The following is a 72,089-nucleotide window of genomic DNA, read 5'->3' on the forward strand; positions in this document are numbered from 1 at the left end:
GCTCAAGGAAAGAGACCACTAGGGGCCAAGAGAAAGGTAAGGCAGAATCAGGTGATAGAAAGGCCAACCAAGGTCAATTAGGAACAAGGAAAACAAACTTGACTCAGGTGCTAGAAATCAATAAATAAATGAAAGTGCCAGAGTGATGAGCCAAATGACCCATGAATGCTTTATTTGCTCTCTGGATTACGGGCGACATTGTGTTTTTCATCATTCCACTGAGGCATAAGATGCCAAGAACAAAACTGGCTTAGGAGACGACAGAAAGCGGAAGCAGGTGTTCTCTGTAACTTCAGCAGCTGCCAGTTCTGAAGTCCTTAAGTACAAAGTCAAGCCACAGACATTGACAAGAAATGGGACATTGTCTCCTTGCCCAGCACTTCATGGGACTCTTCCTGATTCCCCAGTCTTTATGCACCTTCCCTGTCACCTGCTGAGCCAGAGATGCCCTCAGAGGTTTCATTCATCTAAAAAAAAATTCCCCACATCAGGTGGGGCCCCACACTACAGACTGATTTATCTTCAGTGGTTACCTAGACATCTCCTTGTGATCAAATGATTCTAGTGAATCAAATAGCAGTAACTTAGCCCAGAAAAGAATCAGTGGAAAACCAGTGCTTATGGGGAAGAGAAGGAGACCCACAAGTTCAGAATACCTTGCATTTTCTCACTCCACAGGGACTTTGAGGCTCAGAAGTTCAGAAACTGGAGATGTTCCTATCCTTCAGAATCTCCCGTTTGTGACAAGTATTTATAGATGACCTGCTGTGATCATCTGCAGACATACATCACTCACAGATTCTATCCAGTGATCCGGTATCTTTGCTGAGAAACAAACAATGTGGTGATGAAGAGTGGTATTTGACCTGATTTCAGGTTTCTAGAAGACCTCAGACATGACAAATTTGGGGCATTGGAAAGCTCTTGCCACACTGATGGAAGTAGCTTCTTTGAGAGCCGTCTTTTTCAGTGACTAATGAACTTGCACAAAATCCTGTTAAAGAAGGTTTTTGAAAATTATATGAACATTAAGTTCATTTTTAATTTTTTTATTTGTTCTAATGAGCTCTGCATGACAGTAGAATGCATTTTGTCACTCATACATAAATGGAGTATAACATCTGATTCTTCTGGTTGTACATGATGTAGTTACACAGGTCCTGAAATCACATATGCACATAGGGTAATAATGTCTGATTCATTCTACTATCAATCTTACCCCCCTTCCTCTTCCCCTCCCTTCACTCCCTTCTGTCTAGTCCAAAGTATGTCTATTCATCCTTCACCCCTTATTATGAATTAGCATCCACATATCAGAGAAAATATTTGGCCTTTGGTTTTGGGGGATTGGCTTATTTCTCTTAGCATGATATTCTCCAGTTCCATCCACTTACCAGCAAATGCCATAATTTCATTTTTCTTTATGGCTGAGTGATATTCCACTGTGTATATAGACCACATTTTCTTTATCCATTCATGTGTTGAAGGGCACATAGGTTGGTTCCATAGTCTAGCTACTGTGAACTGAGCTGCTGTAAACATTAATGTGGATACATCACTGTAGCATGCTCCAGTTCATTTTTATATTCTGTGTTTCAGGTATGCATCGGTTCCACACTACTTGGGGGGAAAATATCCCCCATTCCTTTTTTCACGATGTCTCTTTCCATTGTGGGGGGAATTTAAACTCGGGTGTCTTCCCATCGGTAAACTCTTGTCTCCTTGAGCAAGATCACAAGACTAGAAGTGGGGCTGGGAGACAGACGCCTACCCCAGACATAAATTTGGGGAGAAGCCCCTGCTATTGAAGACATCTTGGTTGACCATGAGATATCATTATTCAAATCACTGAGTTCTTTCTTAAATCAGGGGTTGCCCTTGCCTGGGATCTAACCTGGTCCTGGGATTTGAAGACCGTGTTTCTGAGTGTTCAGTCCACATCCCAAGACTCCAGTGCATTCCTGCTCAGCGCCTGGGACCTGTGAGAATCCTGCGAAAGGCTGAAACTCCCCTCTTTGCAAGAGTGCGCGTGAAGATATAAGACTTGAGATCAGATGAAGGGAAGTCTGTAATCACCCCCTGATTTAGCCAGCTTTTTTTGCTGCTGTGACAAAAAGACCTGACAAGAACAATTTTCAGGAAGAAAAGTTTATTCGGGGGCTCACGGTTTCAGAAGCCTCAGTCCACACATAGCTACCTCCATTCCTCAGTGCTGTTCCTTCCCAGGGGCTGCTGTGGCTCTGAGCCTGACTTTCCCGCTCGCAGCCCACGTGGCCAGCTCTCGGCTCGTCCCCGCTCGGTTCCCGCAGCTTTCCTCAGCTAGGCTCCGAGGCGCTGGCAGCTCTTCATCTTGGGGTCTCCACTGTGGCTCTGGCTTCCTGCTCACACCTCCAGGCATCACCCTATGGGGCAGCCCCACGAGGACTCTGACCCTGCTGCGCTTTGCCCAGCCTCCAGGCCTCCCTTTGAAATCTTGCTGGAAGCCTCCATGAGCACCTAACTCCACCACCTGCTCTCCTGCAGAACCAGCCCCACGTGCTGCCTCCAACGTCTGCCACCTCTCAAGCAGCAGCCAAGCCCACGGGGACCCTGGCTGCAGCAGCCTCTGAGTGGCTGAATGGATGAGTCTGGTGACACCACTTCCTAGGACCCCCTGTGCCAGTAGGTGCCCCCCTGGTCTCTTCTTGAAAGAAGTTTCACTTTTACACTCTGGAGCCTGAGATGGGTGTGACCTGCCAATGAAGAGTTCACGCTGCATATTTTTGTTTTCCACTAGCTCCATTTGGAAAGAGAAGCTGATTTAATCTGAGACTGCAGTGAAGGCAGAGACCAAAGCTAACACCCAAACTGGACAGCAGTGTGACATCCTGGGCACCAACCCCACTTTGCACTTTCCTGAGTGAGGACTTGGGCTGGGGAGAAGAGGAGAAGAGGTGGCTGGAGATTAGCCAAGAGGGCTGATCTTTTCTCCATAAATGATGGTTTCACATATGATCTAATCTCGATCCATCTAATGAAGTAGGCCTGGGAATCAGGTTTATAAGCAGAGCAAGAGTTAAGCCTCACTCCCTGACTGATGTCTCTCGACTTCCCCAAAAGCCTAAACTCTATTCAACTTGACATTTTCCTACAACATGTGGTTAAATCCTTAATTCTCTACACATGTGACATTGAATGGTTCCATCAGATCTACACCAATAGCTTCTCCATTAAGTGAGTAATTTTTTTTATTCTTCCAAAAGCCCACTTTTTCCTCTAGTGATCCCACAGCTGTGGACATCTTGCCCTAGTGGCATAAGAAGACTTATTTAGGATAAACACATGATAGCAAATTTTTCCACCAGTGGAACAGTGATTCCCAACAGGAACAGATTTACTCCTCACTTCCACCTGCCCCTGTAGACATTAGCCACTGGCCTGTGGTCAGGTGAAGCAGATTTTTGCTCAGATATAAGCCTCATCACAGAGGGATGGGTGCCAGGCTACCAGTCAGTGACTTGTGTCCAACTTCCCTTATGTTCTCCCAAGTGGACAATCCATCTCTTGAGCATGTGCTGCCTGGGTTTGGGCAAGATTGCACGTAGCTCTACTGTGGCACGACGGACGTGGCTGTACTCTAATGCTGTGATGTGGGTCACACCTGAGCCCACACCCCACTGAGACCAGAGCAACACAGGGGCAGAATCATCAGTCATTTGCTATGGGCAGCCTGCTGTGGGGCGGGCTCGTGGCCAACACCATGACAACAGGCCACAGGTGACCCTGGCTAGAATACAGTTCTGGGGCTCTGCTGCTGCAGATCTAGACCTGGCCCTTGTCTGAGTCCTGAGGCTCTGTTAGTGGGCACTAGCCTGAAAAAATTAAGATCAGCTCAGTTTGGTTTCATTAGCTGCACTGACTTCCAAAGCCATGTTCTGTGCTCACTGTCTCCCCTACCCTCTACCTGGTGGAGACTTGCTCTTTTGTGCTCGATCAAGTTTCGGGGAGGAGTGTTGGAGGCACCAAGGCTGACAATAAACTGTTTCATGTGAATCTGAGGGTGCACCTGAGGCCTATCCCATGGCTGCCAGTAATATGGGCCAAAACACAAGAATGTCCCTGGAGGGGGTGGTCACAGGTCTCCCCTTGGTGCCCAGTTGAGATCTAGAGGCTCAGTCTGTAAGCACTGCCTGTGCACAGGGGCCCTAGGGCTCTTCCTGGTGGGAGATCTGGCAGTGTTGAGCTGAGCCCTGACCTTCAAGACAAAGCCCTGTGCTCACTTTCCTACATTCCCCTCAGCAGTTTAATTTTCACCTTGCTGGGCTGTCTGAGGTTAGAGAAGGGATGGAGGAGGCAATTTCTTGGCCACCTGGCTAAGATAGGGCTAGATTCTCAGTCCTCGGGGCCTGGCCTAAGGGCAGAATTGTGGGGCTCTTCCGGGTGCTGGGCTTCATCTTGGCTGGCTTGGGACTAGCTCTGAAGTCTCAGGCCTGGTCTTAATTCCCTTTCCCTGGTGCAAAAGGTGGGTGTATCTCTCCACGCTGCACTTCAAGTTCAGGAGAGCATGATATACGCAACTCTTTTATTCCTGCCATCTTCAGTGTGAATTTCCTGATATTCCTCTAATAATGGGTACTGTGGTTTCTCACCTGGACTTCCTACCTCCAGTGAAAGTAGTCCTAATTAGAATAAGATATATTTCACGTTGTATAATTTTGTCAAAATGATTCTACTGTCATGTATAACTAAGAACCAATTTTTTAAAAAGTAGCTTGGTATGTGAGTTATTGGTCAAATGGTGTCTCTGTGAAGACAAGTCAAGGAAAGAAAACTATACAACAGTATCCCTGATGAACATGGATGTGAAATAAAATATTAGCAAACCACATTCAAAAACGCATCAAGAAGATAATACACAATGATCAAGCTGTTCGATCCCAGGAGCACAAAATTGGTTCAACATATATGCAAGTCAATAATGCAATTCACCACATAAATACAATTAAGCACAAGAACCACAAGATCATTTCAATAGATGCAGAAAAAGCCTTTAATAAAATCCATCATCCATTCATGTTAAAAACACTAGAGGAACTACAAAAAGCAATAGGATCCAGGATCAACATTCATGAATCAATAGCTTCCCTATACTCTGACAATGATTCTGCTGAGAATGGAATCCGGAGAACTATCCCATTCAAAATAACCTCAGGGGAAAAAAAACAAAAACCCTTGAGAATTAATCTAACCAAGCATGGAAGATCTCTGTGGTAAAAATCAAAGAACACTGAAGAAAAAAAATTGAAGACCTTAGAAAAAAGAAAGACCTCCCATGTTCTTGGATAGGCAGCATTAATATTGCCAAAATAGCCCTACTACCAAAAGCACTATACAGATTCAATTCAATTCCCATCAAAATACCAAATGCAGTCTTCATAGAGCTAGGAAAAAAAATAGTCCTTAAATTCATTTGGAGAAAAAGAGACCCAGAATAGCCAAAGCAATCCTGAGCAAGAAGAGTGAGGCTGGAGATATCACTGTACCTGACTTCAAACTACACCACGGAGCCACAGTAACAAAAACAGCATGTGTTGGCATCAAAAGAGACGTAAAGACCAATGAAAGAATAGAAGACACACAGCAAACCCATATACTTTCAGTCATCTGATACTTAACAAAGGTGCTAAAAGTATACGTTAGAGAAAAGATAGCCTCTCTAAAAAATGGTGCTGGGAAAATGGCATATTTGTATGTAGCAGAATGAAACTAGATCCTCATCTCTCACCCTACACAGAAGTTAAATCAAAGTGGATCAAAAACTTAGAATTAGATTGGAAAATTTTCAACTTCTAGAATAAAACATAGAGCCAACACTCCATCATATAGATGCAGGCCCTGACTTCCTTAAGAAGACCCTTGAAAGCTCAAGAAATAAAACTAAGAATCAATAAGTAGGACAGCATTAAATTTAAAAACTTTTGCACAGCAAAGGAAACAAGAGCAAAAGAGAGAGCCTACAAATTGGGAGAAAATCTTTGCCAGTCACTCCCCTGACAGGGGGATTAATATCCAGAATATACAAAAAACTAAAAAAAAAAACTAAAAAAAAAAAAAAAACCACAAGTAGCCTAATCAGTAAGTGGGCAAAAACACTAAACAGCACTTCTCAAAAGAAGAAACACAACAGCCAACAAATATATAGAAAAAATATTCCATAAATGGAGGGAAATATATTAACACTATTTTATTCAAGTGAAAAAAATCCCTATTTTTAAAAAATAAATCAATGAATCAGTCACTATTTACAAATATTTATTCAACTTCCAGAGGTCTAAATAAAGCAGTATACACCTTCTTCTGAGGCAAATATTAGAAAATTGAAACTATTCTCAAAAGTATTCTACCAATTCAAGCAGCCCCACCATAATCCTAACAGAGTAGTCCTGTACTTTGTTTGAATTCTGAATTCCTGTTTAGATCTCCCCAAATCAGCTTGTATTCATAGATTGAGGAACAGGGAGGAGCCCAACCTCAGGCAGCACAACCTGGGGTCAAGTTCAATTCAGGCAAATGTTCCGCTTGTGGGGGCTCCAGCAGGCTGAATCTCACAGTCTCATTTTGCCGATCTCTAAAACAAAGGTGACAATAACAGGGCCTATGCGTGGGATCTGTGTAAGGAGTCAATGAACTAATAAAGGAAAAATTCTCAGCAAAATGCCTGTCTATAAATGTCAATTATTTGATTTAGAAAAGGGAGATAGTCAAACAAAATAAATGACCTTGACCCCCAGGTAAAATATCAAACTCAATCTAACTGAATCTGTCAACAAGAAACGTTAATGCTAAATACTAACAAAAATGTCCTTCAGATCTGGCTCTGTTTGCACTGGCACCTCACACTCTGCTGTTAGTAAGTTCATGTGTTCCCTATGGTCAGGAAGAAGCAACTGTTTTTTCATATTAACATCCTTAACAATGAAATTGGAGCAGAGGCTATAGGAGGGGGGTTGGTTGGAATAGTTAGCATTCTTTCTGAAGGGAAAGTCCCTGGACTCACATCCTCATCTAGATGAGGTCAAATTTGTCCTTTGGACTAGGGATAAAAAAAAAATCCAGGAATTCTCTAGAGAGTTGGTGTTTGAACTGGTGGGCACAAACCTAGGGGTCAGAAGAGACCCTAATACCCTCATGGACGTTAGCAGGTAGGTACCGAGTGCTCACACCAGTTCTCATCTCTGCCTCCCTTTCCCCATTCACTCAAGTTCCGGTTTGTTTGACAAAAGACCTGCCTGTCTTCGCTGAACGTTAATACTTGGCATTGATTCTGGACGTAGATATTTCTAGACTTCAAAGAAAAATTTTGAAGTATTATTTTGTCACACACAATTTTTTTTTCTCTATCAAATGGTATCTGATTTCTTGTTTTGAATAAAATCAATCCAGTCACGGGCACTATATCACTAAAAAGAATTTTGAGTAATAGATCTCCCTATTCTTTTTAGCCCATAGCACACAGGAATTCAAAGAATCAAGTGACATTTCTCCCGCGAAACTAATTGTTCCCACACGTCCATTCATCTGAAAAGTATTTTCAGAGTTATAAAAATTTTTTAAAAAAATTCAGAGTTAGAAAAATGAAAAATGCCCTATAGATGCAAGGAGTGTGGAAAAGCATTCAGTCGATTCAGTCAGGTTCTCAGACATCAAAGAACTCACGCTGCAGAGAAACCCCATGTGTGTGAGCAATGTGGAAAAGCCTTTAGTTCTTCCAGCTGTATTAAATACATGAGAAACGGCATACTGGACAGAAACCTCATGTGCATAAGCAACGTGGGAAAGCCTTCATCCAATCCAGCCATGTTCTCATAGATGAGAGAACTCATATGGGAAATTAACCATGACCAAAGACGTGGTAGGACTTCTTTCTTGAACTTTTTATCAAATATGAACAGTGGAGAGAACCCATATTAATGTCAAGCGTGTGGGAATGCCTGCGGTCATTGTGTTCAATATGCACATATAAATGAACAGAGCATGGAGAGAGATATGGAATAGAAGTGACGTGCAAGAGCCTTCAGCTGACCCGTGTATAAGTATTGGCACTGAATCTAAAGGCTGGGAATGAGAAAAACACAAGAGAGTTGTCATTTAAAAGAAACAGTTGCAGCATCCTCTGAAAAGTTCTGGACTGGAATCCTAGATATAATTAATATAAAGACCTTGTTGCAAAATAATTGTGATTAGAATGCTCCAGAAAACACACTGCCGGAAGGAAACGTATTAGTTATAAATCAGTTGTGCTTATCAGTGGCTTTTTTCCCCATTGTTTTATACTTATAGGGTTTGTTTTCCCTACTGGATGCAAGCTGTAAAGGGCATGGGTATGTTTTACAAATACTCCACCACCTCAGCTCAAAAGCCCAGGGAGGGACCCCTTGTGGAGGGATGAGAATGTACAACTCTGAACCAGGCCCTGGGACTCTGGGTCTCGGTCGTCTCTGCCTCTGATGACTGCAGCACCCACTAAGTCTCCTCGGGCCTCACATGAAATAGGGGTGAGGCTTCGTCCCACCAATCTCTCTTAACCACAGGATGGATAAGAAAAGCTCTGCAAGTTTTGAGGCAAGCTGCAAAATGAGAGGGGCTCTCTTATTCACCAGGCAGAGGCAGTTCTGCAGGGTTGGAATGCTCTCAGTGGAAAATGAATGTCTACTCTACTGAATGTAGACATTCAGACTTTAACCAAATAGACTCCTGTGTGATTCAGAAAATATCCTGAATTTCTCTTTTTGTTTCAGTAGTCTCCCCACCTAGGCTTGACTCCATTTAGGCCTGGTGTAAATTTACTTTTTAAATCTCTGGTTTGATTTATAAGCAAATCAAGCACTCTGATTTGAACCATCAATAAATAAAAATGGAAAATGAAAAAAATTCTCTTGTTTAGCAATAATAATATTTTATGATGCATGGACGTATAAACACAAAAAAACTGCATTCAACTTATGAAAAAAAAGTATTAAAATTTTGCTTCATGTACTTAATACTTTTCCAAAATTGAAAGATATGGGTCTGGGGGTGTAGCTCTGTGACAAAGTGCTTGCCTGGCATATATAAAACCCAGGATTTAACACGCAGAACCAGAAAAAATGTTTGGAAATACATGGCAGGTCCTCTGTCAAAATGAATCTCTGCTAGTACCCAAATCATCAATGTGCCTTATGCTACAAATTCCATGGAGACATTTTCTTATTATTTCCTTGTTCCTGGTGAGCCTGTGTGGTTCTTGCCTCAAGCTCTTCATGACAGTGAATGAGTGCTGTAGCCACCACTCCCATGCCCTCAGACCTCATACCTGTAGCGCACCCAATGCACCTGCAGACTTTTTGCTGCCACCTCTGATTTGCACAGTGAGGCTCACTGAATGGAAAGGTCATTCATTAGACATCCAAGACAGTGACCATCAATTTGCGCACCAAATCATGCCAAATGGATGGTCCTGTGGTGTCTAAATCCCTTTTCTGTGATATATCCCAGGAAGAAGAAAGGAAAAATCTTAAATGCTTGACTTACCATGGAATTATCAAACAACTGCCCTACTTGGGCTGTTTTTAATGACAGAAACCAGTCCCAGTACCATCTGAGACACAGCCTACAGTTGGGGACCCTTTAACACCTATATGTTGACTTCACACGTCATCTCCATGGTCCAGCTATTACAGTGCCCTCTCCTGCTTGGCCTGAGGCCTTCTCTCCAGGTAAGACCAAAGCCTTTTCAGCATGAAAGCTTTGTCTCGGTGATAGAATTTTTCACTTCCTCTTTGAAAATCACTTCCAAATCACAGAAACATTGCAATGACAGGTAGAATAAGAGATCACCTCTACAAGCCCGTCCAATTACAGTTCTTTTGCTTTGATAATACAATCTCCTTGATTCCACTGTGCTTAACATGAATTCAGGGTAAGGGTCACCATTTGTGGGACAGAGGTTCCATCAGGTATTCAAGCTTTGAAAATCAAATGACAACCAGACTCCCCCACCCCAGCCCTAGAGTTCTGGCAATATCATACATAAATCCAGTGTTGAAACAAGAATCACATGGCCGACACCGAACAGGCTTTATGTGGAGAAAGCCCTCCCAGTGTCAATGACAGACACACAGACAGGGTTCCAAGGAGCAGTAGGCTCTGCTCCTGTGAATTTTTCACAGGTTGTTGAGAGATCCAGTTGAGTTCCAGCAGTTTTCCTCCAGCATGTAACAGTCACTTGAATATGAAGGATTCTCCTTCAGGGCTAAGTTCCTTTCCACAGGGTTGAGACCGCTAGACTAATGTAAAGCTCAGTTCCAATACTTTGGTTCTACCAAGAGAGTGAAGCCTAATTAAATGGATTTACAAGAACTTCCTTGCAGTGATGCAGTCCAGGTCCCATCAGCTCTTCTCTCAGCACTGGTTTGTGCTGGCAAAAGGAAATTTTTGTAGGCAAATGTACTCCTTCTTGCCCCCCTTTGACATCTCCCTCTGCACATAGAATCCCTAATCTTCCTAGATTTCTGGTAAAGACAAAGAAGATAATCCCAAGCAAGACAGTTAGCCACAAGGGAACCATGCTCCAGTTTCTCGTTTACAGGAGGAAATTAACCTAACTTCCCAGAGCCAGTTTAGAATTTGTCTCTCTGTGGGACACCACTAGTTGGAGGTCCTGACGCCCTTCAGGTACAGAGGGAAGAGGTGGCAAGGCCAACTAGCACAACCAAAGATGTGAGATGGGGGTATATTTTTTCATCTCTGGATTATATGGACCACATGAGTTTGAAAGAGCCATTACTCTTTCTGTGTCCCAATAAATGGAGACAAGACCTTCTTTACATGAAGGTCCTAGATTAAATAATTACCATGTGTTAAACGCTCGGTACCGCGTAGTACTCAGACGGCCCTTCCACCTGAGCCAGGTGGACACTTTCATCCTCTCTGAATAAGGCAGCTCTGTTCTTCCATTCTCACTTCCTTTACCTTCCAAGACACTAACACAGCAGTGTCTTTCCTCTTTATTCCCCTTTATTAAGGTCGACCCTCAGTACAGTCTCTACTCAGGCTTTACCTCCGTTTCTTCAGCCCTGTTGCCCTCCATTCCTCATGCCCTTCTTTGTAGCTATGAAATATGAAATGACAGGCATAATAAGCAACTGCCATGGGGACGCAGAGCTCTCTTTGGTCAAAAAAAGAAAAATTGGTCAGCTGTTTTGAACTGAAGTAAAAAAAAAATAAAATGAAACTCATTTCCTTTGGTTCACTTTGAGTGTGAACTTCATCACCTCCCACCCATAGGGACTGTTGGCAGATTGTAAATGTTCCATGAGGTTCCAGATTCTACAGGAAATGGTGCCACCTTGAGGTTCAATCTGTACACTTACATTCAGCTTTAGAAAAATACTCCACAGACACTTCCTATTACATGCCAGTCCCTAAGCATGACTTTGGTGATTAGAACAACAAACTCATTTGAGACCCTAGGATGTTCCAGCCTGTGCAGGAAGTAGACACATAAATACGACACATCAAAACAAGGAACATGGTCTTTGGGAGACGTGTGCTTAGGAAATTGTGGAAATATAGAAAACGGCCACGTAAACCAATCCAGGCATTCAAAGGAGGCTTTGTGAGGGGCAAGATTAGGAGAGAAGTAGAATTATTTTGTCAAAATGAACCTGAATATTATATATAGTCATAATGCTCTAATAAAATGAGAGAGGAATAAATAAATGTCTGACCCGGAGTATCAGTCAACATTCACTTAACATGCACAGGGACACTGCAGAGGAAGACCTGATCGAGCTGGATGCTGGGACTTAGATTGGGAGGAGGATGGGTGCTGAGAGCCACAGCCGAGTCGGGATGGCACCAGAAGGAGTGGTTAAGAGGTGACGACAGGAAGCCAATAAGATGATGATAATTAAGTTATAATTGCTGTGACTGGATGATGCTGGATTGGGACAGGCTGTGTATTGAGTTGTATATGGACCCCGTTGTCCAGCAATAGGGTGGCTTGGGAATAGGGCGACTCCAGGAATAGGGTGGTTCCTGCTGCCTTGGGTGCCCGCCACTTTGGAGTTCCTGTGGAATTCTCTCGGGGTTCAGAGAGAGAGAGAGAGAGAGAGAGAGAGAGAGAGGAGCCCAGTGGAGAGCTGGGAGAGTTCCCGGGGACAGTTCCCGGGAAGTGTGCGTGGAGTGCATGGCAGCTCGGTTATTTTGTGCCCAGCCAGACTGCGGCATTGGCTCTCAGCAGATGGGGTTTACAAAGAAGCGAATCAAGAATTGGAAAATCACCTCCAAGTTGGCACAGATGATCAATTCAACCCTCATGGCAGGTTGGGTGACAATAACTCTGCAAAATCCAAGTGACCCATGTACATTGAGGGCCAGGAAGGATGATAATCCTGGCAGAAAACATATCCAGACAGCCATTCTTGTGGATGAAGACAATATAGCTGCAGTTGAGGGAAGAAGACGGCTTAGGGGAAACATGAAATCCTCTGTGGTTTGTCATTTGGTCATTAAGAAGTCATCAGAGTGCTGAGGAGTTGATAATGGTCAAATTATATTGTTACATTATGTGCATATATGAATATCTAACAACAAATTCCAACATCATGTACAATTAAAATACACAATTAAAAAATGTGTAAAGAAGGCTGGGGTTATGGCTCAGAGGTAGAGCATTCGTCTAGGACATGTGAGGCCCTGGGTTCGGTCCCCAGCACCACATTAAAAATAAATAAATAAAATAAAGGTATTGTGTTATCTATAACTAAAAAAAACTAATTTAAAAAATATGTAAAGAGAGGAGATAAAAGGAAGTCATCAGAAATTCACGGAAGTCAAATCGTTGGCTTGCTCACCACCTGTAAAGAAGAGTACTGTTGATTGGGGATTAATAAATACCATCATAGCTGTAAGACATTTATCAGGGAGGAGTAAACATCTACTTCCCCACCTCCAAGGGTGGAGGTAAACCTTGCACTCTCTTGAAGTACTGCTGTTTCTTTTAACCATATTTGGTATAGCCACCATCTTTCCACATACAAATATACTCTTGGTTTTTGTTTTTGTTTTGTTTTTGCAGTGCTGGGGATTGAACTGAGAGTCTTGAGGAGGCTAGGTAAGTGTCTACCACTGAAGTACGCCCCCAGGCCCCGGACAAACACTCCTGAAAGACCCCACTCATTTGGACAATGCACAGAACAGAACCATTTTTAACATCCTAAGGACCAGAGTACTTCCTCAAGTTTAAGTCCTGAAGACTCCAATGATACAGAAGAAGATCCTCATCTGAGAATGAGACTCACTTTCCTCCCAGCATTAGAGGGTGAGGGAGGAAAAAAGTCTTCAAAAGATATGAAGAAAAAAATTAAGAGAATATGACAATGTTTGTCATCAATTTTTGAGGAACGTTATACTAAAACAAAAAGATAGCAAAAGTAACTCAAGTTATCCAAAACCCCACCAGAAGGCATTTCTAATTACTGAGAAATAGGAGAGCCCTAACCAATGTCAGGAATTGAAAAATGAAAAGAACGTCCTATACCTAAACAAATAATATCTAAAAACAGACTCTTTCAACTTGAGGTAGGTCCACATTCCCTCTGAACCACCGTCTCATTCAGAGGACGTTGTCGGTGTCTCAATGTTGCAGTCACCAAAAAATTCAATATAACGTTTGTTTGTGGCAGATGCTCATTATATATTTATTAAACAAATGATCGTCATTGAAGTTCACGTCTTTCTCTTTGCCTGGAGTCTAGCTATTAGGTTCTGAGCTTAATGAGACTTCTAAGTTAGTTTCCATAAAGAGATGAATGTCTCAAGGACATGAATGTTCTAATCTTCTTGACTCTTCTTTTCTTTTCACATGATTTAGTTAAAATGCTGGGTACATGTCATTCTCTTTGGGGCCTTAGAATTGTGATGCAACCTAACCCAGTAACCACTACCAAGGTACTGAGTAAGGTAAGGATCATGTCAAGAGTCAGAGGTACACGAACTCAGCAAAATACCATGGAATATATAACTTCCAAAATCAGTTAACACAAAGCCATGTAATGGAAGGTAGAATGTGCCTTCTGTTCAGGATGCACATGGGTCAGGAAGGAGTTCATCTAAAGTAACTCGGATTCCAGGATGTCACCTGAGAGGCCACAGAACATGCCATAGCAGATGGACACCCAGGCTGCACAGCTATCTTACCTGCCTGGTCCACAGACCTTCTTTGGACCAAGGACTAAAATGACAACAGAAATTATTAGTTGCATGAATGGACGCTCATGGACACATTTGTTCCTTACCACTTCTGGAGTCAATATCCCTTTATAACCTTATTTGAAATTGAAGTAAAAATGGGAATATAAAAGAACATTTAAATAAAAATATTGGAAAAAGTCTTAGAGGAGGCAATAATGACAGTGGATCATATGCTACGCGGTGGTATTAACCCTGGAATTCAGAGTCAAAGAATTAAAAAATAAGCCGGGGGCGGTGGCGTATGCCTGTAATCCCAGCAGCTCAGGAGGCTGAGACAGAAGGATCACAAGTTCAAAGTCAGCCTCAGCAACAGCGAGGAGCTAAGCAACTCAGTGAAACCCTGTCTCTAAATAAAACACAAAATTGGGCTGCGGATGTGGCTCAGTGGTTGAGTGCCCCTGAGTTCAATCCCTGGAATCCCGCCCTTGAAAAAGGATAAAAAATAATTATAAGAAAAAGGAAAATAACAATGATATCTATGCATGAATATATCAAGAACAGTGTAAGATTTAGCCTAGGGGAGAACCGATAGACGAAATAAAATCCTAGTCAGCTCTAAAGGAAGACAAATAGGGAGAAATAGCATGACAGATGCACTGAGTCCCCCTCATTAGGAAACTAGATAAAGCAGACAGACACAATGGTGAAACAACCAGGAACACTGTCCAGGACACAGGGCGCTACCAAGAGCATGAGGAAATACCAGTGCTAGATCTAGGCAGGACCCAGACACAGGAAAATGACCCACACTAGGCACTGGATGCTCTGCAAGAGGGCGTGATAGGTCAATTAATAGTGGAGTTCAAGACCTACCTAAGAGATTGCTCATTTCTTTTCCCCTCAGGTTGAGTCAAGAGAAAAACCTAGGAATAAAAATTAAGTAGAAGCAGAAAGGCCCTTGAAGGGACAGCAGCCCATGAAAACAGGATTAAGCTGATTCCGAAATCTGTGTCTCCAGGTATTCTGATGTGTCAAGTCCTGGCAGGAAGAAGATAATATAATCAGAAGACGACACCATCCCAAGTCTTAAATTACTTTCACATTGTTTTTGCCAAAACATTATGCAGAACACAATTTTAGAAAGCAGAAAAAGAGCCGGGCGTGGTGGTGCAAGCCTGTAATCCCAGCGAGGCTGAGACTGACAGGAGGATCACAAATTCAAAGCCAGCCTCAGCAATTTACCAAGGCCCTAAGCAACTCAGTGAGACCCTGTCTCTAAATAAAATATAAAAAAGGGCTGGAGATGAGTTCAATTCCCAGTACAAAAAAAAAAAAAAAGGCAGGAAAAGAAGGAAATACAAGATTAATTATGTGTCTGGTGCAGGGAGAGCCACACTGAATGACCACGCCTTCCAGTCCTGATGCACCAGGCTCTGACCAACCACTGCATTCATTGTGGCTTGGGCAGTGACCCACTAGATAGCAAGGAGCTCTTCTTTGTGGGCGTAATCTTAGGGTTGAGTTACGCCCACCTGTTCCCTTGTAGTCCTGCCCCTTCTGCCCTTTTATGGATAGAACTTTGTAAGAACAGTGACCCGCAATAAAAGGTGACTTCCAAACATGTTCTCTCTCACTCGCGCGCACGCGCGCGCACACACACACACACACACACACACATCAGCCTCTCCTGACTTTCTCTTGCTCTCTCTTTGGGGAGCCTGAGGTCAAGAGCCAGGGAAGCCATCCTGAAGCTTGTGTAAAGGTAAATTGTGTCTGTGTTTTATTTTGTGTCCCTGCAAATTCACACGAGCAACCTTAATTCAGCTGCCCGCATTGGTTATAGGCAGTATGTGTGTGCGCGTGCATGTGTGCATGTGTATGCGTGTGTGCATGTGTTTTGTGTATTCATGAGAAATAACAGAAAAGTTTTAAAAAGATCTGTAGGGGTTCCAGACGGTTGTTTAATCAGAGAGTTTGGGGGTTTTTTGTTTGTTTGTTTGTTATTTCAACAGCGTCTCACTAAGTTGTCCAAGCTGACTGGTCCCCAACTTGCCATCCCCCTGCCTCAGCCTCCCATTTCCTCTTTACAGGCATGTGCCACCATGCCTGGTGAGGGAAATTTTCTTTTTCTTTTTTTTTTTTTTACATAATTATGATAAATATATTTGGTGAAATAAAAAAGACAAGATTCAGAATTCTGGAAGATAACTGAAAATAACAAAAATCAAAATATCAAATTGAAAATATATCTGCAATGAAGAACACAATGTTGGGTTTCAACACCTTTTGCTACCTTGACATGGGATGCTGCAGTAAGAAACGTCTAAATGTGGGAGTGAGTTTGGAACCAGCAATGGGAGGATCCTGGGAAGAAATATATGCCAGGTGCAGTGGCACACGCCTGTAATCCCAGTGGCTCAGGAGGCTGAGGCAGGAGGATCACAAGTTCAAAGACAGCCTCAGCAACAGCGAGGCACTAAGCAACTTAGTGAGACTCTGTCTCTAAATAAAATCCAAAATAGAGCTGGGCATGTGGCTCAGTGGTTGAGTGCCCCTGAGTTCAATTCCTGGTACCAAAAGAAAAAAAAAAAAAAAGAAATACAGGCTCATGTTAGAGTCCAAATTGCCCTGGACAGACTCAGAGGAAGTTGGAACTTTTACGACACTCCTGTTGAACACTCACAGGAAAGAGGAACGTGTTATCAGAGAGCAAAGGGGAAGGGCTATTTACGATGCAGTGGCAGAAAGTTATCAAAATTGTTGTCTGCTGACCAGGTCAAGATACCACCATGCCTGGGTTCTTGGTTACCCACATCATTCCAAACCAATCATTCTCCTTTTCAAAGGCACTGCTCACTCAGTTTAGAGTAACGTGGTCACAAACATGCAGACAACACACCCTAAGTAACTGAAGCAGGAGTCCACTAAGATGTCACAGTGTCCCTGCCACTCCTGCAGTGGTGGCTTCTGCCATGCGACCAGCGCTAGCTTCATGAAAGAAGGTTCGGTTCATAAGTAATTGCTAGGGAGTTTTAAAGAGACAAGACTCTCATTACCTTTAATACCAGCTCCGAGACGGCTTCTCCTAGCTCCCGCCTCCAGCCACCTAATGCGGTGGCAAGGTTTGCAGAAGAGAGAGAGAGAGAGAGAGAGAGAGAGAGAGAGAGAGAGAGAGCGCGCGAGCGCGCTCAGGGAGTGAGCTTTAATTGGAGAACAAAAAATTCCAAGGAAAATCCCATCCAATGAAGGTTAAGGGGGGGCAGCATCCCAAGGTTAGGGGTGATGATTGGGTCTTCAGGGCAGTAGCCAGGCATGCCTCTGCAGGGACAAGCCCTCGGACCTGGAAAAGGAAGGCTCTGACACAGCTGTGTCTAAGCGCCTCTCACCCAGCCAGGGAAGTAACTCAAATCACATGCGAGGATGGCCTCCCACAGTGGCTGCCCCCCCCAACACCTTTACAAGGTTTCTGAGGCCAAGCAATTCATTCTAGGAGCCCACATTGGGGGTAACCCCATAGTTATTTTGTTAAAGAATCCCAGCACAGGGACCACAGGGGACATTCAGTGGGCCCCTTTCTTGGCTATTCTCTAATCACAATTGAGACACTAAATACACTCTTGAAGTTCCCCTCCTCTGCTTCCCTGGAACCAATTCTCCACTGCTACGGACCCCTTCAGACTAGAGGCAGAGCAGACAGAGCAAATAGAGATCCAAACAAATGTCATAGCATGCATGAGTTATGGCCTCCTCTTCTTTTAGCTCCAGATTAAGCTGAAATGAACCTCTATTACCAAGATTAAAGCTTCATAGCCTGACGTGGTGGCCCACACCTGTAATCCCAGCAACTCAGGTAACTAAGGCAGGAGGATCACTAGTTTGAGGCCAACATCAGCAACTTAATAAGACCCTGTATCAAAATAAAAAATAAAAAGTACTAGGGATGTGGGTCAGAGGTAAAGGCACCTTTGGGTTCAATCCCCAGTACCATAATAATAACAATAATGTTATTAATAATACTATTATTAATGATAATGTTGTTATTATTATTATTATAAGTTTTATGAATTTAGTCAACTAACCTGAATCAGTGTTGGCCTTCATGTCCACACTCAGACTTAATAAGTTGCAATAAAATCAAGTGTCTGTCGAGGTATGATTATGTGTAATGCAGCTTAGCTCACCACTGCAAGACAATGAGTGTGCTTCCCTTCTCAGCATGCAAGGTAAACTGCTTTTGTGGAAAAATTTCAAACTTTATTAGACAGCGGTGGGGTGTGGTGGAGTTATTTTTTATTGGCTGATTAAGGGATCAAGCTCAGTAAGGGATACAAGTCCGAGCTGCAGTAGCTCAGACTCTGGTTTCATGTGCTACCATCCAGGTTTCTACAGATGTCCAAAGGAGCCTCAGTTGAGCTCCAAAAGACTCAGATGATGACTGCAGCTGGGGCTCCGGGTCATCTGTAACCCCCTGGAATACAGGTGATGGCTTTATATGGTTTATATCTAAAATGTTCTTCCCCTCTCTCTCCCCCACCTTCCATCCCCCATCACGAAGTGAGCCTCTTGCTCAACCACATGTTCCCAGCCAAAATGTTCTGCCTTGCCTCAGGCCCAAAGCAATGGAGCCAAATGACCAGGAACTGAAATCTCTGAAACCATGAGAGAAAATAATTTCCTCCTCCAGGTTTTTTCCCACAGGTATTTTGTCACAGCATCGAGCTGCTGACAGAAGACTGCTTCCCTTCTAAGCCTCCTCTGCCTTCTTTCCTAAACCTTCTCTAGGAATCTCTGCATCACAGAAGCCCAAAGGGAGCAAACAAAGGCTATAACGATGGCTCTGGCCAAGCAGAACTCGCCCAGCATTCAGACTACCTCGGCTCATGGCCCCCAACCCCACGACAGCACGTGGACTTGGGCTTGGGCTATCACAAGCAGATGGAGTCAGAAAGGTTTGTCCACCTCTACCTGAGCCTTACAGGGCAGCTAAGTAACTCGGGTTTGACAAGGATGTGTGTCGGGTAAGGAAGGGGCGGGCCACAGTGAGGGGTGGGGTTGGCAGTCAGGGACTGGTCTTGCTGAGAGCCTGGGTAAGCATGTGTCGCATCGCTCTGGCTAGGTGGTGAAGAGGGGCCCACTCTGTCCCTATAGTAGGATAGGTCGTGTACAGCATCCCTCCAGCAAGGGGGCAAAAACAAGTTGGTGGCTAACAGTGACTTTTGAAAAGCAGAGGGATTATACGTGACAGTAGAATCCATGTATAACTAAAAAGAACCAGCAAATTTTTAAAAAGCAAAGGGGTTTAATTTTGATGAACTATAATTTATTACTTTTTTATACTTTATACTTTTTGTGTCATGTAAGAAATCTCTGTCAAACACAAAGACACTTAAGATCCGTTTCCTGTTTTCCTCTAGAAGTCCTTAACATTTTTAGCTTTTACATTTAGGCCTATGATCCATCATAAATTAATTCTGATATATGTAAGGACATGTAATGATTTTTCAAATATATCCAACTGGACCAGATAAGATGTTGAAAAAGTATGCCCCCCACACTAAACTTCCTTTTTACCTTTACTGAAAACAAACCAATTAGATATGGTATAGAACTATTTCTAGACTCTTAAAATTCCAGATCTCCATCTACCATGATGCCAATACCATACTGTCCTGATTTCTGTAGCTTTGTATTGTCTTAAAAAGTCCTGTTGTGTGACCTCTCCAAATTTGTTTTTTTTTTTTTTTTTGTCATTTGGGTTATTAAAAACTCTTTGTAGTTAAATATGAATTTTTAAACTAATTTGTAATAAACTTTTACCCTTCCATCCTCCAAAAAGGAGGATATTGGGCTTGGTTAAGGTTGAATAACATCATTGGGGAAGACTGACATTTTAAAAATATGGAGGATCCGACCCACGAACACAGTATATACCCCATGTCTTCATTCATTTCCCTAAGAAATGTTTTGTTATTTTTCACTGCATAGGGCTTCAGATCTTTTTTTTTTTTCTCAAATTTATTCCTAAGATTTTGATATTTAACATTACTGAAACTTCTATTTTTATTTGAATTTGATTGCACATAGCCAATACACAGAAATACAATTTTGCATATCATTCTTGTATCCTGCAACCATACTAAACTGACTTACTACCTACCAGCCTTTGGTTAATAATACTGGATTCTCTAGAGGTTATCATCATTTGTTTTTGTGCTAGCAATTGAACCCTGGGCCTCTCATGCCAAACACACACTCTGCCTCTGAGCTACACCCCCAGCCTCTGAAGATCCTTTCCAATACTTTTTTTTTCTACTGCACTCTACAACCTCTAGTGAAATGCTCAGAAGTAGAGTCAGCATCCTTGCATTGAGCTCAGTATAAGGACTGCATTCAGATATTCACCATTTAGTATGCATGTTAGGTTTGTTTTGTGGGTTTTTTAAATAGAAGCTTTATCAAGGTGAAGAAATTTTCTTTAAATCCTAAATGTACTTAGAGCCTTTATCATGAGTTATTTGCATAGAATTGTCGAACTTGTCCATCTACTTAGTCATGATTTTCCTTTAGCATTGTTAATGTGGTAAATTTCATTAACTTTCCAATGTTAACCCTACCTTGCATTCCTGAAATAAATCTCACTTAGTCTGTTACCCAGTGTATTTATGAAGGTATTTTGTAGAATCTGATTTGCTAAAATTTTGTTGAGAATGTGTTTATGTTCATGAGGGATGATGATCCAATTTCCTTGAAACACCTGTGTGTGGTTTGGGGATCAGGGCAATACTGGCCTCAGAAGACTCACAAGTGTTCCTTCCTCTTTAGTTTTCAGAGAGAAGTTGTGTAAAATTGGTATTATTTCTTCTTTTAAAATGTGGTAACAAGTACCACTAACACCATCTATACCTAGAGTGTTCTTTGTGAGAGGAACTAAAAATCAAATTCTCTTACAAATAGGACTACTTACACAACTCACAATAGCTAGACTGTGGAACCAACCCAGATGCCCTTCAATAGAAGAATGGATAAAAAAAATGTGGCATTTATACACAATGGAGTATTACGCAGCACTAAAAAATGACAAAATCATGGAATTTGCGGGGAAATGGATGGCACTAGAGCAGATTATGCTAAGTGAAGCTAGCCAATCCCTAAAAAACAAATGCCAAATGTCTTCTTTGATATAATGAGAGCAACTAAGAACAGAGCAGGGAGGAAGAGCAGGAGGAAAAGATTAACATTAAACAGAGACATGAGGTGGGAGGGAAAGGGAGAGAAAAGGGAAATTGCATGGAAATGGAAGGAGACCCTCATTGTTATACAAAATTACATATACCAGGTTGTGAGGGGAATGGAAAAAAAAAACAAGGAGAGAAATGAATTACAGTAGATGGGGTAGAGAGAGAAGATGGGAGGGGAGGGGAGGGGAGGGGGGATAGTAGAGGATAGGAAAGGTAACAGAATACAACAGTCACTAATATGGCATCATGTAAAAATGTGGATGTGTAACCGATGTGATTCTGCAATCTGTATTTGGGGTAAAAATGGGAGTTCATAACCCACTTGAATCTAATGTATGAAATATGATATGTCAAGAGCTTTGTAATGTTTTGAACAACCAATTTAAAAAAAAAATAGGACTACTATTTCTTGAGTAAACTGAGATAATTTCTACCTTCCAAGGAATTTGTGTTTATTTCATTTAAATCATCAAATGTGCTGCCCTAAGTGTTTCAGATAGTCTCTAATGATCATAAACATCTGTATGATCTGTAATGGTGTGATCTCTCTCTCCTGACAGGGGTAATCTGTTATATCTTTTTCTCCTAACCAGTCTAGACAGAGGTTTATGAATTTTTTAAGCTTCTCAAAGAAACAGCTTTAATTTTCTGCTGTTTTTCTGTTTTCTCTCTCTAGTGTCACTGAATTCTGCTCTACTTTGCTACTTTTCTTCTTACACTTCAATTTGATACTGTGTTTCTACTTTGGAGAAGTGGAAATAGAAATTATTACTGAGACCTTTTTACTCCTATCATAGGCAGTTAGTCCTATAAATTTTCATCTGAATATTACTTTAGTTGCACCATAAGATACAAGACCAACACACAAAAATCATTTGTATTTCTATATATCAGCAATGAACAAGCATAGTTCAAAAATTAGAAAAACAAAACTATTTACAATAATGGCCAGAAAATAAATATTTAACAAAATATGTACAAGATAATGTATGCCAAAACTACAATGTGCTGATGACAGAAACTATAAAATGTGAATACATGGAGACATATCACATGCACGAATCACAAAACTCACTATTGTAAGTATGTGAATTTACCTCCAAACTCATCTATAATGAAATTCCAATGGAAACCCAAGCAGGACTTTTGTATAGATAGACCAATTCTAAAATATATGTAGAAAGGTAAAATTAATAGTAAAAACAAATTGGAAAGGAAAAAGAAATCTGGAGGGTTTAAATTATCAGATTTTGAGATTATTACAAAGTATGGCAATCTTGGCCATGTGGTTTTGGCAAAAGAAGAGACACAGATGAATGAAGAAAAAAAGTCCTATATAGGCCCAAATGAACGTGGCTGACTGATTCTTGACAGAGATACCAAGGACATTCAGTGGAGGAAGGGCAGTCTTTTCAACAAATGGTGCTAAAACAACTAGACATCCGTCCACGTGCCCCAAATAAAAACAAAAAGCATGAACCTCACACTTTAAAGTTATCTCAAACTAAAAGTTATCTCATGTCTAAATATAACATTTAGAATAAGAAAACATTCAGAAGGAAACATACAAAAGCTTTGGGACTTGACGCTAAACAAAGATTTCTTTTGGACATGACATCAAAAAAGTATAACCCATAAAATGATAAGTAGACTTGCTGAATTTAAAATGTTTGCTCTGTGACTGGAAGTAAATGAAAAGGCAAGCTGCAGAACGGCAGAAAATAGTACAGAGCACGTATCTGGCAGCAGATTTGTATTTACACCATGCAAGGATTCTTAAATTCAATGGTTAAACAACACAATTTAGGACTGAGTGAGACTTGAACAGATTCTTCACCAAAAATGATATACAGAAGGCAAATAGGCACTTGAAAAAATATACACCCTTTTCAGCCTTGAGGAAATATTAAAACCATGAGACACCACTACACTCCTATTACAGTGGATAAAGAAATACGGACAACATCAAATGCTGATCAAGACACAACTGAAATTGCCTTTCTGTTGAATAAGTGCTTCTTGGACACGCTGTATCAATATGCTTATCACAGTGAAAATTTGATGTTATGATTTCAGACAAAGACATGCTCTCCAGTTTACTTAACGTAAGTTTCCAGTCAGGAGAACAGATGGAACAAATCTGCATGTCCACAATATTTGAATGAACTGTAAAATGTTTTTCTTCGCATGGGCAGAATCTTCTAACTTTGGTTTATCATGTGAGTTCACCATTTCTTTTCTTTTTAAAGCATTCTGCTATTTAGCCTTTATTTTGTCCTAAAGTAGGGGTCAGGAAGTTCTTCTGTACAGGTTCAGACAACAAAAATTGTCAGCTTTATAAGCCACAAGGCTTCTGCTGCAAAACGTAATTCTACCCTCAAGTGACAGCAGGTGGGGACGGACAGACCAACCAGCATTTCCAATCTGCATGTTCCAATAAAACTAAAACTTGACTGTGGCTTGATCTGGCCCATGGTCCATAGTTTACCAACCTCGACTCTAGGGACTTAGAGCAGCAGGACACCTAGTAGCCAGGACCAGGGCCACTCTTGATTGGCACCAACCATTTAATTAGCAGCTGTCTGGTCTCAATGTTGGGGCACTCTCCCACTGCCCTGGTCCCAAGGTGGTCTCAAAGGACCTCCTTTTTTTCTAATCAGAGCTCATGCACTTGAACTCTTTCAAGTCCTTTCACCACCCATGCAGCAAGGGCGGAGCCTGAGGAGTAGCTAGGCTGAGGGACTAAGTGGCAGGGCTGTGTCAAGGCCCAAGTCTTTCCAAAAGAATGAAATTCCTTTACTAACAGCAAGCATCTTCACTGCCCCATCACGAAGTCATTAAAGTGTCTCCCCGGGTATCGGATTCAGCCCTCAAGTCAGTACCTCTGGGGCGGGATCCCCCCACCAGTGACCACGGAGCACACCCAGGTGAAGGAGCAGTGCCTTGCTTCTCCAGACTGTCTGGTGGCCAGAGACACATGCCTGCAGGACCAGGATCTGGGGCATGATGCCGCAGAGCCTGGTCTTCACGACATCCACAGAAGGCTGGAAAGAATGCACTTTATTAATCTACCTCTAAAACTCTACAGACTAAAATTCTGCTGAATTGTAATAATCTATTTACACAGTGCTGCCTGCAGGCTGGTTGGGGCTGGGCCTGCTTCCTCCCCAGCCATCCACTAAGCCCATGGCCCCTGCAGGCCTGGGGCCACCTTCCATCTGCAGCACAAACACCCGCACACCAAGGAGGCTCACAGCCACCTGACCAAGCCCTCAGCACTGACAGACCAAGCAGGAGGATGTCAGCCAACACAGAGACAGACAGACAGATGGGCGCAGAGACAGCAGAGAGGCCATGGGCCTGCTTCAGTACTTCTTCAGATTGTGGACCAGGATGCCAGGGGTCCTGGTGCCCTGCAGGGGCGGCGAGTTCCAGACAGCCGAGCTGGTGCGCTTGTGGTAGCGGGGCTTGCTCTTCTTGAAGATGTCCTCCAAGTCCAGCGGGAGAATGGGTCCAAAAAGCTCCTTAGTGTCCGGTGGGTTAAAGTATTGAGAGATGAAAGTCTGTGAGAGCTGGGCGCCTATGTGGAATGCAGAGGCCTGGTCAATGTCTTAGGCGCTCCATGAGGTCCCTGTCCCTTGCCCTACACACAGCCCTGCCACTCTCGCCACCCTAGCATGCCCTGCCCCTGCTCCTCTTGCAGAGCCTTCTTCAGGCTCACCCGCCACCCACACCAGCTCTTGTTCGTCTGCCGTCCTCTGGCAGCTGAACCAAAGTTCCCCAAGAGCGGACAGAAGCAGGTGCTTTATTTCCCCGTTGTGTAGATGGAAGACTTGCCCCAGGGAACAGAGCTCGTGGCTAGTGGAGCCGGGCGTGAAGACAGGTCTCGCCCAGAGCTGAAGCACCAAGCGAGCCTCCTCGCCTCAGAGCACAGGCTGACAGGGGACAGAGCTGAGGCCGTGAGAGGGCACAGCCCTGCCAGCAAAGCTGAGGAAGACCCTGAGGGATCAGAGGTGGGAACGTGCACCCAGCACTTGCCGGGCAGCGGGCACCACTCCGCGCTCATTGTATTCCCCAAAAATCTCCTCAGCCAGGTTTTACTGTTAACCCAGCTAACAGATAAGTAAACTGTCTAAGGTCAACTAAGCTTAGGTGGCTTCTCTGCTGGCACTCGCCCCTGCTCACTGCAGCCTCTTGGGTGACTTGACACTTCTAGTTCGACCAAGATTCCAGCTATCGTGGGGTTCAAAGGAAGTGAAACTGACAAAAGCAAGCTGCCTTCTGTAGAGCGCTGACCCCCTGTGGGATTCCTGGCTGGGACCAGTCTGGCCCTCTGGAGGTCTGCATCCTGCCCGACCCCCAGCACACACCCTGCAAACCACTACTGATGGCACCAGGCCCTGCTCCACGCCGGCAGGCCTCGCACCCAGCCCAGGGCAGCAGTCTCACTCACCCGCACGCTGTTTAGATGCTGGGGCCTGTAAATTCCAGGTCAAATCCTGATCAAGTGTCCCGTGGCCCTCCTCCAGGTCTTTCCTGCCATTCCCAATGGCTTGAAGCCCCTGGCTCCAGCTCTTGGCACTCTGCCTAAACCCTACTACCATCCTCAGCCCGACAGGTTGCTTACGTGGGTCTAAGCCTCATTGGCCCTCCTGAGTGGGGCTCTGAGAGGAGCTTGAGTCCATCAGAGCGCCTGGTAGCAGGCCTTGCCTGGGCTGGCCACAATGTACTCATTAAGAAAACAGGCACCCACCACCCTAGGCTGGTCCTCAGATGAGCCCACAGGCCCCATGCAGGCTTCTTAGGCCAGTTTCTCAAGCTGCCAACCCCAGCACAATAGCCTGGCCACCTGCAACAGTCTACCTGCCACTTCCAGGGCCTGAGAAAGTGAGGAGAGGCAAAGGCCTGAGTCTCCTGGGCACTCTAGGCCCTGCTTACCTTGGGCCCAGAGGGGAATAGGCTTCCGGGGGTTGGCCTCGTCATCAGTAGAGTCATCACTATTCAGGTCCATCCCATAATCCTCTGTAATGATTTTGGGGTAGGTCCTGGGCCCTTGTGGAGTCATTTGATATGAGGTACAAACTGGAGACTGGGGGGAAAAAAAAAAAAATCAATATGGCCATCACCTCCCTTCCCCTACCTTCCTACATCCCACCACTGGGGGACGCTGGGCTCCAGCCACCTTCCCTCACCTCACAGGCAAAAACAAAAGGTTTGGGGTCACATTTTAATCTTAAAAAGTCACAGAATACATACTACTCTGCATATTCGTTTTCCACACAAATATTTTTCCAGGTGAGTGTGTCCAGATTCACCTCTCAGATCCATGATCTTCACCTTAACCCTCCGACATAGATGGACAGACCCAACTTCCAGTTTTCAACATCTTAACTTTGCTGCAGTGAAAACCCTTCCTTCACACTGTTTTGTTTGGTATCATCACTGAACTGAAAATAGCTGAAATGCTCAGCAGGAGCTGGCTAAATTCTAATATAAAGAATGGGGACACAGACCTCAAAAATAAGAAATGCACAGGGGGCAGAGCTGGGGAGAGAGATTGGCCAGAATACATTGTTACATTGTGTGCCTGCACCAACACGTAACAACAAATCCCATCATCACCCACAACAATAATATACCAAGGGGAAAAAATGTGGAAAAAAAATTAAGAAATGCACATGTGTTGATATCTCACTTCAGTTAGAAGGGCAAACATCAAGAATAAAACAAAAATAAATGTTCAAAAGGGTGTGAGGAAAAACGAACATTTTTACACTGTTGATGGGATTATGTATCAGTACAACCACTACGGAAATCAGTATGGCAGTTCCTCAAAAGACAGGAATGAAACCACCATATGACCCAGCTATGCCACTGCTCAGTATCTACCCAAAAGAACCAAGCCAGCGCACTATAGCAACACAGACACGCCCATATTCATAGCAGCACAATTCACAATAGCCAAATCACGGAACCAGCCTTTTTTTTTTTAAAGAGAGAAAGAGAATTTTTTTTTTAATATTTATTTTTTAATTTTTGGTGGACACAATATCTTTATTTTATTTTTATGTAATGCTGAGGATCGAAACCAGTGCCAGGCGAGCGTGCTACGGCTTGAGCCACATCCCCAGCCCCTGGAACCAGCCTTGATGTTTACCGATAGAAAAAAGGTATATGTACACAATGGAGTTTTATTCAGCCGTAAAGAACAAAATTATGTCATTTGCAGGAAAATGGATGGAACTTGAGATGATGTTAAATGAAATAAGCCAGATTCAGAAACTCAAGGGACATATGATTGTCTCTCATGTACAGAAATTAGAAAGGAAAAAAGAAAAAAAGGGTGGTGGGAGGGGGAGGATCTCATAAAAATAGAAGGGAAACCAGAAGAACAGAGGAAGGGTATCAGAGAAGGAAGGAAGGGGAGGGAAAGGGGAGGTAATGGGGAATGAGACTGATCAAATTATGCTGGGTGCATGTACAAATACATCACAATGAATTCCACTATTCGTATAATTATAATGCACCAGTTTAAAAAACGGGGAAAAAAAGAAATGCACGTGTTGAAATGTCTATAATATATACTAAATGAAAAAAGAAAAATCAAACTTCCAAATAGTATATGGTCATACTCATTTAAAAATGTACAAGTGTATATGTATGGAAAAGTACGTCCATGTGTTGTGTGCATGACCTGGTTACATATGTAAAACTCTAAGATATATATTGAGTTTAGTAGTTTCCCAAGGGTCCTTTTTTTAAACTTTATACTTTTATTAAAACTTTTTTTTAGTAACAAATTCTACTTTTAGAATATAAAAATAATATACCTATCAAAAACAGTAGATACAACAAGGAGGTGGACCATCGTCCTTAAGGTCCTAACTTATAAAGCCCCTGTCTGGACAGAGAACAAGAGCGGGCCCCTGGCCACCCTGGGCACTGGCCTCACCTGCACATCTATGGTCACATTCAGGCCCTTGCTGGCTCCAGTCGCCTTCTTGGCTTTGCGCGCCTGCTCCTCCTGCAGCTGCTGCTCAGCCAGGCGCTGCTCCTCCTCCTGCAACCCAGCCAACAATAGGGTGTTATGTATGTGCCCCACTGCCACCCCAGGCAGCACAGCAGGCCAGGCAGGCTCTGCGCCAGAGACTGAAATCAAGCTACCATCTCCCCAGCCACAGCCCAGCAGGCCCAGAGAAGCCCACCCGTGACTTCCCCCTACCTTCTTCTTCTCCTCCAGTTCCCTCTGCAGTCGCTCCTTCTGTAGCCGCAGGGCCTTCTCCCTCTCCTGCAGCTCCCTGAGTACCAAGCAAGAGCCTGTCAGGGCAGGAAGCAGAGCCCTGGCCCTGTTCCCACCCTGCTAGGGAAACCAGGCCAGTGGGTATGCCTTAGAGGATGGGATGGCAAAATGGGATACCAACTCAGAGCCACAGCTGCACTTTTGCCCCAAAGGCAAGGTGTCTGCACCCTGAAGGGCCCTGCCTTGGCGATCACTAGCATGCAGTTCCCACTCCACCACACAACTCAGGTCTCAGCCTCACTCTTCTCTTATGCGATGGGACTGTAACACCTTTCTTCTAGCATTGTCACAGAGTCAAATGAAACCTGCTGTGCTACCTGCAATCATTCTAACCCACAGGGCAGACACCAGCTCAACCCATGAAGCAGAGGAGGGGCTGTGATGGGTCTGGCATCCTCTCTACAATAAACTAGCTCATGACCTTGAACAAGTCACATAACCTTTCTGAACCAGTTACTTCCTCTGTGAAGTGGAGCTGATGGTTCCTAAGCCACAGTGAGCTTCAAGTGAGGACGCAAGAAGTGTGGGTAAAACACAGCTTGGTACCCACCACGGCTACCATTATAATTATCCTGTCACCCCTCGTAGGGTGACAATACCACCCTGCACTATCCAATTCTAAAACCACATTAGCTGCCACTCCTTTCTCCTGTCTTGGACTTCTACCTCCAACTCTGTCCATAGGACCAGGGACGACTTTATGTCAATCAATAAGCACCAGAAGACAGCACTATCACAGTACAGCCCTTTGGCTGTGACTCCTCACTTCTCCGTTAAGCCTGTATCCACCACAAAGATGGCGTTTCCCAGGAGATGGGGCAGGAAAGAGGACAGCTGCTGGGCTACACACACACGTGGGCACAGTCCTCTTACATCTCCTGGCCAACAGTGAGTGTGGCTTTTGTCCCTGACATCCCCAGAACCCCAGCGACCAGGCACAGGTGGGCCTCAGGTAACTACTTGGAAAACTAACTGCGGAATCCTATCCTGCCTCACAGAGACCACTCCTCGGCACAGCCAGCAGGTCCCAGGGTTCATGGAATCCAGAGTCCCCAAGGTGGGGAGCTGGGGTGGGAGGCACCCTGGGTCATCCTCATCATCAGGGGGTGTACATCTGGTGGGGGCAGGGCCCAGAGTGCTGAAGGCCCCATGCTGCATCACAGAGATCCCTCTGGCCCAAGATGCCAGTTTTGTTAACAGGAAAAAGAAACCTGTGGGCTTCCGGTAGTCCCAGCCCACAGCAGCCCTGCTGGGAAGTGCCAGCCTGCCTGTGGCTGAGGAAAAGACACCAGAAAGGCAGCACCACTGCCTGCAGGCAGAACAGAGCCGGAGCCAGGCCACCCCTCCCATGGCTCCTGCGTCTGCTGTATGCAGAGTGCACCCTACTCGGAGGCCAGCGGCCATGGGCACCCGGCTCTGAAGGTAAGGAAAGAGCCTGCCAACCCAAGAGAAGCCGGGAGCCACACTGGTGACAAGGCGCCGTCTCATCCCCACGCAGGGAAGGCAGGCTGTGAGCAGGGCCTCACCTCTCGGCCTGGAGCCGCTCCTGCTCCCTCTTGCGCTCCTCTGCCAGCTGCCGCTCCTGCTCGCGTTGCTCCGCCAGCCGCCGGGCCTCGGCCTTGCGCAACCGCTCCTGCTCCTCCTCCTTCTTCCTCTGCAGCTGCTCTTGATGGCGCCGCTCCTCCTCTTCCTGAGACAGCCGTGCAGAGGCGGGTAAGGGCACTCTCGCCAGCCAGGGCTCCCAGGGAGGGAGAGGCTGGCCGAAGGGGTGAGGGGCTGTGCCAACCCAGGGTCCTCTGGCACAGGCAACGGCAGGGGCTAAGCCGCCAGGTGGGCTGCCAGGTGAAGCTCTGCGAGCGCCACCATGGCCAGGCTGAAAAGGCATCTGGTGACACCAACAGAGGCAGATTCAACAAGCAAGGGCAGAGGCTGCAGCTAGGCCCACCAGCTGTGTAACACTCAGTAAGTCACTTAACAACGCTGGCCATGGCTTCCTCATCCATAAAATGGGAACAAGAATAGTACCTGACGCCCCAGGGAGTTGTGAGTTCACCCACATGACACTTAGGACAGTGCCTGGCACAGAACTCCCTAATGACAGAGTCCACTCCCTACAGGAGTGAGACACAGTTCCCAGGGAGAGGCAGGCCCCTCCTGCTCGGAGGAAGGGTGGCTCTAAGGGCAATCATGTGGAAGACTTTTAGCACATGCCAGATACCGCCTGACAACCTCACATCAGGTGACACTTTTAACCTTCACAATAACACTATCCAGAAGATACTGCTCCCACTGCAAGTAACAGAAGCAGAGAGGTCAGGTAACCTGCCCAAGGTCACACAGCTAACAAATGGCAGAGCTGTGTCAGAAGTCTAACTCCAAATGCATGCACCTCACCCTCAAAATGCCCTCTCCCTCAGAGACAGGGGGCAGGTTACAGTCACCATCCCCACCCCCGAGGTACTTTCTGTTCCTCCTCCTGGGCTCAAAGCAACAAGATCCACCAGAATCAACCCCAATAGAAGGTGTGCCCAGCAGGTCCTCAGGCACCAAGGCAGTGACCTTCCTGCCCGCCCCCTTCCCTGCAGCCCTCCTGCATCGCACCTGCTGGAGCCACTTGAGCCTGCGCGCCTCCTCCTCCTGCTTCCTACGCGCCTCCACTTCCTCCATCTTCTTGGCCGCCGCCTTTTTCTTGGCCTTCTCCTCTGCCAGCCGCTCCTCCTTGGCCTGCAGAGCCCACCCGCACGTGCGCATTGGTGGAGGCCCTCACACAGCTCCACAGAGTAGGGCCCAGAACTCTGCGTGATGGGTACCGGTGCCACTAAAAACCGTGACTGCTCCCCACAGCCCAGAGAAAGGGCAACGGCCGCCATCCAGCGGGTCAGTTCTGCCCACTCGCAAAAGGCTGCTGGGAAAACCCAGAGCCCAGAATCTCAGCCCTTGGTCGGTTCAGAATGGCCTTCAGGGCCCACGATACAGACAGGATAGCGTGTTAAACCCACAGCTTCCCAAGAGCCCAGCCCCACCCTCAGCCTGCCAAGTCTGAGTGCTCAGGCCCCACCAGGGCGAGCCCACCCCGCATGGCAGCCCCAGCCCAGGCTCTCACCTTCTCGGTCTTCTCATCGATCTGAGCAAACTTCTGCTCTATCTGCTTCTTCTTCTCCTCCTTCATCTGCTCCACGCGTTCTCGGGCCTGCATCACCTTGCGGAGGCGCTCCTCACGCTTCCTACGGGCACAGAGAGTCTTACAAGACCCGGGAGGGCTGGGGCTGGGAAGGGCAGGGTCAGGGGCCAGGCCACTTACAGCTTCACCTCCTCCAGCCGCCGCCGCTTTTCCTCCTCCACCTTCTGCCTGCGCAGCTGCTCAGCTTCCTCCTTCCGCCGCAGATTCTCCAGGCGTTGGCGCTCCTTCTCCTGGGGGTGAGAGGGGCTGGGACATGAGCAAGGACAAACCCCACTCCAAAGGCTGCCCAGCCTCAGCCAGGTGGACAGCAGCAGAGAATGTTCCTTAGAGGCAGAGGTGCCCCTAGCATGCCCTCCATGCTCACCCAGGCTGGGCAGGGGCTTCGGTCTCTGCTCCCAGGAGGATCCAAACGCCTCCAAGGGCCGGAGTCACAAAGCACCCTCAGCTGTGCCCTGCCAAGTTATGGGCAGCACAAAAATCAGGCTCAAAATTGAAATGTGTGTGCTGATTCTATAAATAATGCATTTGAAAAAGAGAATGGAGGCTGGGATTGGGAAGGGACAAGAAGACAGCTTTGACAGCTCTGGCTACTGTTTTGCATAAGGAGCCAGCACACACACAAGCACTGTCACCATCATGCTTTATAACGTACGTTATTTGTGAATACTTTATTCTTTTGTGTACATCAACTATTTCAGAAGCATTGAAAACAATAAAGTATTGTCAAGTGCTAACAAAGGTTACTATGGTGAGACAGATTAAATATGATATTTCTTAATTTTCTGAATTCCCATGATAGAATTTTTTAAAACAAGTTTTTAAAAGTAGTAGTAGTTGTATAGCAGATCGATGCTAGCACCCCATCTGGGCAGACCCAAAAAGCCACAGTAGGGCACGGTTAGGGCGTGGACAGTCAACGGGAGCCCCACGCCCTCCCTGGCCAAGGGCAAGTCTGCTGTTTTCCCCCTAAATGATCTGGGGCTGAAAATAGAGGCTGAAGCCAAGGCCATAGCCCTGCACACACCACCCTCAACTGGCTTCCACTCCCTCTTTGGACTCAGCTTCCAATAGCCAGCCACCCCGCTCCCCCTCCAACTGGTTACTATCAGTTTCTCCCTGGCTCCTGGCCAACTGACCCTGACAAGAAGAAACCTAGCAGGGACGTGGCACGATCCTCCTGAAGCTCTGGTTAAGGGCTAGAGCAGAGTAGGCACGCACCACCTATTCTTCCCACCTATGACGGTCACAAAACCTGGCAGAACGCAGAGAACAGCTACTTGAAGCCTGTGAAGAATAAAGCAGCAGGCAGATCTGGAAACAAGACCAGACTCTGAAGCACCAGCAATAAGTTCTCCTTTACCTCTCCTGCCCAGCCCAGCCTGAACTCAGTGCAGCCTGAAACCCCAAAGGGTCAGGATCAGCTGGGTGCAGAAGGAGAACTCCAAGAAAAGCCCCCTAGATCTGACTCAGGGAGCAGAAAGAGAAAGTCTGAGACAGTACACAAATCCTTTCTGTCATGGTAACCAGGGGCTGCAGCAGTTGCTGCAGACTCCAGACTATGGAACTATGTTCCTGAAAGTCTAGGCTCAAACTTGTTTATTACTCTTTGCTTCTTGGTCTTTCTGCCAGGTGGCCCTGGGTGCAGTCATAGAAGCACAAGGTAGAGCCAGGTAACCAAAGTCCTAGCTCCCTGGATGGAAAAGGAGAGTTCCAGAGAACTGGAAAGTACTGAAGGAATCAGGAAAGGGATTCCATGGATTATTTATGAGTTCCTAGGCTCTGTTCCAGGCTGCAGATGCAAGCATCTGACTCTAATTATCACACCCAAAACTAAGATAAAACAGATCACCTTCAAGCCCCTTCAGACTGGCACACACTCCGCTAGACCCATACAGCAAAGGCTTGAAAACATGAACCGACTTTGGATGCACATGCCACAGAAGACAGATGGGAACCTGCAGCCTGAAAATGAATCAAGTCGCTTGCTGCTAAATTGCAGAGTTGGTAAAAATATCAACACTCTCCACAAGATTTAAACAAGACCCAGAGCCTCAAGCCTAATAAGAAGAACATTGAAGAGACAATCCAAAAATCACTCAACATGCAGAGAAACAGGAAAATCTCAACTGACATGGGAAAAAACAATTAACAGACTCCAAGGTGGCATGGTTGTTGGAATTTATCTGAAAAAGACTTTAGAATGGGTATTTCAAAAATGCTCCGATAAGCCATCACAAATATTTTCCCGAAAACTAGAAAAACAGAAAAATCCCAGCAAAGAAACATGAGATATAAAAGAAACAAATGGAAATTTTAGAACTAAAAATGCAATAACTGAAACTTTAAAATTCAATGGATAAGTTCAACAGCAGAAAAGACAGGACAAATATAGCAAAACTGAACATAAATCAATAAACATTAATCAAATTGAACAGAAAAAGTTATTGAAGAAAAATTAACCAAACTCACGTTTTAAGACAAAATCACAAGGCCTGCAGGCGCAGTGGCACACGCCTGTAATCCCAGCAGCTCAGGAGGCTGAGGCAGGAGGACTGCAGGTTCAAAGACAGACTCAGCAACTTAGTAAGGCCCTGAGTAACTTAGCAAGACTCTATCTCAAAATAAAATTAAATAAATAAATAGGGGATGGGGCTCAGTGGTTAAGTGCCCCTGGGTTCTATCCCTGGTATCAAAAAAACAAAACAAAACAGGTCTTCATGTGATTCATTAGTATCTTATAATCTCACAAGGAGAGGAAGGTGATGCTTAAGAACATTTTAAAAAACAATGACTGATAATTCTGCCAAGTCCAGTGAAATACATGATCTTGGGATTTAAGGTCAGTGAACCACATGACCTTGACAGGAGATGCACCCAACACTATAAAGAAATCCTTGAACACATGCATCATAAACAAACCTAAAAACTAGAAACAAAAGTAAAGTATTAAAATCAGACAAAATAAAAGAATACACTCCCTACAGAGGAACAATATTTGGAATGACTAAAGATTTCTTATGAGAAGGAAATTTTTAAAGTTTTTAAGAAAAAAAAAAATTTATACCCAGTGTAAGCATCTTACAGAAATAGGAAGAGAGCTAGGCTCCTCAGATGAAGGAAAACTAGAGAATGAGTTGCCAGCACACCTATTCTAAAAGAACCATTAAAAGAAGTTTTCCTCTCCACAAAGAAACATGAAATATCCAGAACAAAGAAAGAGCAACAGAATTGGCAGATACCCAGGTCAAGAGAAAATTCTTTTCCTCTTGAGTTCAACAAGATATTCAGCAGTTGAAAGCCAAAATTAGAATGTATCTTAATGGAGTCGTCAAAACCAAAGGATGTAATTTGCAAGACAACTAGAGCAACAGTGGGGGAGGCCAAGGGGCCCAGGGGGAGGTTTTTGCACATCCCCACACTGGGGAAATGGTGGCTCAACAGACTAAGTGGAGCACGGAATGCCTGGAAACACCTGGAGAGAATGCTGCAGAAGGATAGTCAAAATCACAACAGATAAAATGGAACACACAAAAGTTTTCTAGTAAGCCTCTGAAAAAAGAAAAGGGGAAAGATCAAACAAAAAAAAAATGATAATAATAATAAAGTAATGGTGGCCCTAAATTCCAACCTATCATTAAATATAAATACATCAAATTAAGGCATTGTCAGAATTATTTTTTAAAAACCAATTATCTGCTGTCTGTAAGAAACTCGCTTTGAATATGATGGTTCAGATGAGTTCAAAGACCTTGGGCAGACAGCAGGAGGCTAATCTCCAAAGGTAGCTATGACTCAACAATTAACATGACATTCTCCAAAAGTCACCACCACACTGAGCTGAGGGCAAACAGGTCAATGGCTGCTAGGATCAAGGCAGAGGAATGGTATGACCACACAGGGGCTGCTACTGGCGCTCTGTGGTGATGGAGAGGTTCTGCATCCCAACTGTGATGGCGGTTACATAAATCATGTTAAAATTCATTGAACTATACTCCCCACCCCCCGCAAAAAAAAAAAAAAAAAGTCCATTTTACTGTAAGATCACTGTTTCAAACAAAACATTTCTTAAAAAGTGAAGAGAAAAATGGGAGGAAAGAGAGACACAAAGAGCCACAAAAGTCAAGCTGGGTGCAGAAAAGGCCTGCAGGACACTGGGGCTCCACGCGGAGGGAGGAAGGGCAGGCCTTCAGCACACCCTGGCTCTGCAACTACCCAGACCTGGGGAGAACAAGAGGAGGGTGGGGCCCACAGGCTTCTCCACCCAGCTGCGGCCATCTGCTCTCCTTCCAGGAAAGCACCTCAGAAGCAAAGGCCATGTGGCACCCGACTGCCACCCTCTCCTCCTGCTCCAAGAGCAGAGCAGACTCCAACTTTCAGCAAGGCTCAGTGAAACAGAATTGTGTCCCAAAGCTCAAGTGACAGCTTTCCCAGCACAGACCAGAGCCCTTCATCTTGTTGCATTACAAATTTAGTAGGAAAACTTGGTGCTTCAGAGTAGCTCGTGTCACAGAATCTGTTTCTTCTCTGCCTGCTTCTCAAAAACAGGCTGGGTTGTTCCCGCTCCCCAGAGGCCCAAGCAGAGGCTGGGAGGACACCATGAGCCAGGGAAGCCCCTTCTGCCTCCAGAGACCTCACCTAGGCAGTCTGTCCTATACCCAGTGCTGGCTTTATACCAAGTCCTGCAGTAGGTACCTGACACAATTACTCTCTGGGCCATCAAATCTCTTTGAAGTTCTTACTAGTCTCTTCATTTTGTGACCAAGGAAACATAGGCCCAAAGAAAGTGTGGCCCCTAGTTTTCCAGGTAAGGACTGTCCATACCCACCAGATGCCCTGTTCAGGGGCCTGGACTCCCCAGAGCAGAAAAGGGCAACGTCCCAGATGTCTCAGTCACACCCATGAGAACTGCAAATCTCTAATAAATCAGGGTGTGGGGCACACAAGGGCTAGCTAGTCCTCTTCTTTACTGTGGGCCCAGGAGCCTAGTGGGAGCCTAGCACAGTAACAGGAGTGTAAGGCCTCCTGGCTGACAACTGGAAGGCACACTATCACCCCACCAGGGAACGGGGCTCCCTGCAGGAAGGGCAGGCTCCAGGCCCACCAGGCCAGGTACTGGGAAGCCCCTCCCACCTGCAGAGGTGATCAGCTGGAGGCAGAAGCCCTTCTGGTAGCCAGTGGGCAGCCCTCCAGGGCTCCCACAGGAAACAAAGGAACAAAGGTTAGCCTTGGCAACTGGCACAGGAGCCCAGCCTGAAGGCTAAGCAGGCGCGAGCTCCTCTAGGTTCTTACTCAAGGTCAGTAACCTGGCTCAGCTCAGCTGAGGTGTCTGAGAAGAGAACAGCTTCTGTGGCCTTGTTTCTAGATGTCACTGCAACAACTCTACTGTAAGGTTTGGTATTTTGTTTCATTTCAATACTGGGGATTGAACCCAGGGCCTTGTGCATGCTGGGCAAATGCTCTACCACAGAGCTACAGACCCAGAGTCAATTCACTATTAATAGCCCAGTTCAAAGCCAGACCTCCCTCCCCCGTAGCTCCACCAACTCAAGGCTACAGCTTAGATCTGTGACCCAATAAATCTCAATGGCTCTGGGGACCAGAGACAATCTGTCTGTTCTCTTAGCAGACCCACAGGCCCCCAGTGCTGGGGACAGGGAAGAGAGGGGGTGGTAGGAAACAACTGGAGCTGTAGTCCCAGTGAACAGCTACAGGACACACCCTGCTTATGTCCTTGCCAGAGCAAGGTCACAAGCAGAGGGCAGACTCGGCAGAGGGAGGACACCAGACCCCAGAACTTCTGAGTGCCTCCAGCCAGCCACCCGGTGCCTCAAATGCCCCTCACCGCCATCCCCGTCTCTTCCTAATGCTCCCCTTGCAATGTTAGTGCTTCCACAGCTGTCAGTTACACAGACAGGGCTACCCAGGGAAGTGCTAGGTGAGCTGTTACAGGACAGGAACAGGCTTTACTTACGACAAAGCTGTACTGTGAAGAAGACAGGAAAAAGCCAAGAGTTATTGCTAGGCTGGGCACAACCCACAAGGCAGGCCCCAAACCTGGCAGTGACAGCAGGCGTCTGCTCAGAGCCTATACCCTCACTAGCAGTACCACCCCATGCCCACCTGAAGCGTCTGTGCCACTCCTCACCTGAGCCCTCACACTTGGGAGGACAGTGAGCACTGTAGGTCTGCTAGGCCCATCCTGCCACTTCCCAGCCCAGGGTTCACACTGAGCCACCAAGGCTCTGGGCCACAGTCCAGAGGACTAGAAGGTCAAGGCAGTGACCCCAGTATCAAGCTGCTCATGGCCACAGAGCCTTGAACTGGCCCTTTATCAGAGCCAGGCCATACCTGCCTCTGCCCCTGTCTCTGTCTGGACCCACACTACTCCCAGCAGCCCCAGCTTGAGCAAAGCCGGACCAGAGAACGGGGCTCCCTCACCTTGGGGTCCACACGCAGGGGAGTATTGCGCTTGATGAAAGACTTCATGACACTGCTGCGGGACCCTGAGGTTGGGGTCATGAGCATCTGGTTCCTCTGCACTGTGTGCAGAAAGGTCCGGAGGGGCCGTACCACCTGCCAGTGAGGAAAGAGATTAGGACAGGGCAAACAGGACAGGGAACAGCACAGAGTTGGGAGCCTACTCACCTTGCTGGCTGGGCAGGGTGGGGAAGGAGTCTTACACCTGGGGGGCTGCAGCTCCTCATCCCCCAGATGATGCTCGTCCAGTTCACTCATCGCCTGCTTATAGCTGCGTTTCCTCCTGCCCAGGCACATTGGCAACGGTCACAGGGCAGACCCATGCACCCTCCCCACACTCCGCCTCACCCCATAAAAAAACATAAAAAGTCAGCCCTAGCCAGGCACGGTAGCTCACTCCTATAATCCCAGCAGCTGGGAGGCTGAGACAGGAGGATCATGAGTTCAAAGCCAGCCTCAGCAAAGGCTGGTGAGGTGCTAAGCAACTCAATGAGACCCTGTCTCTTAATAAAATACAAAATAGGGCTGGGGATGTGGCTCAGTGGTCAAGTGCCCTGAGTTCAATTCCTAGTACCAAAAAAACAAGTCAGGATTCTGGACTGGAAGGGACTATAGTGTTGGGGTCTCCCAGGCCAGCTCTCTGGCTCATGCAGAGAAAGGAAGGTGACCAGTCCAGGGTCACATAGCCAAAAATACTCAGAGGGACAGGGTTTATGACTAGATCACCCCATTCCCAGGCCAGTGCTGGCACCATAGCATTGAACAGCCTCCTTCAATAAGTCAGAACACAGGCCATGAATCCCAACAAGAAAGGAGCCCCTCAACAACGACCCCTCCTTGTGCAAAGCCTTCCAGTTCATGCCCCTGTGGACCCCTTGAAAGAAAATCACCCACATGCCCCTTCCCAGGTGCAAACCTGACACTCCGGGGTGGCTCTCTGTGTCTATCTGCTTCATCAGTCTTGGCCTCTGTGAAGACAGCAATTTCAACAGGGCTGCAGGACAATGTTGGTGGGCTGGGCATGGAGGGACTGGGAGAGGTGGCTCCCAGCTGGAGCTATAGGAGGGGCAGGCTCTTCCTGGCAGCCCCCAGGGTGGCCCGTGACAGAAGTGTAAGCCTTAGCAATGTAGTCACTGGCTCTAAGGAATTTATGTTCATCCAGAGCCTGACACACTATCCCCAGGCCAGAACCCTCAGCCCCAGTGCCTGGTATCTGTGGTAAGAATGGCAGGACAGTCCCACTGGAGCAACAACCCCTGAAGCTCCATGCACAGTTGCTAAACTGTCAATGGGCCTTGAGCCGGTGACACCATGGCAGAAGGACAGGCTCCTGTACAGAGTCACCATGTGAAATGCAGGCTCAGGATTTGCTTCACATTAGGAGAAAGTGCCCCTTACTCCAAAGGGAACTTGCAGCCACCCTGGGGGCTGTAGGGCTGGCACAACCATTGTCACAGACCCTGCCATAAAGAGAAGGAAGCCACAAAATCTTACAGCTATAGTATTCTCCCCACCAGAGGAGAAGCACTCTTCCCAGGAGATGTAACCCCAACCCCAGGATCCCCCGAGGAGCCCAGAAAGCCAGGGAGGGCTGCAGGCCAGCTCCCAGAGCCATGGTTCTCCAGCCCTCTGTCCACAGGGAAGGACCTACGAAGGTCAACAGTGAGCCAGATACAGAGACAAAGCAGGCGGCCAGGCTCTCCCCTCTTTCCCTTGGAGTAGAGTTCAAAGCCTGAACCAGGCACCTCACATTCATACCCTGATTCAGGCCCTTCCCCCTGCTTCCTGCAGCCAAGGCCACTCGTGCAGCACCCAGCAACAGCGCCAGCCAGAAGATCTATGCTATCTTCAGGTTTCATTTACTCCAGAAAATGGGGTTCCTTGTCCCAAGACAGGCCAGGCTGAGACCAGCACGGCCTCCTGTGGCTCTGGTACCTGCATGCAGCAGGTCAGGAAGACTCACCCTGTTGCCCTTCAGAGGGTGCTTCCTGGTCACCAGCTGCAGGCTTCAACGTGGTCGTACTAGGGGCAACCTTGGTGGCACCATGGAGCCTCGAGTTACTCCCATCATTCTTGGAGGCCTGTGAGAAGAAGCAAGCTTAAGGGGCCCTGCCTGGAACTGAAGGCCTGGGATGACTGTGATGTGGAGCAGAGCCCCGGGGGCCCTCAGGCCCTCCCCCCCGGGCTGCCCGCCTCACCTCTGGCTCGTCTGCCTCCACAGGCTCATCCTTGTCACTGGACTCCTTGTGCTCAGGGCTGAAAGCAGAAGGGGATACTACAGGGACTCCCCGGCAAGTCTAGGCCCTCCCCCCGTCTCTGGGGTAGTCGGTGTCAGAGGACCTGACCTGGGCACACACCAACAGCCCCAAGGCATGATGGGAGGATGATAGCCATGACCAGCAGCTTCCTGGGCAGAGGATGTCAGCTTTGAACCTGGTTTCATCTCGCCCCCATCATGGCTTTGATTGGGAGGGCAGCTTGCTATCCTTTGGTTCTTTTTTTTTTTTTAGTTGTCAATGGACCTTTATTTTATTTATTGATAAGCGGTGCTGAGAATCGAACCCAGTGCTCACACATGCTAGGCAAGCGCTCACCCCTGAGCACAGCCTCAGCCCCAGCCCTATCATTTGGTTCTTAAAGGCCTGGTCCCCAAAGGTCCCTACGTTAAAGGGCTGGTCCCCAGAGTAACGCTATTGGGAGGTGATGGGCATTTTAAGAAGTGGGGACTAGTGGAGGTCTTAGGGTCAATGGGATGTGGTCTGGATGGGGATAGTGAGGCCCCACCGGCTCCTTCCCTTCTCTTCCTGGCCCGGAGGTAAATGGCTTTGCACCCCTAGGCTCTCCTTTGTGATGCATGCTGCTGCCAGAAGCCCAAAGCAACAGGTCAGTTGATCATGGACTGAGACCACTAAAACTGGGAGCTTTTTCTCTTATTAGTTGGTTATCTCAGGTGTCTGTATTGGAAAGTTAACACAGAGCCCACTCCCAACTCACTGCAATCTCCTGGACCCAGATGAGCCCTGTCTCTGGGTCCAGGGGCTGGTCAGGCCAGCAGGTATGCCCAACCCAAGCGGTGGCCCTCTGCTCCAAAGCCAGAAAGGAGAGGGCTGGCTTTAGTGATGGCAGAACGTGGCCTCCAGGAAGAGGAGTCAGTGTCATGGCCCAAGGCAGTGTGACCCTGGAATGGGGAGCACTCCAAATCCTCCAGGCTACCCCCATTCTACCTCACCTGCCCCAATCTGAAGGCGTTCTTCGTGGCTGCTCTACCTCATCTACAACCTATGGAGCCCACCCTCCCGCCAGGGCAGGCCAAGCAGAGCTGACAAGTACTACATAGAGACCGGCACCCTGCTGCTCACTGGCTGGTTAAACGGGCTGGGGGGAAGGGCAGGGCTGCCAGCAATGCCATGGATGGTCCAGCCCGGGGAGGGAGGGCGCAGCAGCAGGAAATGCTTCCATCCTTGGTGCTCACCTCAACTCCCTGGTCCCCAGAGTGCCCTGCCCACACCTGGGAGTGTCCCTTAGCCCTGGAACTGAACTCACCTGACTTTTTGGGGCACCTCAACATTCAGGAGCCTCTCCAGGTAACTGTGACCTGATGGAAAAACAAAGGATCAAAAGGTGTCTTCAGAAACTGGCCATGTACCACACCAAGAGGCTCACAGAATCAGCTCTAGCAAGGGCTTAGCCATCGCTCCCTTCAGGAGACACAGGCCCACCATGTCCTGGGCCCTTAGCCTGACTTCCTCAGTGGACCTACAGACTTTATGCCTTCTGCTACTGCCTAACATGGCCACCGGAGGCCACAACTCAGCTCCTTCACTAGGCATAGCTCTGGGTCCTCAACTCCCAGCACAGGTGCTACACAAGGAGCTTATTCATTCACAAACATTCATCGAGTGCCTGGTATGTACTGGGCCCTGAGTCAGGCCCACGGAGCCAACAGTGAGCAAAACCAACAGAGTCACTGTCTGGTCTTCACAACCAACAAATAATCCCATAAAGGACATTATGGAGCAATGACAAAAAAGAGCAAAGGTTTTTAAAAGCCTAAAGAGGGGAATCTGAACTGGTCTGGAGGATTCAATGTGTAGAACAAAGAAAGGGAAGAAATGGGAGGGAGAAGGAAGCCCAGGCCGGTGGCTCTCAAACAGTAATCTCCAAAACCTGAATATCCCCAGACCTTTTCCGGAGTTCCACGAGGTCGTAACCATTTCACCCTAATATTAAATAATTACTTTCCATTTTCACTAGGTTGACATTTGCCCTGAAAACACAAAAGGGGTGGGGTGGGAGAAGGGGACTACAGAAGCTTAGCACCAATCAAGACCACAGCAGAAAGCATCATCTTATCTCATATAAACAGTCTAACACTGTCCTGTCTGCTATGTGGGTGCTAACACACAATAAGGGGTGGGGGCGAAGACAGAAGCTCATTGGATTAGACAAAGGGGAACAAGGGAAGGGAGGGAGGATGAGAATAGGAAAGACAGTAGAATAAATTGGGCATAACTTTCCTATGTTCATATCTGAATACATGACCAATGTAACTCCACATCATGCCCAACCACAAGATTCGGATCCTAATTAGCATAGTTACCCCATATATGTATGACAAAATATACTCTATTGTTATGTATATTTAAAAAGAGCAAATTTTTTTAAATGTCCTCAGTGAAGAAGCACTAATTTTAGTAAATCTAAACTCAAGTGCCTGTCTTTTTAATATTGTGCTCAACACAGTGGTTAAGTATGTAAAATGTGCATCTACTACAAACCCAGGTCTCCATGAAAAGTGCCTGTGTTTGAATTGGCAGCTGAACTAGCAATTTTTCTTCAACTCTTTTAGTTGAAAGAATAATTAGCAATCTTCAGCTATCCAATGTTGGATATCTGGACAATATCCTAAAAATAAATGAAGTGAATCCATCCCTTAAAATATAACAACTAATGCATTTGTTGACAATAAAAAAAAAAAAGAGCTCTCCCCCCAAGAAGTAGAATTTTGAAAAACATGTGTCCACCACCAGAAGCACTGCAGTTTCCCGAGACCTAAAGACTTTTCTGATGAGATCAGAAAACAAACATGCTTATTTGATATTACAAAAAGAAGTCTGTGGATGTTTTTGAAGATGTATAATTCAAAGAAACACATCTTCCAAATGACCAATGCATGAGGTTATAAAACCACTTTGATTCAGTCAAAGCGCAAGACAGGTCAATGAGGAATCAAAGACATGATTTCATTACAAGGAGCCTTCATGAAACTGTCACTTATTACACTGGGTATAATAACAAAGGACATGCACAATTATCTAGAAAAGCCAGATAAAAGCCCTCCCTCTTCCCATGATTACACATGTGTAAGGCCAAATTTCTCAGATACATCAACCCAAACAGCAAAATGCAGCAGATAAGATGCAGAATCTGGCTGTCTTCAGCTAAGCCACACATTTAAGAGATCTGAGAAGTGTGGAATAAGGTCAGTCAGTTTTGGAAAAGTTGTTTCAGCAAAAATCTTATGTTAAAAGGTAAAAGGCTTGACACTTTAGTTTTTTTAATATTAAGATATTAAATATTTTAAATCCTTTAATATTAAAATATTATTAATAGATAACAACTATTAAGTAATTTCTATTTTCTATAAAATATTAACTATTTTAAATACTTTTAAATTCCTTACTTTTAATTTCTAATATAGTAACTAGCTTATAATCAAAAGCTTTTTGCAGTCCTCACTGATTTTTAAAACTGGAAGCAGGTGCTGAAACCAAACCTTGAGAGCCACCAGTCTAGGGAGAAGGAGAAGCACCTCCCGGAGCCAGAGACAGAACAGCCTTCTGGGGGTGTGGAAGGCAGACCTGCTCAGCTGGCTCATCCTGAGCCATGGGAGCGTGACCAGAGCTAAGGCGGAGAGGCAGCTAGGATCTACGGGCAGACAGGCAAGGGGATGGAACAACAGAGTGGCAAGGCACCAAGGAGGAAGCAAGAAGCAGGAAGGGGGGACCTCTCTTTCTGGGGTCTGGTAGCCAGTGGGAGGAGCAGCTTCAGAGTCAGAATGGCAGTCAGAATGACTATTCACACGACAGGGCTCTGTTCCTAGCTTCCATTCCAGCGTCAGAGCAGGTCTGGTGGCAGAGAGGTGGCCTAAGGCCAGGCATAAGGACTAAAGGACTATTCCCCAGTGCAGAAGTGGCCAGGAAGCCACAACAGAATCTGACCTACATAGCAGAACCTTCTAGAAACCCTACAGTGGCAGCCCCTGACCCTTGCCTATCCACTTGAGAGCCAACCTGCCTGTCCACTGCTGCTAGACAGCTCCTCCTCAGTATTTGTGCACCAGGCCAGGAGGGCCAGGGCTTTGTGTCCCTGGTCAGCAGCTCCTCACCAGTGCTTCACGCAGGCTTCCAGATGTCCCCTGTGTCTACCCTTTCCTGCCAGTCACCTTTTCCTGTCTCATTTCCTCTCCACTCTCCTGCTGCAGATACTTCCCTCATTTCTAAAAAGAATGAGTTGCATGTAAATCCCTGCGGCAAAGGCTGCTTTAGGGGACAACCCTGAGTTGCCCATCCAGCCACACCCAAGTCTGGAGTCAGAAAGACACCCACAAAGTCTCCACATCCCCTCTTCACCACCCCATAGCTGTGTACCCTGGTCACACCTACACGGAGCTTCAGGGACACTGCCCTTGCTGTGTTTGGCTTGTTTAAGTGAGATCTACTAAGCATGTGCCACACCCAAGCACTAGACAGGTTCTCCACCCACATTCGAGGCAGGTACTATCACCGTTTCACAGATGCAGAAACTGAGGTTGAGAGAAGGGGTATACCCAAGGTCACCCAGAGTCTCTATGACTCCAGATCCTGGACCCTACCTCCTCCTCTCCCTCTTCCATCCATCTTAAGAAGGAATATGAGCAGTAGGCTTGGAGTCAGACAGACTTGGTCACATGCCAGTCCACTCAGAAGACCACCTGGGAGCAGAGAAGGGGCAGAGAAGGAAGAGCAACCAGAAGGGCTTGGAACTACAGATCTGATCTCAAAGCATGAGAGGAGCTCCAGAGATCCTCTCTCTTCCTATAGCCCCTGCCTCACCTGCCCCTGCTGGACCTCTCTCTCAGGATCAGATTCGGGCCTGGGGAAACCTCCAAGGCAGATATGAGCCACCTAGGTACGTCTAAGAATCTAAAAAGGACAGTGTACCAGACTCCTGCCTCATGCCATGCTTCACAAGACCCAAATTACACCACCACACGACCAAGGGCAGTGCCCAGGAGAAACCTACCAAGGTGAGGTATCTGCACCTGCCTGAGTGGCCCTGCCCTGGGGCTTTCAACAGGCCTCAGCAAGCACTTGCCTTCCTGGACAGAATAAAACTAGTAGGGCTCAAGCCCCAGCTTTCCAATTAATAGACACCATGACCTCCAAAGCCTGTCTCCTCCTCTGTTGAAGAAAGGAAATCCTAATAAGCAAACAGTGCTGTTCACAGACCAAAGGAGATAACCTTTTCTTTTGCAAATTTTATAAGTTCCAGGCAGATGCCAGTTACTTTGTACCACCCACTAATATAAAACGTGGCCCATCCTCTCTATCAACCTCACTGTCCAGACCAACCTCTAGTCTGCCCTGCAGCAGCCTCCAGCTCCCTGACTCCCTCCCTCCTTCCTCTTGGCCTTTTTTTTCCCCATAATGCTGGGGATTGAACCCAGGGACTCACACATGCTACCTAAGCATTGTACCAGTGAGCTACCTCATCAGTCCTTTTCATTTTTTATTTTGAAAAAAGGACTTGGTAAGTTACCCAGGCTGGCTTCTGTCTCAGCCTCATAAGAATCTGCAATTTCAGGCATGTGCCATTGTGCCAGCCCTCTTGGCCATTTTTCACAAGGTGCTAGGAATCTTCTAACTATCATGGGCTACTTCCTCTGCTCCAGTGGGGTTATGCCCAAGCTCCTCAGATGGCACTTGAGCCCAGACACCCTATCACTTGTTGCTCTGACCCTCAAGGTCTTTGTTCAAGCTGTTCCCATTAGGGATGCCTATCCCCACATTTTTCCCATCTAGCCAAAGCCCAGCCATCCTTCAAAACCCTCCCAACTCAGACCCGCCCCCATCATGCGGCCCTGACTCACAGAGATGCCTACCTCCCTTCTGTGGCTCATAACACTTAGGGCACAGGTCCCCTTCACTGAGATCTGATGATAATAAAAGCAGCTAATGCCATGGAGTCCTTCCTGTGCCAGGCATGATTCTAAACACCCTAGGTGCAATAATGAAGAAAAGCTCATGATGCCCCTGTAAGGTGATGCTATTATCCCAGGTCACAGATGAAGAACCCAGGCCCCCGAAGACACTTACATACCTACCCAAGGCTATAGTGTAGGTAAATGGCCCACCTGTCACCCAAACCCAGAACTCTAGCTCCAGAGTCAACTTGGTCCTCCTACTCCTCTCACCAGATACTTAGTCATCTGCTCCAGAATGAGCCTGGGGCAGTGAGAATCCACATTCCAGACTAAACGCGATTTCACCAATAGGAGGTGGCATTCCAGCATGCTGCATCTAAGTCAGTCTCTGCAGGACAGGGAAGGGGAGGAACACACTGGCTCTGAGAAGACCCTCCTCAAAGGTTCCAACTTCAACGTGGCCATGAAACACAGGGACTCTGGGGCCAACCTCTCTATGCTTCAGTTTCCTCATCTATAAAATAATGGTTGGATTAGACCTTTATCATCCAACATGGCAGCCACTAGCTATGTGTAGCCATTTCAATCTAAATCAAATAAAAATGTAATAAAATTTAGACTTCCTCAATCAGTCTAGCCATATTTTGAGTGATCAACAGCCAGATGTGGCTAACTGGCAGCTACCATACAGAACAGCACAGATACAGAACAGTCACAGCATCACAGAAAGTTCTCTGCTAGGTGGTCCCCCAGAAACACTCAGCTGAATCAGGGACCAGGGACCAGTTCACACCACCCCCCACACTCACAGATGATGCGGGCAGAGGCAGCTGGCTCCTTGGCAGCCTTCTTGATCTTTTTGCTTGATCTGCGGCTGGTGCCTTCCTGTCTGGACACCAGGGAATACTTTTGGGTGAGTAAGACTTGGGCATCCGGGGAGGACAGGGCAATCAGGCTGCGACGCACTGACTGAGGGACTGCACGGGAGCCCGTGGGGGTGGAGAAGTTCTCTGGCAGGATGGGGGCCAGCACCCGCTCCTTCCATGGAGAGTCTGGAGAGTTGTGTGAGTCCCACAGACCTGGGGAAGCCTGCGCAATCTTGAGCTTGGACACAGACCGTCCAGTCCCAACCCCTCGACTCTTGGTGTCCTGGGGCGTAGCCATCAAAGAGCTCACTGTGACAGACTCCAGTCTTCCGGCCTCTGACTTCTTAGGTGTTGATTCAACATCCGATGTCGGGATGCCCTGGGAAGCCGGAGGTGCAGCTGGAGTGGGAGCTGGGGATGGAACCCGTGACAGAGCTGAGGCAGCCATGCTCTGAGTGAGGCACTGCTCAGCACTCCGGCGCTCAGTAAGGCCTATCACCACCATGGGCTTCTCGGTCAGCATGCTGGGAAGCTCGGGGATAGGTGAAGATTCAGCCGATGCTGTGGAGGAGGCTGCAGCAGCAGCGGCAGCTGCGGCAGCTGCAGCTGCGGCGGCTGCAGCTGCGGCAGCTGCAGCTCGGGTCACCCGCTGCAGCACAGGAGAGCCATTCTCCCCCATCACTGTGGCCAGCTTCTCCACCTTGTCCTTGCTACAGAGGTGCCGGGAACTCAGCTGGCTGCTCCGAGTCTTTCTGCGGGATAATCTGCTGGGGACAGAAAAGCAGGGGCTGAGATAGCTCAACAGGGCAATGGGCACCCCTCAAAAAACTCAAGCCAGAACAGACCAATCTCTCCAGAAGCCACCAGCTCGGCTGGAGTGCAAATCAGAGGATTGGAGGCAAAAGATCGGGGTTCCAGTGCATGCTCTGCCACCTCTAGCCATGAGACCCTGGCTGCTCAGTCTCTCTAACTATAAGCTGGATGCAATGTCCAGTCCTCACAGAACTGCTGGGAAGAATAAATTACTATAAACTTCCCTCTGACTGAGGTCACACTGTCTAGCACCCTGCTATGAACTTCACACATGATCTCAAGCTGCAAGATGGCCCCGGGGATGGCAGCACCATCATACCCACTTTGGGGGATGAGGAAACAGGATCAGAGAAGCCCAGAGACGTACGTACAGCTAATAAGGCACAGAACTAGTGTTTACATCCAGACTGCCTGACTCTAAGACCCAGTGACTTCACTCCAATACTTTGCAGTCACCATTTCTGTGAGGAATTATAACATGCCCAGCAACAAGAGGGCTGGACCAGTCATCTGGTCCATACCTCTGGTCACTCTAACCCAATACAGACTGGTTCTCTCTTGTCTCCCAAACTAGGAATCCTTCCCCTCCCCCACCCCTAACATATACACAGGCATCTGCACTCACACACTCTCTGAATTTCATGGTCTTGGTTATTGCTTCACTGCCTAGTTAATGCTTGGTTAATGCTTCACCCACCAGCACAGCTGCAGGTAGCTGCCCCTCCAACACCTTCCCAGAGGGCACCAAGCCTCAGCAGAGACCACCTACCCAGCACACTTGGCCCTGGCCCTCCTACCTCTTCCTGATGGGGTCTCTGTTTTCATCCTGAACACAAGAAACCTGTCTCTTCTTCCGTCGGTTCTTCTGAGAAGGAGTTTTGGGCATCAGCTCTGGCTCTTTGCTGAATTCTCTGTTTGGTACAAGGACAATGACACTTGAGACTTCCTAGCAGAAGCCAGGTCCTCCTTTCATTGATCTGCCCTCCTCCCATTTCCCAGCAGTGACAGGTAAAGCTGGGGTTACCAGCACCAAGAAAGCTCTCCAAGGCCCTGTGTGAATCACCTGCCAGGCACTCAGAGCTTCCTCCGGGACACATGACAGGGAAGCAAGTTCCCAGGTGAGTCCTCACAGCCCCTCACCTTGAGAGGCCCCACCAAGTACAGTGAGCCAGGCAAAGACAACCTCTCCCTCTCCTGCCCATTATACTGGGTCAGGCCCCAGCACACTGGGCCCTCGGGAAAGAGCTGTCTGCTTAGCTGTCAGGTAGGAAATGAACCTGCTATGTGTCCAAAGCCAGAGCATCCCAGGCAGCCCCTGGTGCCCACACCGCACAGCACCCCTGCCTTCACCTTATGAACATGCGCTCCGCCTCCTCCTCGATTTCCTTGAGCCACACCAAGTCCTTATTGTCCATGTTGCAGACAAAATCCATGAGCTTCTGGTCACATAGCTCCAGCAGGTGAATGGGTCCTGGGGCAGTGGTCCCCATGGTGGCTCTTTCTGGTGAAGGCACGGACAAGAGACAGAAAGGTTCAGGGTTAGAGACCGGTACTTTGTTCAGCAGAAAAGAGTTGCCAGGCCACAAACCCCACCCCTAAATCACCACAAGACACCCAGTGCCCAAAGCAGGGCCCCTCTCCAGATGCAGAATTCCAAACACCAGTCCAATGGTTTCATTTGTACATAAAGAAGGACCCTTACCCTCAAGCAGTCCAAGCACCTCCCTCTCCTAAAATATACACTCTCAGGGAAAGGCTGTCCCAGTAAGTCCACACTTCCCATCCAATTCTATTACGAATGTTACAAATCACCTTTTTCAGGCTTAAGATGACAGGCACTGCCACCTGCCTTCTTGGATCAGGAAGAAAGCAGGCACCCCAGCACCCCTCTCCCTGCCTAACCACAGGCCTGCTCTTACTCTCCTGCCACCTTTCATCCTAGCACTTGTGGGTGAGTTATGTAAGGGCTTAGGACACAGCCACCCTGGGCTGCACATGAGCTGACCCCGGGCTCTAGCCCACCAGACATCAAATCCAACTGCCTCTTTAAGAAGTTGGTAAGAAAGTAGGGTATGTTCTCCAAAGGATCCCACAACCTTCTCCCTAGGGCTGAAATGCCCAATAAATGGATAAAGGAACATGAGAGGAAAAGATAAGGAATCCCTTGCTTTTGAGAAAACTTGTCTCCAAATATTAGGAAAGAGAAAACACAAATGAGGTGGGCTTTTTTCCTTACTTTCTTAAAAAACTAGAAGCTTAGATATCTTCCTTATAACTTGGTAAGATAATCATCACAGAAGTCCCAAGCTAAGATGAAGTATTCTATTATAGTCAAATGAGGGGTTCAATAAATACCCCAACTGTTAAGTGAATGAAAGAACAAAAGTGTGGGTGATGGCCATAAGCCATAATAACAGACTGCACACCTCATGTCATGAGTGACACCCTGATTTATACCTTCAAAACCAAGAAGAGCCATGCACAGCTCAACCTACCACCTAGGATAGAAGGTCTGGGAGTAAGGCCAGATTGCTGACCCCTTGATCCTTCTGGAGCTTAACACTAGGTCAGGTTACAGCCTCAGAGGATTTTCTTAGGTCTAATTTTGGAGCACACACTAGCCTTTGTTCTTCAAAGGAGCTCTGCCCTCCATCTGGAACATTCTCACCCATTTTCTACCACTTGGATCTCAGATCCTCAGTGAGGATCTGACCATCAATCTAAAACAATCCCAGCCACAAACCCATCCATTGATTCAATCCCATGCACACCACTGGGTGTGTTTAACTGCCTGTCTCTGCTCCCAGAAGACAGGCCCTTGTCTGTCTCACTCATCACTGAAAGCCCAGAGCCCTGCACAGCACCTGGCATTTGTTGAATGAATTAATCCATCCATCCATCAATCTCATAGGAACTCCTCTCCACCATCACAACAGTGACACTAACTGAACAACTCAAGGTACAGGTTAGGGCAAGCCAGTACACATCCAAAGCTCCTGCTCCCAAATGCCAAGGGCAGCATTAACTGGGTAGGGCCAAACAGGCAGAAACACACAAGTTCTGGGCAAAGCCCTCATCTGCAGTCAGCTAGACTTGGGCATCTCCTTTCCACTGCCAACCCTCTCCTGCCCCCAGCACTTCTGCACCCAGGGCACAGCCCAGACTCCGGTCCAAGGCCAGCAAAGTGGTTTGTAGAGGAACTAAAGGGAGCAACAACTGGACAACTTTTTAAAGTATTTGTTTAAACTGACAAAGTGGATGAGTGATTCTTTTGCTAAGTTCAAAATACCATTTGAACTTCTTAGGGTAGATGTGGTTTTAGCAGACTTTGAATTAACTATTTAAAAAACATCACCATTTGGGGCTGGGGATGTGGCTCTAGGGGTAGCGCGCTTGCCTGGCATGCGAGCGGACCGGGTTCGATCCTCAGCACCACATACAAACAAAGATGTTGTGTCCGCCAAAAACTAAAAAGTAAATATTAAAAAGAAAAAAAAAAAAATCACCATAAGTTAGAACAGAGGGGACCCTGAGAAAAAAGGAAGGAGTGCCATCAGCCTCCTGGAAGAGCAGCAAAACCCCCATCTTCAGGTTAAGAACCTATGAACAGACCCTGAGCGCCCATTGAGGAGGGAGACGTTCTTCCTCTCCACAAACACTTTTTCCACACCGTACACCAGACGAGAGCCCCCCACCCCACGGCCCTCCTCGGCACCTCCTCTTTGGGGAGTACGGGAGGTGGACACCTCTCCACCACACCTCCGTGCAGGTGTTACAAGGGCTGCCCCGATTACGGAGTCGTACTCCATGCCAGGGCCAGGCAGAATCACTTTTGATTCTCGCCCCAATCTCCAGGACACCCATGTGCAGCTAAGGAAACAGGAAAAAGAAGTCAAAGTCGCCCAGTCAGTAAGGGGCGGGGCCTAGATTTAAATTGTGCTCTTAACCACTCGCTGGAGGCCTCCGGGACGGCGGCCTGGGAAAGCTGGGCGCCTAGTCTCGGCTCCAGGCACCCTCACGAGCAGCCCGCAGCTGAAGGGAACCGCGCTTGACAGCGAACGCGCTTGGGGGGTGACAAAATAAGCCGCAGCGTTGGCCTGTGCGAATGGCCAGTTTAAAATGCTACTCAGCTGGGGCGCAGCATGCCGAGCTAGGGATTTAACAGAACCGAAACGTCCGCTGGCACCGTCCCTCCAGACGGCCCGGCCGGTTTGGGGCTTCCTGGGGGCCCAAGTCAATCAAAAGCCAAGTCCTTGGCACAAAGCGCGGTGCTAGGCCCCCGGTTGGGGAGGGGACGGGGTTATTCTCTCCGACCCTAGGCGTTTAAGGGGGGCGGGGGTGTGTGTGATCTCGCCACTTAGAAGAAGGGACCCCTACGTTTCTACGTTGCAAGGGGCAGGGGTGAGGGGGTCACGAAGCGGGGGAACAAGTCGCTCACCTCCCCCCCCGCAACCCCGCCCGCTGCCCGCGCTCACTCACTTGTCTCTAAAGAGTTGCTCCGATTCAAGTCCGCGGTCTCCCTAAGTAAGCCCCCGCCTCCCAGATCCTCCCGGCTCCCGGCCTCGTAGGCTCTCAGCACCGGAGGAGCAACCGGGCGGCGCTGCGCGGGCGAAATCTACGATTTTCAAAACTGAAGCGTCAGCCAATCCGCGGCGAGTTTTTCCGGACGGTTGAAAAACTCGAAGCCAATCAGATAATAGGAAGAATCAAACAGGTCACTCATTGGCTTTCCTGATTGTCAATCGGAAGGATTAAGAGGCGGGGAAAGGACGCTTTAACCCTCCTCAGCTTCCCGGAACCGCGGTGCACAGCGTCTAGACTAAGTCGCCCGCTGTCCGGGCGTCGCGCGCCTCCCGGAACTACAAGCCCCAGAGTGCACTGCGAAGGCGTCGCGCGGCACGGGAGGGTCGGGGAAAGGGTTCCGCCTTGTCGCAGATGTATTCCCCAAGCCTATGAATTCTCCTGTTCTGTCTCTACCGTTTTCCCTCACAAGGATTGACGGCTTACCGTTTTGGAGAAGTAAAAAGAAAACGCTTTGTAAATCGCGTCGGAGTTTATTTATACAGAGTCTTCCGTCATCTCTGGGGACGGTCACCTGGGTCACATCTGCATGTCCAAGTGTTTCTAGTAGTTGTCAACGGGAAGCGGTTTTGCCCCCACCCAGCACACACATCTGGCACTGTATGAACACATTTGTTCTGGGAGGTAGCACAGCCACCCACCCACAGCAAACAATTATCTGACCCTATATATCAGTGTTTCTGCTGTTTGAGAAACTGCTTCAGGCACATGTGTTGTGGAGGGAGGTTGCCATGGTCTGTAAAAGAAACCAGCTAAATCAGCTCAGCCTGGGTTTCATGTCCAGTACTGAAGAAAGAAGGAAGGAAGGGAGGGAGGAAGGAAGGGGAAAAAAGTAAATTTGGCCTGGTGCGGTGGCACACGCCTGTAATCCCAGCGGCTTGGGAGGCTGAGGCAGGAGGATCACAAGTTCAAAGCCAGCCTCAGCAAAATCAAGGTGCTAAGCAACTCAGTGAGACCCTGTCTCTAAATAAAATACAAAATAGTGCTGGGGATGTGTACCCCTGAGTTCAATCACCAGTACCAAAAAAAAGAAAAAGAAAAAAGAAAGGGATTGAAGGAATTCAGGAAGTACAATCCCAAAATATGCAAAGTGGTATGCTGGTTACTTCAGGCTGAAGGGAACTGCAGATGCAGAAGAGGGGCTCTTCCTGAATGTCCTCTGCCTGATCAAAAGCAGATCCTCCACCTACAATCCAAGTGTTATAAAAATGCTCCCCAAAATTCTTATCTATCCCATCAGGGATGAGCAATACACCATAGGTGGAAGAGAGTAGAAATCTCTCATCCTATGCAGACACGAGAGCCCATTCCACCTGAGAGCCCATTCCTCTTTTCATGATAACTCCCTCTCCTTGCGTTGCCTGCATCTTCCTCTCCTGTCTCTTATAGAGAGGTTACATAAATCTTTAGGTTACATTAGGTTTGGGGATGTTCCCTTTTCCCTCGGGTGATGCCCCACGTACAGTAATAAATAATAAGTTATTGTCTTCTCTTAATTATCTGTCAGTTGTTCAGAGGCCAAATTATCAAACCTGCAAAGGGCAGGGAGGGGAAGCTCTCTTCACCCCTACAGAAGCTCTCTTCACCCCTAGAGAAGGCTTTCTGACAGCAGTTAAGAGGAGTCACAGGTGGAGATAGCATGGAGACGACTGTGATAGAATAGTGGACTTGAAAGCAAGGAGGAAGCCCCTCTGATGGGCACTGTGGTCCTCTACTGCTAGATCTTTTGGAGACCATGGTGGGACCTGAAATGTGGGTTCCTTATGAGATTAAGGGACCCTTTTTACATCAGTCTGGCCAAGGGAGAAATTGACAGCTGCCAGTCTGTGAAACAAAGTGGGAGAACATCCAGAGAGAGACAATAGTAGTTATCAAATTTTTTGTTCTTGCATCAAATAAGAAACTTTTAAAAACTCAGGTCTACATTTGTAATTGACCTCTAAATTCTTCTCATCGTTTCAATGGTTGCAAAGGATGTGATTTTCAGTGTGTTGTAGATTTTGACGCTCTACAATGGGACTCTCACAACGCTCTTTTAAACAGGAGGCAGGCTACAGGAGAAGACAGCAGTCCCTATGGGAGTTTATGTTCCTTGTCATTCTCACTTGTGGGAAGAAATTGAACATAAGGTGTAAGTGATGGTGCCATGAGCTGGGGCCTCCAAGAAGATAATGAAGATGTGGTGCTTGCAAGGTGAACAGGTCTGATTTGGGGGCCATCAAAGCTGAAGTAATTGAGGAGGGCTGAACAGTGGGGGAAGCTGCCTTGGAATGATCCTTAAGGGACTAACTAGTAGGATTTCACAAAGTGATGATGGGGACGAAGAACATTCCAGATAGAAAGGAAAGGAAGACGAATTATAAAAGTGGCATGTGTGATGTGAGAGTAGAAGGTACAACTACCCACCCAGAAACTCCTCCATCAGTTAGATTTGTGGCAGAAATTAATATGAATGGGGTGGATAATTCTAGAGGGATGGTGGATATACAGAGCTTACCTGCAGTAGCAAAATGGCAAAAATCACAGAGCATAAACGTCTCGCTTCAAGAGCTAAGATGTGGGGCTGCAGATGTAGCTCCGTGGTCAAATGCATGAATAGCATGCATGAGGGGCCTGGCTTCCAGCCCCAGGACCAAAAACGAAATAAAAAAGTAAAAAAAAAAAAAAAAAAGCTAAGATATCCAATGATGTTCCAAAGAAAATACGAAGCTTCCAAGGCCACCAGAAGAACAAACATACGATATTTAATTTTAGTGAATCTAAAACTTGTCTTGAATCAACAACCTTTGACTCATACTAATGTCTTAACTAAATATCACCATGCAGCATACCTACACACCAAGCAAAAGAATTCCATGGGTAAACATGACCTGGACATTTGTAAAAATTTATTTATTATATGTACAGTCACTGTGTTTTCAGGTAATTGAGGGGAACACAGCACAATTTTTTTATTTTCTTATTAAGGCGCTGTCATTAAAATAGGAACCTGGCAGACTTAAAATAGAGTTCAAGTTTACAAGATGAAAGCCTGCAGTGGAGATGTGTTTTTCTGAAAAATAAAAATAAAAAAATCTCAAGAAGGAAAAGCAGAAAACCAGCTTTGCTCATCTTGCCTAGTAAAAGCTATGGTTGAAATTGTCTAATGTAGCCCCTAAAAGAAATGGTGTCAGAAATCGTGGTAATTTTTGAAGTAGTGTGGGTGTAATTACTAGAATGGTATGTGCAGGATTATTTTGATACCTGTTTTTATAATTTAAAAAAAAAACACATTGGGGGCAATAAATTTGTTTAAAAGCTTTTCCTGTGTGTTATGTGTCATATTTGTTTACAGTTCTTATCTAACAAATTATGCTTTTAAGCTTAAGTGGAAGTCAATAAAAAAGGAAATTGGTGTATGGATATGTGATGTGGAGATGAAACTTCAAATGGAAATGAAAGGTGGAATGTATCCCCAGAAAAAAAACTTTAAACAAAAGAAATAATAAATATGTCCCATAGAATCAAAATACCATAAGCAATTTGATACCCATTGTTACAGTTTGGCCCTTCCATGTCCCCCAGAGCTATGTGTTGAAGGCTTGGTCCCCAGCTGGCGGTGTTATTGGGAGGTAGGGACTCACTGAAGGAAGTAGGTCACTGGGGGCATGGCCTCAAGGGTATATATTGTCCCCGCCCCCTTTTTTCTCTCTTTCTCCCTCCCCTTCCTTCCCTCCCTCCCTCTCTCTTCTCCCTCCTCCTCCCCCTCCCTCCCTCCCTCCCTCCCTCCTTCCTGGATGCTGTGAGAAGAGCAGTGTTGCTCAGCCATGATTATCTGCCTCTCCACCAGCCCACAGTGATAAGGCCAAGCAGCTATGGACCAAAACCTCTGAAACCACAAACCAAAAGAAAGCGTTCCTTTTGCAAAGTAATGAAGTTGGGTCACAGAGGCTTGAGGGGACAGCCCTTGCTTATAAAATCTCTCACCCTCTCACCCTAACTGTGACGGAGATACCAGACCTGATTATAAAATGAAATTCTAAGATTATAAAATGAAATTGTTATGATGAAGAACCAAAGTCTGGGGGAAGGGTTCATCTTCCTAGACTTTGTAGCTTTCTGAACTCTGTAGGAATGGAGCTACATCACTTACTTGCCAGTATAAGTCGTAGGTTACTACGCCAATGAACTCTTGCCTTAAACTATGACCTCATTGACTTAGTACTTAGGAATTTAGCTCTTAAATCTCTCTACTGCTTTCCATAGTGGTTGTGCCAATTTGCAGTCCCACCAGCAATGTATAAGGGTACCTTTTCCCCCACATCCTCACCAACATTTATTGTTGCTTGTATTCTTGATAATTGCCATTCTGACTGGCGTGAGATGGAATCTCAGTGTAGTTTTATTTGCATTACTCTAATCCCTAGAGATGTTGAACATTTTTTTCATATATTTGTGGATCAATTATATTTCTTTATCTGTGGAAAAAAAAGAAATATAGCTCTTATGGAGACAAATGAAATCATCTTGAGTTACTGCCGCCTGTGATGAAGGCCACTGCCGCAGTCTGGCTGGGCACAAAATAACCGAGCAGCCATGAGGTTCAAACAGGAATTACTTTATTGCCTGAACTCTCTCCGCCCTCCACCGGGCTCCAAGCGAACTCAGCGGTAACTCCAAAGTAGCGGGCGGGCGCCCTATTGCCGGACAGCAGGGGTCTATATACAACTGAATACACAGCCTGCCCCAAGCCAGCATCATCCAGTCACAGCAATTATACACAGCTTAACTTAATTGTCATCATCTTAATGGCTCGCTGGTGTCACCTCAACCACTCCTCTGGCAATGCCAGGCGCCATCCCAACTCTGCTGTGGCTCTCAACAGGCCACTTTGCAAAACAGGTTGAAAGACCTAAGCAATCTCATTCTGCTTGGGACCTCATTTTGCTCTGAAACTTAACCTCTGACCTACTGTAGTCCTAAAGTCAGGAAAATACTACAGAAAAGCTCCGTGGAAACAGTTCTCGGAAAAGCCGCAGGTGGTGATCACCTAAGATAGGCCAAGATAACCACATATCTGAAATTCCAGATGGCCCCCACCTAGGTGTGGTGACCAGTATCTAAACTAGAAGCCCTGCAGTTTGGCACGTACCCCCCTTGCGACATCCTCACGATTTAAACCAATCAATTTTAAGAGCATCAACCCCTTGAACTAACCAATAATTCTTTCCAGATTCTTTCCCGCCACTTGATACACTAGTCATGTTTTAGAGTTGTTATTTGATTTTCCCGCAGTGTGTGATGATTTGCTGAGATGCTATGATGTATGTGGGGGGTCCCTGCCTTCTCCAAAGAATGTATAAAACTGCTGCAAACCCTGAGCTCAGGGCCTCTGAGCGTCACCTGTTGCTGTGTTTGCGCGGAGGACGGAGCTAGCTCGCAATAAACACCTCTTTGCTGCTTACATCGATCTTGGTCTCTGGTGGTCTTTAGGGGGTCCCGAATCCGAGCATAACAAGGTGTTCTACACTTAACATAAATTCCCTGTGCATCTGAACGCGACATTCACCTTCACCACCTGTAGGCTATTACGTCCCAGGTATCACTCCGGTCACCCCAGCTCTGGTTCCCTTCACTACCCTGTAGTGGGAGCTATGAATTCTGCCCTGTCCTATAGACTCAGCATTGGTGAATCCCCACAAACTGACGAGATTCTACTACAACCTTCAGTAGCACCGTGAGCTTGGCCAAACTTCTACAGGAGCGTGGCGTCTCTGCTAAAGTGTACCCCAGCCCCGTTTCAGAAAACCCCTTTCTCCAACCTTTCCTAAAGCCCTACTCTCCCTTCCATACCAAATTCCCCATCTCACTCATCATGCCCTTGTCCCTTGCCCTTTGAGCCCCAAATACATCTCTGAAAAATTTTTGGCCTCCTGTCCAGCTGAAACAATCCTCCAGGAGATGTATGGCTTGAGAACTCCTGAAACCCTCCTGGCGTGGGCCAGTTGAAGATGAACAGGCATAGCCAGAGTGCTCAAGATCCCGACACCCAGGAGAATGGAAAACGCCAAGAGGCAGAAATTGGTCTTCAAAAATCAGACTCTGCTGTTTATTTCAATTCAGGTAGCAGCTTATTGGTTGGGCTGAGGATGGATCAGTCTTCCAGTCATGGTGGGCAAGCTTTGGTGCCCCTATTTGCCCATCCTCACCCAAAATGAGTATCCTGAAGGAGGAGTGGAGCTCATCATTAACTGACCTCTTGTACAGATTAGCACATGAAGGATAGATTCACACTGACTGAGCAATCTGGTCTGACTTGAGAGAAAAGGAATGTTGCAGAGGGTTGTGAATGAGAGGGCAGAGGAGGCATGGAAACAGACTGGGGTGAGGTCCTTGTGGAAGAAGCCTAGTAAATTGAAAGTATAAATGAGTAGCTATGAGTGTTTGGACACAGAAAAGGAAGAAAGGTTTAACAGACTCCTTCAGTTGAGTTCTCTTGTCTTGAAAATAAAAAGTGAATAGAGCCAGGTGCAGTAGCACCTGCCCATAATCCCAGCAGCTGGGAAGACTGAGGCAGGAAGATTGAGAGTTCAAAGCCAGCCTCAGCAATAGTGAGGTGCTAAGCAACTCAGTGAGACCCTATCTTTAAATAAAGTACAAAATAGGACTGGGGATATGGCACAGTGGTTGAGTGCCCCTGAATTCAATCCCTGGTATCCCCCCAAATTAGTCAGGGTTCTCTAGAGGAACAGAATCAACAGGAAGCATAATTATAAAAATGGGAATTATTAAGATGGCTTATGCAACCAGAAGCTGGATAGTCCACAATGGCCATCTGCAGACTAGAGAGCTGGGAGAACCAGTAGCTGTGCAGTCCAAGAGGCTGAAGCCTCAGTACAAGAGGGATCAATGGTGCTACCCTAGTCAGAGACTGCAGGCTTCTGGAAACTCTCTGGACAATTACTGGCACCGTCTGCTTTGGAAGAGTGAAGAATAAAGAGTCTGATGTCCTCAGGTGATGGCAGCAGCGATCAACAACCCATTCAAGAAGAACGGAGCTTGCATCTGCTGCTGTTCCCTTGCTCTTCCAACTTTTATTCCATCCAAGCCATCATCCTATTGGACTGTGCTGCCCATGCTTAAGGAGGGTCTTGACTTCAGTTGGCTATCCCACATGCCAATCATTCCTAGACACACCCTCATTGACACACCCATCTGCCTCTTAATCATTGACATCCCTTAATCCAATCAAGTGGATGATTCAAATTGACCATTACATACCCCCCTCCAAAAAAAGTGAATAGGAAATAAATTCAGTAATATTAAAACACATCAGAAAACTGAACTTGCTGACACCTTTACTTCTGGTGAACAAAAGCAGGGAGAACCTGCCTCGAAGGATGGGAAGAGGATGATTGCTCAGAGAAAGTTCTTCTAAAGGGTTGGGGTAGTGACCTCCGTCTCTTACTCAGACAGTAGCGAGATGCTCAAATGTTACTGTGCTAATGTCTGGTTAAACTATGCATCTCTCTAATGGTGTGCTCATAGTATTAGTAAAACAAGGAATTTTATGCTTTTCATTAGATCATAAGCTGAGACTCCTTTTTTCCTGTTTTCAGGTCTTTGAGACACTGTGGGCTCAAACACTAACTAAATTCTTTTGTATTAATGACTACTGAAAGCTCATTTTCCAATTTATATTTTTATACAATATCCAAAAAAAAGCAGGTAGGGATTTGAATGGATTTACTTTAAGAAGGAAAATATGGGTAAATTGGAACCAAGAAAAATTCTTTTTAGAATACTTTTTCTGGATAATATAGTGGCCAAGAAAGACAAACATCAATTTCATGTCTTTCAAATTTCCTTGGAGATTGGAAGGAGTTAAACCAAAGGTGCAATCTTTAGGAATTGGGTTATGTTGTATATTTATATATGTAAACATATTTTTGTAAGGAAAATTTTTTTCTCTGCATATTTTTAGTGAGAGATGACATGCATTTGCACAAAAATTTGCAGGCACATTAAATTTTTATAAATTAAAGTATAACCCAGGTGCCTGCTTTGAGATTGTGTTGTTGTTATTTTGTCTTTTTCCCTAATAAAACACATTTCATCATATAGTATCTATAGAATTAGAGAACAAACAAACAAACAAAATCCCTATGCAAAGAAATCAAACCCACTGCTGTTATAATGGTTAAGAAATGGTGTCTGGGGCTGGGGTTGTGGCTCAGTGGTACAGCGCTTGCCTAGCACATGTGAGGCCCTGGGTTCGATCCTCAGCACCACATATAAGTAAAGATATTGTGTGCAACTACAACTAAATATATATATATATATAATATATATATATATATATATATATAATATATATATAATATATATATTATATATATATTATATATATAATTAAATTTAAATATATATATTATATTTAAATTTAAATATATATATATTTAAATTTGAAAAAAAGAAATTACATCAAATTTCATATAAAAGCCCCATGTAACCTCAACTCGGGGGGCTCAGAACTTCAGAGCACTAGCTCACCTGGGTCCACTGGCATTTCTAAATAAACCTGAGTTCTCCGACCCTTCCAGTGGTGCTTGGTCTCTTGCTGAGCATAATTGCCATAACATTTTCTATAAATCTCTCACCCTCTCACCCTAACCACAGAAAGGAACAAAGACAGCCCTTCTAGATGAATATGTTTCTAGAACAGAATCCTTCCCTTCTGTAAGTCTTTTGGGGCCTAGCTACATTCCTTAGTGTTTCTTTTCCTGGTATAAATTTAGACCTGGGACCAATAAATCACGGGTCTCCAGCCAAATCTAGCACAACCACATTTGGGGGGTTTTGTTTTGTTTTGTTTTGGTTTTGGTTTTGGTACTGAAGGTTGAACCCAGGGGTGCTTTACCTCTGAGCTATGTCCCCAGTCTTCTTTTTTTAAAAAATTATTATTTTTTAAATTTTGAGATAGGTCTAGTTAAGTTGCTAAGGCTGGCCCCAAACTTGCAATCCTCCTCCCTCAGCCTCCCACATAAGTAGGATTATAGATGTGTCCCACCTCGCCCAGCCCACCTCATGTTTTTGTATAGCCCATCAGCGGAGAATGGCTTTCACATTTTTCAAAAGCTAAAAAAAAAAAATCAAAAGAAGAATATTTTGTGATGATGAAAACAACACAAAATTCTAATTTAATCAGCCCCAAATAAAGTTTTACTGGAGCCCAGCCACTATCCAACAACACTGTCTGTGGCTGCTTTGGAGTAGCTGGAATCAAATGATTGCCACGCTCATCTCTTTACATCACTGTCTGGCGTGGTAAAAATGGCAAAGATGTAAAAATTCACCAGCATTTCAAGTGCCATGCACATTATATTCCACAATATTTTACTTTTCTAATTACCTATCCATCATGCCAAAATAAGAAAAGTGGATTTAGAATACTGTGCTTCTAGGGAACAGTGGAGCATAGATTATTTATCTTCTTAGGTGGCAAAACATTGTGTTTATTAAGCCATGGCAGGAAGCTGAGCTAAAAGAATACAATACACATCAATTTTTTTCAAACTGAGCACTCATCATAATATTTCCAACTTACAGGAAGCAACCATCAGAAAAATAAGAAAATTTAAAACATTATATCTCATCATAGCAGAATTTCTTCACAAAAATGAAAACTTGGCTGTAACCAAAGTGAGTTTCCTGTGCTTCGTTTGTTAACCAGGCAAGGAAAACCATTTATTCCTGGTGAGTTAACTAAACTGTGTTTAATTGCAGCAGCAAAAAGAAAGAAAAAATAAAGTTCAGAGAAAATAAATTTCTTTAAAACCGTTAGCCTTGATGAGAACATTTGCTTAAGGAGTTGTAAGTACTGGGAACAGTATCAGTAGTTGATGGGGGAAGTCCTAAAAAAAGATATATCCATGTCAAATTCATGCAGTTCAAACCCCAGGAATCTATGAATGTGACCCCGGAAACAAAGGTCTCTGCCGATGGATTTAAATTAAAGATCTTGAGATGAGATTATCCTGAATTATGTAGGTGGACCCTAAATCCAATGTCAAGTGTCCTTATAAGAGATAGAGAAGAGACACACGGGAAAAGAGATGGTGTGGAAATGGAGACTGAAATTGGAGTGATGTGGCCACAAGCCAAGGAAATCAGGAACTACCAGAAGTTGAAAAAGACAAAGAACAAATTCCCTCATAGAACCTCCCGAGGGAGAGGGTATGTGGCTTGCCAACACCTTGATTTCAGGCTTCGGGCCTCCAGAACTGTTTAGGAAAACATTTATGTTGCCCAGTGCAGTGGCCCAAGCCTGGAATTCCAGTGACTCAGGAAGCTAAGACAGGAGACCTGCAAGTCGAAGCCAGCCTGTCTCTTTAAAAAGATTTAAAAAAAATAAATTAAAAGGACTAGGGGTATAGCTCAGTGGTAAGGAGCCCCCAGGTTCAATCACCAGTAGCAGAAAAAAGAAAATACACTTATGTTGTTCCAAGCCACCAAGTTTATGGTCACTTGTTTCAGCTGTCCTAGGAAACTTAGTCAATTGAAAAATAATACAAGCACATCAGATAGAGCACTAATCTCTAGGATATATAAAGAACTCCAAAAGCTAAGCACCAAAAAAACAAATAACCTAATCAATAAATGGGCCAAGGACCTGAAAGAGACACTCCTCAGAAGAGGATATACAGATAATCAATAAACATGAAAAAAAAATGTTCAACATCTCTAGTAATTAGAGAAATGCATCTCTAGTAATTAGAAAAACTACTCCAAGATTTCATCTCTCTCCAGTCAGAATACAAACAACAACAGTGTTGGCGAGGATGTGGGGAGAAAGGTATCCTCATACATTGCTGGTGGGACTGCAAATTGGTGCAACCAATATGGAAAGCAGTATGGAGATTCCTTGGAAATCTTGGAATAAAATCACCATTTGACCCAGCTATCCCTCTCCTAGGTTTATACCCAAAGGACTTAAAAACAGCGTACTACAGGGACTCAGCCACATCAATGTTTGTAGCAGCACAATTCACAATAGCTAAACCGTGGAACCAAACTAGATGCCCTTCAGTAGATGAATGGATAAAGAAAATGTGGCATATATACATGCCACAGTCTGGCTGGGCACAAATGCCGCAGTCTGGCTGGGCACACAATCACGAGCCACCACACAGCTTGTAGATTCAAACAGCAACTCTTTATTCCCGAACTCACACCAGCCGTCTACAATCACGTTCTGGGGAAATCCACGTTCTCTGCCCAAATCCACGTTCTCTGCCCAAATTCACCTCCACTGGGCTTCTGTCTCCCAAAATATACTGTCTGAATCCTGTGAGAACTCAAGGGGAACTCAGGCAGCAGGATACGCCCTATTCCCAGGAGGAATAATCTTAAACCTTAAACCTGGAACCTAAACTGGGAACGCCCTAAACACGATTATCATAAAACCGGGAACACCCTAATCTGCCTTGGTCCTTGAGCAAGGTCACCTACATTCAATGTCGCTGCAACATGTCAGCAACATGGGGTACGCTGGCAAGGAAATTGTCATACCTACTTGGCTAATGGCTCCCAGCATCTCCCCCCTTCTGATTAATTAAACAACAAGCAATGTGGCTTAAGGACCGTGCCTGGTAGGTTGTCCAATTCAACATATGGTTCTTACCCGTCATCGGAAAACTGACCTTTAGGCGTCAGCCTCCTGTCTTAGGTTGATACCACTGCAATTGAATCATACCCGTCACTGACTACCGGTCCAGCATACAGCCATACTTGTGGATAGGTCTATGCACCAGTGGGGGGGTGAGGTTCTTTGCCTCACCTCTGTTGGCCCCCAAATTTGGCCTTGGTGCCAGTGGGGGAGTGAGGTTAATGTGGCTTATGGACCGTGCCTGGTAGGTTGTCCAATTCAACATATGGTTCTTACCCGTCATCGGAAAACTGACCTTTAGGCGTCAGCCTCCTGTCTTAGGTTGATACCACTGCAATTGGATCATACCCGTCACTGACTACCGGTCCAGCATAAGCCATTGGCCCCCAAATTTTAGACCATCACTAGCAGAAGGGAGGAGGATACAGAAATGCCACGACACCAAGCCAATTGACGGCTCCTTGGGAAAAAATTGCATCACTGGTGACACCATCAGCAAAGATATGTCAGCACTACCACAATTAACATGGGGTGCGCTGGCAAGGAAATAAAAATTGCATCACTAGTGACACCATCAGCAAAGATATGCCAGCATTACCACAATTCGCTGCACCAAACGATAGTTACATAGTCCAGGCAAGTTCTGCAAGCAGTTCAAAGCGGAGGAATCTATCAATATGTCCATTTCCTCCCAAAGTAAGTTTCCTCCCAAAGTAAGTTGACTCTTTGATTGAGCATTACTTGTTGAGTTCTTCACCGGCACTGGGATGGAGATAGGAATTCTGGCAATGATGCTAAAGAGACATTATCCTGAAAAGAATTATTAAATATAATGAAAAGGAAAGGTGAAAGTAAACAAACAGATCTGTTAACCTACTTTAAAAACAATCCTTAACAGCCTTTTACCTAATTTAAACTAGTAAACAAACAGATCTGTTAACCACCTTTAAAAACAATCCTTAACAGCTGTTTACCTAATTTAAATTAAACCATTTAAATCATGTGAATAAAAAAAAAATAATAATAATTCGGATCCATTTTTTCATGAGCGCTCCTCATATAAGAAATATGGACATACGCACATACAGACATACAACACAAAACACAAGAGTGTACACAAACGTACAACACATAAGAAAATAGTAAAGGCCTTGTAGCTTTACCTAGGTGAAATCTCCATTGCAATGTTTAAAAACTCCACAGTCAAAAAATAAAACTGATCAGAAAAACATTAACCTAGGTTTGTATGAGCTCAAAAAATAAAAATAGAACCTTATGATGTGGAAAAATGCAATAATAAAATAGCTATTGAAAAAAGCATCCTGGTTAATCACTGTCGCAGATGTAAGAATGGCCAAGCTGGAGTTCTGGATATCAGCTGTTATGGATTTGAGTCAAATCATCTTCTTTTCGATCTGTAGAGACTGTTTTAGTTAATCTCTCTGGAATCCAAATGGGCTGCTGTTCTCCCTGTGGAAAAACACAAACAGACCCCCGACTCCAGACAATCACTGGGTCAGGACCTTTCCATTGTCCTGTTAGAATATCTTTCGAAAGTACTTTAGGCTTATGTACATTTTTTGGATACATATGTCTTTCCGCAGCACTAAGTCCTGATGAATCCAAATTTAAAAAGTTTAGAGTAAAAAGCGTTATTTTAAGTTTATCTTTGGGGGATATATACCCCTTTCCAATTCCCTCTTTTTGCTTTAATAAGTATGTTTTAATAGTTTGATGAGCTCTTTCAACTATGCCTTGTCCCTGTGGATTGTATGGGATTCCTGTTATATGAGTAATACCAAATGATGAGCAAAATTGTTTAAAAGAGGTAGAGGTATAGCCAGGACCATTATCGGTTTTTAACTGTTTAGGAACGCCCACAGTGGCAAAATTTTGTAAGCAATGAGCTATAACATCTTTAGTTTTTTCTCCGGCATGAAGGGAGCCCATCAAAAATCCAGAAGAAGTATCGACTGTAACGTGTAAATATTTTAATTTTCCAAATTCTGGCAAGTGTGTGACATCCATCTGCCAAATATGGTTAGGTATCAGTCCTCTAGGATTGACTCCAAGATTAACTTGTGGTAAAAATGTCACACAATTTTGACATTGTTTTATTATATGTCTGGCTTGTTCCTTAGTTATTTTAAAACGCTTTTGTAAAGTATTAGCATTAACATGAAACCTTTTATGAAAATTTGTAGCTTCTTCAAATGTAGAGAAAATATGTATGTCATGTGTAGTTTTATCTGCTAAATCATTGCCTAAACTAAGGGCTCCAGGCAATCCTGTATGTGCCCTAATATGTCCTATGAAGAATGGATCTTTTCTGTCCCAGATTAGACTTTGTATAGTGGAAAACAAAGAGAAAACAGTAGAAGAAGGGGAAATCCTACCAGCATCTTCAAGAGATACTATAGCATTAACTACATACTGACTATCAGAAAATAAATTAAATACAGAATCTTTAAACATCAAAAAAGCTTGTAAAACTGCATTAAGCTCTACCTTTTGAGCTGATTGTTTCGGTACTAAAAATGTAAAAGTTCGATCTGGGGTAACTACTGCTGCTGTACCATTATTAGACCCATCAGTGAATATATTTGGAGCATTCATGATAGGTGTTTTTCTTGTCATTTTAGGAAAAACTACAGGATGCTTAGACCAAAAAGACAACAAAGGATTAGATGGTAAATGATTATCAAATGAAACATTAGATTTACACATGATTATTGCCCAAGTATTTAACTCATTAGCTAACTCATCAATTTGATCCATAGTATATGGAGTAATAATTTTATTGGGAGAAATTCCAAACACTCCCTTCGCTGCTTTTATTCCTTTGAGTATTAATTGTCCTACAGCCTCAGGATACCTAGTAAGAATAGTGTTAGGAGAATAAGATAAATGTATCCATAATAATGGACCTTCTTGCCAAAATACTCCTGTAGGAATATTTTTTGTTGGTAGTACAATAAATAATAAAGGCAAACTTATATCAATTCTATCCAAATGCATATTTTCCATATATGTTTCAATAATTTTTAATGCCTTTCTTGCTTTAGGAGTTAACATGCGGGGTGAATTTGGATCTGATGGACCTTTTAGAATATCAAATAAAGGTCCCAACTCTCCTGTTGGTATACCTAGATAAGGCCTTATCCAATTTATGTCTCCCAATAACTTTTGAAAGTCGTTAAGTGATTTGAGTTGATCTACTCGTATTTGAATTTTTGGTGGACGGACCATGGTTGAGGATAATAGAACTCCTAAATAATTAATTGGAAAATTTAATTGTACTTTATCTATTGCTATCTCTAGATTATAATTTTTTAATAAGTTTGTAAGTGTGGCATAACATTCCAGCAATATGTTTTTATCTTTATGTGCCAATAATACATCATCCATATAGTGAAATATTTGTAGTTCAGGATTTTGATTTCTAAGTGGCTGGATTGCTTTGTTAACATATATTTGACACATAGTTGGACTGTTAGCCATCCCTTGAGGGAGTACTTTCCATTCATATCTCTGATCAGGACCTTCATGATTTAATGCAGGGATAGTAAATGCAAAACGTGGACTATCCTTGGGATGAATTGGAATTGAAAAAAAACAATCTTTAATATCTATAGCTAAAACATGCCAAGTTTTTGGCAAAGCAGACAATTGAGGAATCCCTGATTGAGCAGGTCCCATAATAACCATCTCATTATTAATGGCTCTTAAATCTTGCAATAATCTCCATTTACCAGACTTCTTTTTGATGACAAAAATGGGAGTATTATGGGGAGATATGGAAGGTTGTATATGTCCTTCCGCTAATTGTTGTTTGACCAGATCATGGGCTACTTGTGTCTTTTCTTTAGTCAGGGGCCACTGAGGAACCCACACTGGTCTTTCTGATTTCCAAGTAATTTTGATTGTCTCAGTGGCCCTTTCTGAAAATCCAACCCATGTCTGTCTGTTCCTTGATCTATTTGTACTGGTGCTGCTATACCTTGCCCTTGTTTTCCTAATCTTTTTTCTTTCCTAAAGCCTTGTCTAGCCCTAGTAGTGGGCGAATTAGGATTGATGTTATTTGTTAACGTCAAACCTAATTGATCTAGGACATCTCGTCCCCATAAATTTATAGGAAGATGATCCAATACATATGGCTGTATAGTTCCTTCACATCCTTCAGGATCCTTCCAATCTAATATCATAGAACTTCTATGGGGATTAGTCGCCACTCCTAGGCCTCGAAGCGTTTGAGTGGCTTGTTGTAATGGCCAATGTTTTGGCCATTCTTGACGAGAGATAATGCTAAGGTCAGCTCCTGTGTCCAGTAGCCCATTAAACTCATGACCTTGAATATTTAGTTTTAGCATTGGGCGAGAATCTAAATTTAAAGACAACATAGCCCAATCTACACCTGTGGAGCCTAATCCCCTGGAACCTCTTTCTACACTATGACTAGGAAATTTATTATGTAGGCTGGGTATTATTAACAACTGTGCTATTCTATCTCCAGGTGAAATTACTGATATACCTCTTGGAGAACTAGCTATAATTTTTATTTCACCTACATAATCGGGATCAATTACCCCAGGACTTATCATAAGTCCTTTTAATGTAGATGAACTACGTCCCAGTAATAAGCCTACTGTTCCTTGGGGAAGAGGTCCTTTTACTCCTGTGGGAATGATTTGAACTCCCATCTCTGGAGTTAATACTGCTCTGGCAGAGGCGCAGATGTCCAACCCTGTGCTCCCTCGGGTTTGTCTGATGAGGGATTTAATGGATAATGTGTCCTGGGCACTACCCTGATGGTGTTGCTGGGATCCTCCACTGCCCCGTATATTTGTGGTTGTGGGCCCCGGAGCATTGGGCCCCCCTGTCCGTTTTTTGGCAATGGAGCCTGATGCCTTTCTCCACGATATCTTGGATAAATACCTGGTCTTTGTCCGTTTTTTGATAAGGGAGTACCTTCTATGGTGGTTTGAGAACGGCATTCATTAGCCCAATGTCTCCCTCTACGGCATCGTGGGCAAATACCCGGTATTTTATTCCTTTGATACCTACTTTTGTTAAACCCTCCTCCTATGGGGCAATTCCTTTTAAAATGTCCTGTTTGTTCACAATCATAGCATGTTTTTGGCCTGGCATCTAAAGCCTGTTGTACTGCAGCTGCCAAGACTTGCCCTTGTTCATTAATATCTCTACATAATTTAATATATGTGTTTAAATCTTCATGTCTCCATGGTCTAATAACCTCTCTGCAGCAACGATTTGCTTGGTCATAAGCCAGTTGTTTTATTAATGGCATTGCTTGTTCTGTATCCCCAAAAATTTTGGCAGCCGTTTGAATTAGCCTATCTACAAAGTCAGCGTAAGGTTCATTAGCTCTCTGTATTACCTTAGATAGCTGACCTTGTAAATCTCCATGTCCTTGTAAAGTCTTCCATGCCCTAACTGCGTCTGCAGCAATTTGTGCATATATAGCAGGATCATATTCAATTTGTTGCCGTTGACCCTCATAAGGTCCTTTTCCTAACAACATATCTAGATTTCTTTGAGGGTAACCGGCTGCTGCATTTCGCCTAGCTGTCTCCGTGCAAAATTCCTCATTGGCAACCTTCCATAACAAATATTGTCCTCCATTTAGTACAGATTTACACATGCTAGCCCAATCTGCTGGCGTCATGTCCAAGTTAGTAATGGACTCAACCATGCTTACCGTGAAGGGAGCTTGGGGACCATAGGTTGTTACAGCCTCCTTTAACTGCTTCACTGTTTTAAAATCTAATGCACGGTGAATTCGCTGCCCTCCTGCCTGTTCAAGTACAGGGCATGCTAATCTTTGAGGTCCTGTCTCAGGATCCCATTTATCAACTACGGGGTTTGAGGGCCACTCAGCTGTCTCCATCGGTGGGGCTGTTGGTTGAATTACGCCCTCTTGTGATAAAACGGAGTTAGTAACAGCCTCCTGTTGTGGCCTTTTTCCTAACAACCCCTTTTCCTTTAAATTTTCTTCCTCTGTCTGACTAGCTCGAGAGACCTTCTCTTTTGTTTGATCTAAAATGTCTTTCTCCATGGTCTGAACCTCTAACAATTTACTTAACATCTTTTCAGTTTGTTTTTTACTTATTTCTAATCTACTATAAAGATAACGCAACCCAATAAGATAGCACAAAACAAAGCCGAAATTGAATGAAACAAAAACGGAATAAAAAATCATTGTATCAATTTTCTCTTCCTCAGGGCCGACAAACTTCAAACCTTTAGTCAACCATTTTTTCCAGTTTGCCTGAGAAATTTCTAGGGACAGGCAACTTGAAATGAAAACAAAATAAATCAAAACAATAACACATTGTTTTTTGAATTGGTGACCCATTCTTTCTCTCTTCCTCAAGGGTGAGAAATTTCACTTACCTCTAAGCTTCAGAAGTTCCCCGCACGGGCCGCCAAATGCCACAGTCTGGCTGGGCACAAATGCCGCAGTCTGGCTGGGCACACAATCACGAGCCACCACACAGCTTGTAGATTCAAACAGCAACTCTTTATTCCCGAACTCACACCAGCCGTCTACAATCACGTTCTGGGGAAATCCACGTTCTCTGCCCAAATCCACGTTCTCTGCCCAAATTCACCTCCACTGGGCTTCTGTCTCCCAAAATATACTGTCTGAATCCTGTGAGAACTCAAGGGGAACTCAGGCAGCAGGATACGCCCTATTCCCAGGAGGAATAATCTTAAACCTTAAACCTGGAACCTAAACTGGGAACACCCTAAACACGATTATCTTAAAACCGGGAACACCCTAATCTGCCTTGGTCCTTGAGCAAGGTCACCTACATTCAATGTCGCTGCAACATGTCAGCAACATGGGGTACGCTGGCAAGGAAATTGTCATACCTACTTGGCTAATGGCTCCCAGCATATACACAATGGAATATTATCAGCAATAAAAGAGAATAAAATCACGGCATTTGCAGGCAAATGGATGGAGTTGGAGAATATAATGCTAAGTGAAGCCAATTCCCAAAAAAACAAAGGCCGAATGTTTTCTCTGATATAAGGATGCAGAAGCATAATGGTGATTGTGGGGGGAGCATGGGAGGAATGGAGGAACTTTAGATAAGGCAAAAGGGAGGGAGGGGAAGGAAGGAGACATGGGGGTAGGAATGATGGTGGACTGAGTTAGACATCATTACCCTAAGTGCATGTGTAAGACACGAATGATGTGAAAAGACTTTTGTTACAACCAGTGTCTTGAAAAATTTTGTTCTATATGTGTAACATGAATTGCATTCTGCCATTATGTATAACAAATCAGAATAAGTTAAAAAAAAAGAAAAAGAAGTCAGATGATTTTGAGTGGTTTTTATTGCCTCTTGATAAAATGGCGAATGATACTGTAGTGAGTGTTTATAATTTGATGTTGCCTCAGCATCTGTTTTTAAATGTTTAACTTTCTCATACCAGAAGAGGTCTTCAGCCACCCTGGACAGTTTCCATTACTATACCCTGCCCAAAGGGCTGTGGCCCGTGGCCAGAGGCAAAACTTAGAGACGTCCTCTAGCCTAGCAGACTGAGCTCCCAGCA

At 45.4% G+C, this 72,089-nt stretch overlaps 1 protein-coding gene across 2 annotated transcripts; it reads right to left on the minus strand.

The window, feature by feature from the left end:
• Positions 1-19,512: 19,512 nt before the first annotated feature.
• On the minus strand, positions 19,513-52,864 carry Incenp (inner centromere protein). Of its 2 annotated transcripts, none has more exons than XM_071616112.1 (18): positions 52,754-52,864; positions 49,625-49,775; positions 49,072-49,185; positions 47,405-48,225; positions 41,954-42,005; positions 40,609-40,666; positions 40,374-40,491; positions 39,327-39,378; positions 38,579-38,693; positions 38,372-38,506; positions 32,054-32,163; positions 31,856-31,976; positions 31,354-31,476; positions 30,279-30,442; positions 28,675-28,750; positions 28,405-28,512; positions 26,391-26,541; positions 19,513-25,032 (listed from the first exon to the last, which is right to left on the minus strand). In XM_071616112.1, exons 2-18 carry the CDS (start codon positions 49,762-49,764, stop codon positions 24,818-24,820), a joined length of 2,673 nt encoding a protein of 890 aa, XP_071472213.1. In that variant the 5' UTR covers positions 49,765-49,775; positions 52,754-52,864; the 3' UTR covers positions 19,513-24,817. The 2 variants fall into 2 exon arrangements, with proteins under 2 accessions (XP_071472213.1, XP_027800514.1); XM_027944713.2 differs by having other exon boundaries at positions 47,405-48,228.
• Between the last annotated feature and the right edge of the window lie 19,225 nt (positions 52,865-72,089).

Source organism: Marmota flaviventris, chromosome 9, assembly GCF_047511675.1.
Source record: "Marmota flaviventris isolate mMarFla1 chromosome 9, mMarFla1.hap1, whole genome shotgun sequence".
In the NCBI taxonomy this organism is placed as follows: domain Eukaryota; kingdom Metazoa; phylum Chordata; class Mammalia; order Rodentia; family Sciuridae; genus Marmota; species Marmota flaviventris.

Excerpts from the sequence above, each read along its gene's own strand:
- Incenp (XM_027944713.2), bottom strand. The coding sequence starts at position 49,764 with ATGGGGACCACTGCCCCAGGACCCATTCACCTGCTGGAGCTATGTGAC. Across the intron at positions 38,507-38,578 it reads CACCCTGCCCAGCCAGCAAG|GTGGTACGGCCCCTCCGGAC; the intron begins GTGAGTAGGCTC and ends CCTCACTGGCAG. Across the intron at positions 32,164-38,371 it reads CCCTGCGTGTGGACCCCAAG|GAGAAGGAGCGCCAACGCCT; the intron begins GTGAGGGAGCCC and ends TCTCACCCCCAG.